This window comes from Pseudoliparis swirei, chromosome 19 (genome assembly GCF_029220125.1).
Source record: "Pseudoliparis swirei isolate HS2019 ecotype Mariana Trench chromosome 19, NWPU_hadal_v1, whole genome shotgun sequence".
Taxonomy (NCBI): Eukaryota; Metazoa; Chordata; class Actinopteri; order Perciformes; family Liparidae; genus Pseudoliparis; species Pseudoliparis swirei.
Genome location: NC_079406.1, coordinates 9,229,372 through 9,301,460, shown reverse-complemented (window position 1 = coordinate 9,301,460; position 72,089 = coordinate 9,229,372). Strand labels below are relative to the sequence as shown.

Sequence of the window (72,089 nt, the reverse complement as noted above, 5' to 3'; positions counted from 1 at the left end):
GTTTAGGCAGCATCGGTTATCAAACAACAAACTCGTTTGCATTAACACAAGTAGACCAATTAAATTAGGCAATACCCCAAAACTGACATTGTTCAACATGAACAGTGGTAGATACGTTATACTTCATACAACGACCCTGTTATATTGGCTGTCATTCCGACAAAGCAGTAGCCGATCACACGCTGCCATCTTTGTCTCTGTTTTTCAACAATTACTTTAGGATGAAAAGGGGCATTATGGAATAACAGCAGTCGTCTTAAACTTCACAAAAGCAAAGTTTCAGATGCTTTGATGGTGGTGGATGTGTGTACTGTGTCAGTGCGTGACCTCTGTATGAGAATGTGCCACTCAATACAGAACTTGTGCCTGAAGTTTGCCCTTCCTGTGCTGGGTGAAGGTGCTGAATTTGGATGGGAATGCATTGAGCAGAGTTAGGTGTGAATACTGAGGCTCCTGTTCTCCTCTCTGACAGAAACAGGCAACTACTGTCAAAAAGTTGCAAAAGCTCGCGGAATGTTTCATAGATAAACCTATGGTGTGTCAGTTGGTGTTCCTATCTCGGAGGCTGAGCCTATCATCTTGCTGCTGTCTCTTTTAAATATCTCTCTACCATCAGTATGTTCATGTTGCTGTTACTCACCCCTCCATCTCCACCCAGTATTCATCAGATCCATCATCTTCATCAACTCGTCATTCTATCAGCCTTATCAGCACCAACTCCACCAGGTCTGGACTCCACAAGGTTCATGTTGATGCTGCTCAAGGCAGACGGCCCTCCATTACAAAGTTCCATGCACAGTCCAAGAGACAAAGACTAAAGTTCACCAGGGTCACCCTCTTAATTCAGCTTGCTGCTTTATGCTGACATTTGCCAAATAGCACAACACTATGCGTTTTAAGCTGCAGGGAACGTCAGTAGTTCTCCAGGTACTTGGTCACAAACCAAAGTATTGGAAAAATACATTTCCAACCTCATGATGGCACTCTATGAAAATGTATTACAAATTGTCCTGAGGAAAACATGAAGGTCAGCATTACAAATTCATGGCAATCCTTAATTCATCAAATATTAGCATTCAACCCTTCTTGAGATATTTCACTTAAATATACAGATATCAACCTAGTCAGGTTGAACTAGTGGAACAATCATTCGGATACATCCTCTGAGGGCATGTCACAATTCATAGTAATCCATCCAGCACTGTTCACGGTATTTCAGTCTAGACCACAGCGACTGACCTGCCAATATGACTTATTTAGACCTTGGGATATGTTGTGTTAGTTTTAATGTCAGTCTGTATTAGGATAGAATTATTTCAATCAGGAGAGACTTCATTAGAATTTAACAACAATGCATTACATACAGCATGCATAATCTTTGAATCGTGCTGAGTCTTTGGAGATTGAACTGGTGATCTTGAGGTCCGATACGGCAGAATCCAAACACTGATGGTGGAGATGAAGGGAGTTGCTGCATTCCAATGATGAATGAGGAGCCCGATTGATGCTGATTGGAGGTGACTGGGGCAGAGGAGGGTCACATGTGAGTGTGCTGAAATAACAACAGACAGCAGCAGAGAGGAGAACCAATTTAAAGGTTTGACAGCAACGATGTGATTGGCTTGGGAACAGTGCAAAATCTGTTTGGTTCATTTATAGTGAACGCACACAATCCGCTGACGGTCACTATAAAGGAGTGCAAAGAGAGTCTTCCTGAATAAACTTCCGCTTCAGCTTCATTTAATGTAAAATAATTCTCGTCGCCCATGAGACACCTGGTTATCTGTACACCTGGCAGAGAAATCGGTTTTCACCAGGAGAAATCTACCTAGGAAAACGGCCCCTAACCTGGTTGTAGAAAACAGGTTTCTCGGTAACATGAAAATCAAGAAATCAACTCTGGGTGACTGTGATCTGGTTACATCAGTGCGTGTAAACATGATTGAGAATGCAGTTGACTGTCAAGTTTGGGGCTTCCAACCAACGCACCATGTGATACATTTAGCATCCCTTTCAATGAAAGAAAGCCAGCTGTTGATCCTGGTTTGGGTTAGCCTAATATGTCAAACAATAAGTATTGAAGCCTTGTTGTAAATGTCGATGATTATTAAAGGATTGTACAATTGTGCTGATTGTAGAAACTCTCCTTGTTGACAAGACTTCACGGAGGTGATTCATTTCTTGTCATTAAAATTGGCTCATCTGAGGTCTGTAAAATCCTGCACAGGGTTTTATGAAGGATTTTGAAAACTCTCATTTGTTGAGCGTCCCAGCAAACCAACTTCCTCACAATGGTAATCCGACACATTATTCAACCCACCCCTATTACATTCATAGACGTATCGCTCAGCGCCACCCACAGACTGTTAAAAACATAGAGCTAAATGAAAGTACTGCACAGCACCAGATGACGTCCTAATCTCTAGGCCTGAGGACTTGGCAATTGCTGAAGCTAGCAGAGAAAGAATGAAAATAGAAGAAGAAAGTTCAATAGCGAGATAAGTGAGTGTGGTCGCTCCGCTACCAATGAGATGCGTAGAAAATTTGATTTGCAGTTTGCCTCTGAACATTTTTGCCGTAGAGTTGGAGCCGTAGCTATGGGCTTAATAAATGACCTTGGTGTTAATGCATTTATGACTCTCTTTCACATTCTCACATCCTCATAGTAGAAACTTTTTCCTTCACTGTGTTCATTTGAACTCCTCATTATCTTGATGTTTTCAAAAAGACTTGTTTTGGTTTATTGAAATCTTTTGCTTCTGTGACTTACGGAGTCATTCTCAGAGGAAGATACATCTCCTGTCAGGAGAAGAAATATTGTTTGATGCCTCTGGGTTCAGCAGCTTCGACAGTGAATTATGTTCTTCTGCTTGAAAAAGCTTTGTCTGTAATTTTGCATTGTGATGTGAACCATTTCTTCATTGTGAGAGACGTCAATGTAAGATAGTAATACATTAAATGACAGATTTTAGAATTTTTTTCATTTATACAGGGTCAGTTTGTATCTTAAATAGAGTTTAGAAGAAAGGAAAAGGTGTTTTTCCCAACAAGTCCTCCAAACTTTAAGACCAAGTACACTGTTTGCCTCTGTCCTCTAGAACGACACATAGAAGTGGTCTCTGATCTGATGCTGATCTGGCACAAAAACAACTTGGTTAGTCCTCGTGAAAGATCCTAGTTTTGGTTAAAATAAGCACAAAGGAGGAAAAAAGCAGCGACTCTAATGTTCAATATGTTTACACAACCTGCATTTGTCAATGAGCAGAGCTCAAATGTAATGTAATGTACGATCAAGGCCTGCTTCGATCGCCTAGCCCGACCTGTTGGACCAAAAGCCTCAGGAGGAGATGGAAGAGAGCTGGGTTGGAAGCCAAGACAGTAGGTTTGGACGATATGGACATGTCTCTTCCAATATTCCTGAAGAATAAATTGTCCCTACCAATATTTGCGCAAACCGGTACCAGTCTCACACCAACACTGGACCCGGTGACATCCCTTTTGGGCGTAGTTACAGTTGCAGAAGAGTGCACTTCCATCACGTAATGCTGCATGTGGTCAGAGACAAAACAGACTTGACACTTTCAATGGAATATTATTATATTATTGTTTTGGCAAATGGGAAAATAAAATGTAACTTTTATTGCATCAATTCATTTCCACATTGGTTGACGTCCACTGTGAGAGAGACATGGCAGGGAGAAAAATATCAACATGGTTCTCTCGGCCAAAGTTAACTGACTAACAATCATTTTAATGAGAAAAGAAGTGGACATGTGTGGACAGGTAGTGTTCATTGTTTTATTCACCGATATGAGATCTTCCTTTCAGAGTTCATGCCCATTGACTGAACTGTGAGACTCTGTTGGCTGAACACTGTGTTGCTTCATTCTAAATCACAGCCATTGTCTTCCTCCCTACTTGGCCATGCAGCCAAAGAAGCCTGGCCTCTGTCTGAAGCCCACAGCAATAATCTATATTTCATAGGCCCTCTCCATGAAAAGGTGAAACGAGTGGTGGTGCGAGCTGGCCCCCACCTCAGAACTAACCACACTCTTGGCAGATATTGTTAGATTAATAACTTCTAACAAAAGGAGCCTGAAGATGTTTCAGGAGCCTGAAACTGCAAACTCAACAAAATTCTCACATGTATTTGTCTTTTCTCTTCCTTTCAATTTGCTGAAGCAGCAGGTTAATATGAAAATGAATAGATTACTGTTAACTAGAGATTTAATAACTGTTAGGTCAAGGCTAAAAACCGAACGATCTCTTTGAGTCGGAGCCCCCCAAGAGTCTGTTTCTTCTGTCAAATCTTTATTTAAACACACTTTGTCAGCATTGCTTTTCTCGATAGTAATTTATTACTATCTGTAAATGGATCTTGCTCTTATGTATGTGTAAAGCACTTGTTTTTTAAAAGTTGTTTTGTTGTTATTTTATTATTGTTAACATGTATTTATTAGCAATAGAAACACATTGAATATATATAGTTAAATAATATACAACACATGTATTATAATGAACACACATTTTGCTTCCATTTTTGGACTGTTTGAAACTCATTTCTATAATTCAAATTCTAAAAGAAAATTTAAAGAAGGTATATATCATATCAGTGATTTCTTATGAACACACTTTTGCAGGACAGACAGGTGAGGAGTCTCAGAGACAGACAGTGAACACAGATTATGAGAGAACAGTAGTACACAGATACAATAACTCCTGAGATTAAATGTGTAACACCCTGTTAATTTTGTGTCTGTCTCCCCAGTGATTGATCATTCCCTGCACCTGCCCTCAGCCTCTCCTGATTGTTTCATTCCCGTCACCTGCCCCAGCCACTCCCGTCTCCCTGATCCCCGATGTCCCACACCTGTGTTTCCCCCCTTATATATTCTCCCAGTCTTTGCCTTGTTCCCTGCCAGATTGTTGTGTGTTTTGTCCCTCGTGTCGATTCACTCATCGTGACCAGTCTGTTTTGAAGTAAAAACATTTGTTTCTCAAACCTGGAGTCGGACAGTTCTTCTGCACCGGAGCTTACCCATGTGAACCTGTGATAAAATGACTCAAATAAGAAACAGAAGTCCACAAGTAAAGCAATACGACACAACAAATGTCTTTCCAAGAAAGGGTGCTATTCACGGAAAATCACACAAAAAGGAAAACTACCCGGCAACTACAATTTACGACAGATTGGTGACTTTCATTCGATTCCTAAAAACATTAATGTACACAATTATATAGTCATGTACGATTGCACATTAAGGTTATACTTTTACTTATGTTCATTGCTAATGTACATAATACTGTAATATAATAATACTAAGGATAATTTAATAATAATGTATATTATACAATTTTACAAGAAAATCCAAGGTTTATCTTGTTTTAGTGTTAAAAAAGGGCACAACAATCCAATTTTTTTTTGTTAATTCGAGAAGCAGTTGACATTTTTTTTATTAATTTATATTAATTGGTATTAAATTGTTTTAATTCATTCAGGTATATTGATGATATATTCCCTTTTTATTGTATTTCATTTATAATTCAAACAATAGTGTGTTGGCCTGGGGATATTTTTGTATGCTTCAATCAGCGACCAAAATCCATATACGGCTCATTACTGCCTCTCATTCAGCCCTCGGACTGTTATTGATTCAGAAAACATCAGGAGGTAAAAGATGCGTTCCAGTATTTTTCTTATGTTGAAGCAACTCCTACAATTTTTTTAGATTAATTTGTTTTATGAGGGATGATTTATCTTTCTTATGACTTATTTTACGCCTATCAAAACACTGCTTATAGCATCAAAACCAGTTAGTTTATAAGCATTGCCTGCCAATCAAGTCTGCAAATGATTCTCCTCACCTACAAAGCCTTGATTGGTGATGCACCATCATATCTTAAGGAGTGTGTTGTACCATATTGCCCCACTAGAGAGCTTCACTCACTAAATGCGGGGCTACTTGTCATTCCTAGAGTCCTACAAAGGAGGATGAGAGCCAGAGCCTTCAGTTATCAAGCTCCTCTTTTATGGAACCAGCTTCTACCTTCAGTCCAGGAGGCAGACACAGTCACCTCATTTAAGATTAGACTTAAGACTTTCCTCTTTGACAGAGCTTATAGTTAGGGCTGAATCAGGTTTACCCTGGTCCAGCCCCTAGATATGCTGCTATAGGCTGCTGGGGGACCTCTTAGGGCACAATCACACCAGACGCGAGTCTCAACAACATGTCGCCAGCAAAACCCTCCTTTTACGATGGTGCCTTTAAAGCGCGCCTTTTAAATGCCGCGCGGCGCGTTTTTTTAGGCGCAAATAAAAGTTTAAATATTCTTATAAGCGCGAGGCGCGGTGTCGCACAGCTCATCAATGTCACACTCGGCCAAGGCAGCCAATCGGATCAAGCAAGAGGCGGGCTTTCCTTCCTGTTTTGCGGACGAGACAGCGGTATTTAATTACGAAGAGCTTTATAATCAGTGTTGCCAGGTCCGCGGTTTTCACGTACCCCCCCCCCCCCCCCCCGTGGGTCACTTTCCTATCTCAGGGGGGCATCATGAAGGAGTTATGCTTAGGACACCAACATGGTTAGCAGCGGTACTGGACATGGACTTTAAAAGCAGTGTATATGGTTTGGCACGGGCATATTTTGAGTTCTGATATTGGGCTGGTTTTATTGGCCATTGGGCTGGTTTTGATTGGCCATTGGGCTGGTTTTGTCACACAGACCTGGCAACCCTGTTTATAATTCTAAATCGAAACACTACTCTAACTGACTCCTGCTCAGTCGGAAGTGCACCTGAAAGCGCTCGTCATCGAGACACAGTTCGCAGAATAGATGGTGGTATTCGCCGTGCTCTGTCCTTTTCTTTTTTATATCTTCAACCCAAAACCGCCGCTTTTTGGGGGCTTTTTCCTCATCCCACAACACAGACGTCTGCTTGAATCCATTTTGAAATTCAAGTTTTATCGGCCGGTTGCGCACGCAGGCCCGCTCCACAGGCGCACCGGGCTATTTTGCCCGGCGTGTTTTTGCCAAGGTGTTTTTGAAGCGGCTGCGCTTTTAAAAGTCGGGTCTGGTGTCATCGCGCCCTTAGGATACACTGAGCCCCTCTCTCTTCTTCTCTCTCTCCTTATGAACGAATTTACATCTCTTAATTGCACATTGCTAAGTCTCTTTCTCCCCCGGGGTTTTTATGCTTTCTCGCCTCTCAGGTTTCCATGGATCGTGGCTGTCTGGAGCGGGTCCTGGCTCCTGGGCACTGCTTCTTTGGTTCCCCTTCTCCCTATCTCTTTCTGTTTACATGGATTATGGTTATCTGGATAGTAATCCTCGCAGACACCTCCTGTTATGATCATTACTATTATTATTAGTTGCATTGCTGTTTGTATGGACATACTGCTTTATTAATCAATTACTTCCACTGTTGCTGCAGTTTTTGGTAGTAAGGCAGTACCTTTTCATCATGCCTATACTCTCATCATATGCATAATCTCTGTCATATTAATTAAATGAGTTATAACACTGTAACACTGTTCATTCTGTACACATGATATCTATTGTTTCTGTCCATCTGAGGAGAGGGATCCTCCTTTGTTGCTCTCCTTTAGGTTTCTTCCCTTTTCCTCCCTATTTATTGTGTGTGTGTGTGTGTGTGTGTGTGTGTGTGCGGAGGGTCATTCTTGAACCAATGTGAGAGAGGATCTGTACATATTTGACTGCATCCAGAAGATAATGAACTCTACATTTGTTAAAACATTAAGAGGGTACCTTCTTCTCATGTTTCATCCTTGTTGGTGCAGTTCAGAAACATTCTCCGACAGAATGTTCAGCTGTAAAAATAAACAAGGCTTTCTTTGTCTCAAACGACAACAACATGTAATATAAATACAACCTTGAAGCCTTGCAGTCCGTGATACACAGCTGCTCACAGCAAGCAACAGTGAGGACATTTCTCAATGTCCTCACTGCTGGTGTTAGAGGAGGCCGTCCATCACAGCACATGGAGACCTTCACATTTATAGCTGGCTACATGTGTATACAAACAATTCCACGTGCAATATTGATGAATCTTTACCTCAGCTATGAATAGGGACAACAATGTTTTACCATATTCTTGAAAATCAGGTGTCAAATTACCAGCAATGGGGGGCAAAGTAGGCCTGATGTCACTCTATCTAATTTATTCCACTGGCTCTCTTTATAGAGTGATCATTACAAATAATGTATGGCTCTCAACATGTTAGTTCAAAATGATAGTTCTGTTAGATGGTATGAGCGTTTTTTTGTTCATAAATGTGAGCTCCTATATAAAGCAGAACACTGATTACCTTGAGAGTGTTTAATCGGCCTGAAGTACCTTTGTTGTAGAGATGAATCTACTTCGGCAAGCTAATAAGCTGTATTTATCTGTTTTATTGTTAAAACGAATTTCATGATTATTGATAGTATTATGGCTATGTTCACTACCGGTGTGAGAACTATATGCAGAAATCATTCAATTGCTGCAACAATCCCTCTTAATTTAAAAGCAATTATGCTGCTTCAAATGTCAACAAGAATAAATATATGTCCTTGTTTCTGTGAGTTTGTAGGAGAGACCAGGGACTTAGAGAAACCCATTGAGTTGAGCAATGTAAAGCTGTGTGTAAGGCCACTAGCCTTCTACTCTGGGATATATGCATATGCCGGGTGGTAGGTAGAGCGGTGATCCACTAATCAGAATGTTGGTGTTTTGATCCCTGACCCCAGCAGTCTACATGTCGCAGTGTGCTTGGGAACGACACTGAACACCAAATTGCTTCCTGTGTGTGTGCATGTGAATATTTATCTCCACTGATGAGCAAATAGAACATCATGCGGCAGCCTCTGCCACCAATGCATGGATGGGTAGGTGAATGCTGGCTTGCGGTGTAAAGGGCTTTGAGTGGTCACTAAGACTAAAGGAGCACTATGCCATCCATTTACAAACTACAGGAACACACACATCCAATTATATTCATTTGTCATCGGAGGTGATATACCTGCTAACTTGTCCAGGTTCTATTTTAACTGTGTGCCAAAAGAGATAGATAACCCTCTCCTGTGAGGTTAATGTGTTAGCTGTATTTGAATGGTTGATCTGTATTTGCAGAATTAAAATTCCACTAGAAAAAGGTTTTCTTCAATACTTAGGGTGAATTCCATCATACCACTGAGACATGTCCTTTAAAAGTTACGACATGCCAGAGTTTGGGCTGGAAAGCCCCTACTCTAGGAAAAAAGAAAAAAGAAAAACATTATCAAGGGTTGAAAGTCCTGGAACTCACAAGCACGACTCAGAGGCAGATGGACAAGCACAACTATGTTTCTTTGGTTTTGACACTGCCTAAGTCGAAACAGGCAAACAAAGATACACAAGAGAGCTTGGCACTAACACACAAGACAATCTGGCAGAGGACAAGTCCAAGTGAGAGGACCCATAGTGCGGGACTAATGAGGAAATGGGCAACAGGTGTGACGGTGTGAGGACCAGGTGAAGGGAATGAGGGATGATCAGGTGACACAGGGAAGACACATACACAGGAAGCACACAGAGAAGGTACAGGAGGAAACAATGAGGGAAAGGCCAGAAAAGCACAGGGACAGGAAGTGCAGGGAAACAGGACACAAAGACAAGGGCTTCAAAATAAAACAGTAAACAAAAGACAAAAAATACAGACTGTGACACTTCCTGTGATTGGATAATACCCCATTCAGTTATCTTTGTACATTCACGATGATACATCTCTGTTCGTGATGTTGCTTTCCTACACTGCGACAAGAATGTCTGGATGAAGCATAAGGTGTATCATTTTAATAATTTAGCTGCTGGCAAGTTAGCGAGCTATCTTGCTTATTCCACCATGCTTTTCTGCTAGTTACAGAATAAAACATACACACTGCGGTCTAACTTTCCGTTATCATTTTTCCAGACTTTACTCTTTTTAATTACCGTTAGGTTAACCGTTACCCCATCAATTAGTCTGTTATTCACATTATGTTGGTCTCTAGTGCTTATCGCTCATGTTAATTGCTAGAATGGTGATTATCGTTACATTTGTGAAATGGACTTTACATGCAAGGCTGCACAATATTTACGTAATCAATTAGCAATTCACAGGTTATTTAAACTCAACATTCCCCTTTTTTACTTAGTTTACTTAACTTAAATGACTAAGCTCCTCACCAAACTGCTATCCTATCACATCTTTAATCACGTGTTTGGACTGCCACATTAACGTATAGGTTAGAGGACTAGTTATTATATACCATTAGGTTGTTTTGTCAATAAGTTACTCAAATATTAAGTTAGTTCATTTTAGAGTTTTAATCCTGTTAAAATGTTAAAAAGAGTCAATGAACCACTCTGGCATGTTTGAAAAAGAATATATCATGCTTTTGGTTTTAATTGGTTTGAAATAAACTATCCAGTTTATTAAACTTTATTTAATAATCTGGATAGTTACATTACATTTTCAGTTCAATCCATTTGACACTGACTTCTTTTATGTAAAAAGTTGTCTTTCTGTGTTGAATGAAAGACTCCAGTCAATTAGCACCCACCTCAAAATGTAGATCTGTTTTTTTTGCAAAGACACAGAAAAGTGAGGAATCTAGAACAGTATCAGCCAGGACTTTAGGTCCAACCCTTGTAACCAAAGTAACATACCCAAAGGCTCCTCTGAACAAAAGCTCACCAGCCAACCATGTCGTCCAAAGATGCCCAATACAAAGAGGAATCCAAGCTACAAAAACAAAAGCCACACAAACCCAAAAAACAAAGAATGAGCTGTGTCACTTATTACCAAAGCTACTTTACCAAGCTGCCAAGTTGGAGACAGATTTGTTGTTCCTTACCCACTAAACCAACTTCTATTCCATGAACCTAAGCATGTGAGGCCTAGCACGGTCCAAGACGCTGAAGATACAATACCAGACAAAGAGCGTATAGAATCTTGATGACGAACTGAATGCTCAGCATCTTAATTTCTGCTGCACTTCTGCCGCATGTGATAATACCATCCGAGTGAAGAACTGGCCTCCAGACCATGCTGCAAGGAGGACTGTAGTATTCAGCAGTGGATAGGTTTCTTACTCCACAAACTTAGTTTGCTGTGTTTAATTACCTTGTAGTTTCCACAGATCTGTATTGCCTTGTCAGCCTTTGGCACTGTCACAATTGATGCAGACCATTCGCTTCGATTATTTTTCGAAATAACGCCCATTTGTTCTGGTCTTCCCATGCTTTTTCCATTGCCTCGTTCAGAGCATACAGGCTTGCTATCCGGCCTTAGCTTGATAAAAGCCTTGAATTCAAGGATGAAGCTCGGTCTTCCTCAAATACCCCACTGTACCTCTGTAGCCTACAATCTTCCCTTACATATGGATCAACGGCACCTTCTGCTGCATTGACTTGGAATATTCCCTTCAGCTTAATCTTATTTTCTTCTGCCAATTTCTCCCCAATAGTGCTGATCGCAACTGTTTGAAGAACACCAGGCTCATTTCTAAGTGTATTTTCTCCACAAAAAGTACAAACACACAAGTGTGAAAGGTGAAATATCTTGGGCTGTCAATGGCTGATCTATGTCTCCAGAGCAAAGGCAAACTTCCCAATGAAAGTCCAGTTCACAGTTACAGTGGTGACTACAGTCTACATACAAACTAAACCGTGTCAGGAAAAATGTGACATATATTGTTTTCGTAGTGACACCCCTGTTTCCCAGTTATTAACTATATATTTGAAAATTAACCACCACAAAGCTGAAAACAGTTATTCACATTTTGAGTGAGTGCCTGAAAACATCTGGTGGTCTGACCTCTGCTGTTAGCGATGTTTATTGCTAATATAGGCACCACAGTTACCTCCTGAACTTAAAATGTAATTACCAGCAAAGTGTCTCTGACAGCTCGGCTTCCCAGCAGCTGGTAATGTGATTGTTCCAGCCCAACCCCATTAATGCTAATCACATCACAGACATCCCATAATAACAACCACCATTGCTTATTAGACTGCTATCAGTGGACTGATATCAGCCTTTAGCTGAGGAAGACTCATTCACTAAGAGATCTCTGATCTTTTCTAACGCAGTTAGATCTAATCCTGTGTGCCATGAGTGATAGACGGGCCTTAAGAAAGGTGTTAAGAGCATTTATCTGTTCTTAGAAGGCTGTGATGTAATACAATAATTACACTTTGTTCTTCCTCCTACACAGACTGGAGGCAGAAGTTTACATCTCAAACTTAATTTGTCTAGAAGTTGTCTTGAGGAGGCTGGCCACAAGACAGTATACTGGTCATTTGAGACTGCATCAATTAGGTGTTTTCCAATAATGTTAAGAATATGAAAATTAATTTGTGGAGTTCAAGAGTTTAAAGAATGACATAAAACACCAAAAGTGGTTACTCATGATCAGAAACACCAGTGGATTTTATTTCACAGGAACAAACATACATTTTACTGATAGACATAACAGTTACACGCAGATTATAGACTGAAATAAATCATTAAAAAAAAAACACAAGGTGATTGACACAAACATCATATTCCTTCTAAGAAGAATTTTAGGTTAATCCCTAAAAAAAACCGCTGGGTCCGATTCATACCAAACTTTCTGGAGATCATGATTGAAGCTATATCACATACAATATATGATCTTTTTTATAATATCTCATTGTGTTAAACATCTATGGCCCAATTAACATTTTAGGGGCGTGTCTTGTTTTTCAATGCTCATTACCTCAACGCTATTGGGACTAAACAATCCAAATTTACAGCATATGTGCACAATGTGTCCTGGAACATACACAGTAAATTGAATTTGCCATGTTTTGCCTCTATATACAGTATATATATATATATAAGGTTTTCTGCCACAAAACGTGTCCGGATCCATTAGATCTTGGGCACGCTTGATCTAAAGGCTTTAACAATGAACACTGCAAAAAAAGGCTTGTTGTCCATCGGCACCTGACGTTTTGTCACTGCCAATAATTGGCCACTTTCTGTGATTTCTTTATGTTAAAAAGTATTGCTTGAATTCATCCAATCCTTTCAAACATAATCATTCATGATGCCAGTCAAGGACTAATTACATTAACATGAATAAACAAAAAAATGTTTTAGGAAAATCTAAAAAAAAAACTAAATGACAAGTTTCAGACCATATTGCATTCTATTTAGGCTTGTGAAAAAGTATTAAACACACATTTAATACTTCAGATTTTTGGTATTTTCGCTTTGTACATCCACTTCCCTCAGCAATATTTAACTATTGTGCAGAAAACAGTACTACATTGAATCAAAATGTTCACAATTTCTAATCAACACTATGAATTTTGACAGACAAGGGGGAAACAGTAACCCAAGTGGAGAAAATAAATAACTGCGTCACAGAACTTTATAAAATAAAAAAAAGATAATTCAAGAAACAAACATTTGTCATAGGAACACCTATTTAAAAGTAAAAGGACCATTTTGTATTCACTTTCACAATAATGTAACCCCCTTATGCCATTTCTAAATTCATCTGCCACTAGCTCAAGTAGGTGGGTGTTTCCCTCCTGTGCAGGAGAGAACAAGTTCAATTCCAGGATCTGGACACCTTTTTTCATCACTTTTTTTTAAAACATTTAATTTACATGCCGTGGTCTACACTTCACGTAGAGACACTTGATGCATGAATATGTTCACGTTGTCAAAGCGCCACCTAGCGGCTCAACTGGACTTGCTCGAATCTTCCCCAAACTTCTCGTGCTCATTACAAGTCATGGCCTGAATATACCGACATGCCTAAATTCACTCGTAGTCAAAGCGCCACCTTCTGGCGAATGAAAAAAAGGCAATACGTGACAAGTGGCGGAAAGTCTGACCGGCGTGCCTGCGTCGTTTTTTATTTTCTTCAAAAGTTGTAAAATGCTGTATTTGGATATCTTGAACATCATGACTAACATAGAAGTGAAACATGGTGTGTTACATGAAACCATTAAAATCTAAATTTGCCAAAATGCCCGTTTTGGAGACCTCGCCTAAATTCTCTGTACTAAAACCTCTCTAACTTTGTCCTGCTTCATTTTTTGAAAGTCAAACTTTGCAGAAAGAATGTTAACATATTTTGATTTGATTTGTGAGAGTATTAAACCTTTCAACTGGCTCATTACAAACATAAAATCATCCTGTAAGTACTTTTTTTCAATTCGGACCTGACATTTTTATTTTCTTTCTTTGTGCCATCTTCATTAACTCTTACCAAGTAACATATAGACTGATATGTACACATCTGAACAAAAGCAAAAATAAATCAAAAAGTTAAAAATGATTCAAATAGCCCTAGTGGTTGCAGAGAAGTGACTTTTTGTTTTGCTCCGTCCCGATGCGCGCACTCTGCGACGCGCGAGACGGAGAGCCGAGAAGTGTTAACGCGACACGTAGACAGAAATGACATGCTGTTGTGTAGATACGATCAACAACAGACGGCTGTTTAGTTTAATAAAAGAACAAAGACGTGCTAAAGAGAACATTTCAGGGGGGCGGGCCAATTTTTTTAAATGTCATGCGATCTACCAATACTACGCCGCGATCGACCGGTAGGTCGCCGCGATCGACTGGTAGGTCGCGATCGACGTATTGAGCACCCCTTGTTACACCCAGACCCTCTGGGTAGTTCTGTGTTCACTGTCTGTTTCTGTTGTGTTGTCTGTCACTCACCTTCATGGTTGCCAGGTCTGTGTGACAAAACAAGCCCAATGGCCAATCAAAACCAGCCCAAAACCAGCCCAATGGCCAATAATACCAGCCCAAAAACCAGCCCAATATCAGAACTCAAAATATGCCCATAACTCCTTCATGATGCCCCCCTGAGATAGGAAAGTGACCCACTGCGAGCGTTGTCGACGGGGGGGGGGGGGGGGGGGGTGCTAGTGAGAGTGTGCTCAACTGTGTGCGCGGGTGTGTCGGCGTGTACGTGCTGATCTGGAGTCAGTTTGGTAGGATTTGGGTATAAATAAATTATTTCATTTTAAATATGGATTTTTATTTAAAGATATTCATGTAATTTGCATGCAAAATAGGTCTACCCGAACCAGCGGACAAAAAATTCAACCCGCGGCAACACTTAAAAAGTAGCCCAATTCCGCGGGAAAACCGCAGACCTGGCAACACTGCTCACCTTGTCTCTCGTTTCAGACTCCTCCCTCCTTGTGTGCCGCCCTCCTGTGTGATTGCAGACCCCGCCCTCATTGTTTCCACCTGTGCCTCATTCCCCTGTGTATTTAGTTCTTTGTCGACCTCTTGTCTGTGTCGGTTCGTCTCTAAATGTTGCCCAGTAAAGAACGTTTGCTTTTTGAATCTGACTTCCTCATTTCTGCAGTCTGTAATTGAGTCCTATTTTTCGTGGCTCCCTGCCAAGTTGTGATACCCCCGGTCTAACAGATTGTCTTCACAAATAGGCGTGTTTCATATACAGCCTTAAACAACGTCACTATTTGAGAATTTCCATTCTGTACATTGTTGTCAGAAATGTGCACATATAGGTGTTGCACTAGTTTACTGCCTCTGTTGAGAGTAAGTTCACTCATGGTGTGCACAATCCTGACTGCTCTTTGTTAGTCATATGCTAATATTATATCTAGTGCTGTGAAAAATAACACGTTATCAGTTAATTAAATTACAGGTTTAACTAGTTATTTTCTTTCAACGCATGCGCAGAATGAGCTTCCAATCCGTCTGTTGTTGGTCGTCTCTACAGCAGCGTGTCATTCTGTCTCTACGTGTCGCGTTAACACGACTCCGATCTCCGTCTCGCGCGCCGCAGAGCTCGGATGCCGGCGTGTGCGCGCACATCGGGACGAAAAAAAGTCACTTGCACCCCCCCCCCCCCATAACTTTTCTCTCGGCTCGGGCAGAGATCCGATGCTGGCGCGCGCACTGGTGAGCAATGCAGGGCTCTCAAGTGTCACGCATTGAGCGTGAGACTCTCGGCTCTTTAATGTTTTAATGCAGGGGTGCTCAATATGTCGATCGCGGTCGCCGCAGAGCTTCGATGCCTTCGATGCCGGCGCGCGCATCGCTCTGTCGCGCGAGCCGAGAATTGTTGACGGGGGGGGGGGGTAGACGAAAATTACAGGGTGGCGGGTGGAGATTCCCCCTTGTTATAATAGGAGGGGAAACACTGGAGTTGATAAGCGTGTCTTCTTGTCTGATCAATACGCAACTGTGAGGTGCGCGAATGGACCGAGCGGCCAGCTGCTGATCACTCACTCAATGGATAGACGGTGTGTTTTTGGGGCCCTTAACTCAGAGCTATCGGTCCAAAACGTTAAGGTATTCATATTCAGAGGCCCCTCTTTGAATCTGAAAAGAATCCACTGTCCTGTGTGTCTGAGTGTGTGTCTGTCATTCTGTGTGTGTGTGTGTGAGTGTGTGTCTGTCTGTGTGCGTGTGTAAGAGTGTGTGCGTATGAGAGTGTGTGTTTGAGTGTGTACGTATATGAGTGTCTATGTGTTTCTGTCAGTGTGTGTGTGTGTGTGTGTGTGTGAAACGATGTATTAGTTTGCATGCATATCAGTGGAAGTTGAAGGGTAAATCATGTTTTATTAACAATTCCCAAATTATTTCCCAGATTTTTCCGGGTACCTGCTCTTTTTGTTTGATGAGAAGTAAACACGCCTGTAAATAACGCCATGAAGGGTTTATTGTTTTGAGTTGTTTGACTGTTTGGCATTTTCCTTATTGATTTTGATGTATGTATGCCTTTTATATTGTATTGTTTGAATAAATATAGACGTTTTATACTACTTCCGCTTAATAGATAAATCGGACTTTTATTTTGAAAGGTTAAAAGGAAGCACCTTTTTTTTAAGGTTAAAATGCAAACTTTATGGTATAGATTACGGACAGATGCGCATTTTATAACAAGTTTAATAGTTGATTTGACCCGTATGGGACTAACTCTGTTAAGGTGGTGATGAGGTGGTGATCGTGTACGAGTTTTAATTCATATATTGTCACCTAAAAAAAGAAAATAAAGGAGAGTCACCAGCAGTAAGTCTTCACGCCAATTCATATGATCCTTTACAACGCTTATTGCTGTCAGAATACGCAGGCGAAACAACATGTAACATAATAATAAATAAGGCTAGAGGACGCTTTTTACAATTCATAACAGCATTGTAGAAAAGAGAGAAAACAAACGGCAAAGATACGTTGATCAGAGACGTATTTGTAATGATAATACGTCAAATGCAAACGTAATCTGGAGAGAAATACGTTTCAGTCAAACGTAATCTGGAGAGAAATACATTTCAGTCAAACGTAATTTGGAGAGAAATACGTTTCAGTCAAACGTAACTGCAAATTGTATTTTAGGTCTGGGGGAACGTAATTTTTGTGATACAGGGTTGGTATTTACGTGTGTGTGTTCACCAAAAGGTTCTCTGTGTCATCACCTAACTCAGAGCTATCGGTCCAAAACTCTAGGGTATTCATATTCAGATGCCCTTCTTTGAATCTGAAAATAATCCAGATCTTTACAGTTTTTTTCGATTGCTAAACGACAGCGGGAACAACTGGAGTCACATGTGCAAAACTCTAACTACAGGCTGCACTACCAACAGTCACCTGAGCTAAACAGTTCACATCACCTGCAAAACTCATTCCAGCAACACAACTCTTAACACATGGCTCAAAACACGCTCAGTGCAGCCAAACACTCTGCACAACCCTTACTGAGGTAACACACACTGAGTTAACACACACTGAGGTAACACACACTGTCACTCAGAACACACGGAGAGTAAAAATACTGGCATCAAACACCAATACAGAAAATACTAACTTTTCATCTTTACAGTTTGAACAATTTCAGTGACTTCAAACAAAGTAATATTTTCTTCAAAGAAAAGAGTGACATTCTTTCACATGATTTATTAAATTTTTTAGAACATAACAATTCTTTAAGGTAAATGAAAATTAGCAGTTCGCTTCAATAGTCTGTAGTAATTTACGGAATTACAGTAATGAGAAAAAAAAGGTAGAAACTAAAAGTACATACTGTAATTCAAACAAATAAATAAGGGGCTAATCCTGCCTCTCTCTAGCATCAGGCCACATGTTGTCATCAACATCACATCTAATGTTCTCTCTTGCCACCTGGGGAAGAACCTTCTGGAGGGCCTTATCCATCCCTGGCAGTCCTCTGGACTCGTGTCCTCACAAAAGAGACATTTGGTCATGTGGGTGGTGACCAAACACTTGGTTCACGACATTACATTACATGGTCTATAAGTGGAGCCCTTATTTCATCTGGAATAACAGCTCTTTGTCTTCCTCCACGCATCCACCCTCTCCCTGCCACCCTTCTCCCTCCACGAACCCGTCTTCCTTGTTCCATTTCCAAAATGAGTCTTTCTGAGCTCTACCTATATATATTGTAAAATATATATATATATGTGTGTGTGTTCACTAACAAGTCTAAAACAAGACACCTGCTTAGCCTTTCAGCTGAAATTGCCATCAGCAGTGTTTGAAAGGCACAAGGCTGAAATGTATTCCGTTTTGAATGTGTGGTTCACAGTTTTGACAGCAGTGTGTTGGCATTTGGACAAAGTGCTGTAAATCCAGTGTTGTGCAGGTTGTGGTTAAAGTCATGGGATAATTCAATTCAATTCAGTTTATTTGTATAGCCCAATTTCACAAATTAAAAATTTGTCTCGGAGTGCTTTACAATCTGTACACATAGACATCCCTGCCCCAAAACCTCACATCGGACCAGGAAAAACTCCCAAATAACCCTTCAGGGGGAAAAAAAGGGAAGAAACCTTCAGGAGAGCAACAGAGGAGGATTCCTCTCCAAGATGGACAGATGCAATAGATGTAATGTGTACAGAAGGACAGATTTAGAGTTAAAATACATTCAATGAATATGACAGAGTGTATGAATAGTTCATAGTAGGCATCTTCCACGATGGAGACCTTCACGATCCATCAGGCAGATGGCGGTGGGGAGGAGGAGTGGGCGGAGTCTCAACAGTGGGCGGAGTCTCAACAGGACAGTGGCGTAGTCAGTAGCAGGAATTCCACGACCCAGACCTCGATGATCCATCAGGCAGATAGGATCTATGTCGTCTCATAGGGTCCGATGACGCCATGAGACGTGAAGTCAAAAGGACTCCGGGGAGAAAGCAGAGTTAGTAACGTGTGATGGAGAGATGAAAATTCATCCCTAAGGAGAGAAAAGAGGAGATAGGTACTCAGTGCATCCTAAAACGTCCCCCAGCAGCTATAAGCCTATAGCAGCATATCAAGGGGCTGGACCTGGTGAACCTGATTCAGCCCTAACTATAGAGCGTATTCACTCACGTGACCACAACAAACTCTGGCGGCCATGTTGGGGTCCCACCACGGCATTGTTTTGCTTGTTTGTAAGCCGCTCTTCTCTTAGAAATGACCATTATATCCTGAAGGAGACACGATTTCAGTTCAAAGCGGTGTGCCTTGTGATTATGGTACTGTGCCTCACTGTTGGATGTGGGACTAATGATTCAGAATATGGGTTTATCAGCTCAACAAGTCATGCATCTACTTCGGCTTCACTCGGCGTATGAGCGTTAGGACTATTCTGTTGATGCATCGGGTTGTGGGCACGTTTCCATTGACACACTCTCGTCAATAATCTCTTTTTGCTTTTTTCGCCGAGCGAAAATCAATGTCTTTCACTTGCGCAAAAGGAACTGTGGATGGAAACTTGGGAGGAAGCCATGAACATGGCAACTCCGTCGGGCGATGTCTGCCTTTACTCTGTGATTCATTTCAAGGTAAAATAAAACACTGGCTCCATGGGAACAGCACTCAGCACGGCCAGCCAAACAGTCACTGCTGGTCCTGAATGAGCTGGAAGCGGCTTCATCCAGACACTCGTCCTGGAGGCGGAGCTGTGCGACTACGGATCATATATGAACCCAGACACGGGGCGCTTGATGTTCCGACATTTGTGGTATTTCCACAACAAGTATAACAAAGAAATAGTTGTTAATGTCCCATGGTCGATAGCGGAAATGAAAACTGTTTTACAGGAATGTGACCGGGCTATGTGCTGGTAACTAGCGAATTAACCACAAAGTGTTGAGCGAGTAAAATCAGGTAAAAAGCGTTGCAAATATTCAATTCCAACCGCTGAAGTCTTTCTTTGGTAATGCAGAAGGACATGAGGTTGCTGGGCTCTCGCATAATCAAACAGCGGACACGATTGCCAGGTCAACTTCTTCTGACATTTAATAAGTGGACCCCAAGATGGCGCGATTGAGATTCTGACGTCACGTGAATACGCTCTATAAGCTCTGTCAAAGAGGATAAGTGTGTAGAGTTTTGAAAACTGTGTTCAAGCAATGAAAAACAAACTAGAGTTTGGTCCACATGAACTGCTGCTGTGCAGACTGTAGTTAGAGTTTTGCACATGTGACTCCAGTTGTGCCCGCTGTCGTTTAGCAAACGAAAAAAACTAAGTTGATTGAAAGTATGAAAAATTAACTAAAAGACTGGTTTTAAGGATCGTACAAGGGTTATTGGCACGGTGACAATTTTCTCTTGTGAAAGTTTTGGAGGGGATTCCCCTCATGACCTCAAAGTATTATATTTAGGTAAATATAATATATTAAATATGTGTGCTCACCTGTGTGCGTGGATGTGTCGGCGCGCATCACGGCAGAGCGATGCGACCCGAGAAGTGTTAACGGGGGGTGCTGAGCGATTAAATATATCTCTTGTTCTGTTTTGTGGTGCCCCCTCAGGACTTGGTGCCCTACGCGCAGCGCGTAGTGCGCCTTATGGGAGCGGCGGCGCTGCCGGTGGTTGGCTTATAAATAATAATACATTTGGATTGTGACGCGTGCACTACATCATCGCATGTTAATACTCTACCTGCACACACATGTGAGATGGAGCTATACAGTTCTAAAGCACCGCAATCTTTCAGTCAGGAAGTATGAAATGGGAGTGTCCAGCTTGATTGCAGCTTTTTGTGAATGAGTAGACAGGTGGAACAAATCAGAGCGACAATCACAAATGGGGGAAAACACATTGTTTTTTCACATTTCTTCTCAGTTCACTAAGAAGAACCCATGTCTTGCATCACATTGTTGTGTGCCTCTGTCAACCAGGTTGTGACTCTCAGATGTTCCAGCCTGTACCTTCACCACTTAATTCATTTGTTATTATAACCTTTCATCACTCCCCGTCCTGACACTGCTCCCCTGGTAGTCCACTCATTAGCCAGCACCATGAAGTGGTTTGGCCCTATGCAGCCTGGTGTGGTAATAATCTTATACTCCAAGGTGTGTGTGTGTGTGTGTGTGTGTGTGGCATGCAGGCTGCTGATGTGGCTGCTCTCCATCCCTCTTGGGTGAGATTTGCAGGTAATCTATCCTTGTAACCGCTGCCCTGTGGCACACTGCATTCCCTCTCAGCGCTGTAGATGGAGGGCTTTTACTGCTGATGAGAGGATGGCAGGATGGACACAAAATGCCCCCGAGCTTCCACTTTAGCGCTGAGCAGTGGAAAAGGTGGATTAAACTCCGCTAGCATTTGTCTTTGTGATAGCAAAGCTAGCTCTGGCCACACTGCAGGCATATGAACCTTTTACCACACCGCTGATGGTCCATAGGCTGTCACTACTCAGTCATACTTTACCCTGTTTTCAAGCAACTTTACATGAGCCTTAATTAAAATATAAATGGCAACCCCATTTCTTCCATATTATCTGCCTAGAATATTTTTTTATTGCTGCAGTTTACATTCCTCCTGATGCAAATGTATGCAATGCCCCAATTTTGTTTTTGTTTTGTCATGTTTGTCTTGTGAAGGAAATGGGTTACAACGCATTTTATTATGGCACCCTGTGTGGCATAATGTCAATACATGACCTTTGATTCCTTGAATATCAACTTTATATGGAAATAACATATCAATGCCACGGTCACAGCTGGTTTCCCTTCAACTACGTGGCCCGAAACATTAATTATTACTGCTTTAAGTGCAGTTTGAAATCAGGTTTATTGACTTTGGTGATGGTTTACATGTTTTCCATTGTACTTCCATTACATGTATTTGATAGCTATAGCAAATTTGCAAATTGAAAGTATGATTGAACACACACAATTGAATTGTTCATGGTCTGATGTGTAATGTCTTCTGTTTCTCTAAGTTAAAACCCTGATGATGTATCATGGGTTCTCTCGGATTGGCCTTGAAACTTGAGACATAAGTTTGCAAAAGTTTGCCAAGCCTGACATTAATAACCTGAACAAGCCAAAAAACACCTTTGTAATCTGTTTCCAAATGATTTCAGGTAGATACTCTTCATGTCTGATAATTGGTTGCAGATAGATGCTGTGGATGTCATCATAGCTGTCACCTCAGAGCTTTAATTACCCAGACCAGAGTTGTTGATGCACGCTGCTGGGCATTCAACCAGGGTACCTGTTAGCAGGAGACACACTTGGAAAGAATGTATCCCACTTGCATACAGTGCAGCATTTAGCAACATGTAACTCCACTGCAAAACTCTCCAATGTTATTATTATCCAATATTGCTGAGCATTCTGAATTTAGTATTCATCACTGTAATGTGTCCTGTAATCTCCATTGTGTTTTTATACACGGATGTATCGTATAACTTTGGCCTTAAATTCCTTCCAGTGTCTTTATGTTAAACTGGGTTTGGCAACATATATGGTTTGTTTTTGCCTGACCTCAGCAATTGCTTCAATACAATTTAATTAAATGTATTTTGTTTAGCCCAAATTCACAAATTAATAATTACAATCAGAGAGCTTCACAACATCCGGCACCTCACATTGGTTCAAGAAAAGCTCCCCCCCCAAAAACCTTTAATGGGGAGAAAAAGGGAAGAAACATTCAGCAAAGCAACAGAGGAGGATCACTCTACAGCAGGGGTCGGGAACCTATGGCTTGCGAGCCATATATGGCTCTTCCGGTAACGGCATATGGCTCCCAGACAATTTTGAGTTGAGAAAAAAAAAATCTCCGCCCGCCACCCTGAAATTTTCTCTATCGCGCCAGATTACAGCAGAAGTAATTTTAGGTCCCTTTTCTTAAAGAGCACGTCTTTGTTCTTTTATTAAACTAAACAGCTGTCTGTTATTGATCGTATCTAACCAGCAGCATGTCATCTCTGTCTCCACGTGTCGCGTTAACACTTCTCGGCTCTCCGTCTCGCACGCTGCAGAGCTCCGATGCCGGCGTGTGCGCGAGCAAAGAAAAAGTCACCTGCACCCCCACCTCCCCTTAGCATCATGCAGCACCAGAAGTCGCATTAAAATTATACGTTAAAAATACGATATGGCTCTCAATGTAATATATTTGGAAATATTTGGCTTTTATGGCTCTCCCAGTCAAAAAGGTTCCTGACCCCTGCTCTATCAGTGTACAGCATTAACATAATCGAGTTATAACCCATGCAATGAATATGACAGACGTGCTGTCTGGTGGGCGGAGAGCTGATCTTGTATGCACTTGTCCTTTAATAATTTGCAGAATGAACTGACTCTGAATGACATAATAAAAGGAATGTCATGTCTGTTGAGATTTCCAAAGTCCCTAGATACTTGAGACATAAGTATAGGTTTCCTTGTCCAATGAACACAAGGGAATAAACAAAAGAACCATAATCTCCTGGAAAATTATTTCCAGGTTTGTGCATGTCAGTTAAAAGGGCGGTGGCAGAACAAGCTATGATTTCTACTGTATAATTATGGCTGAAATAAAAGACGGTTATTTTCCCATAAACATGTCCATTGGGGACATGCTTCGGTACTCGGTACTTTGACATCTGACACGCCAGTTTGTTTTCATGTGTCAGCTTTTGTGCCAGAAAAATGTGTAGCAAATGTGAACAAATATTGTTATGCTTTCTTAAAAATGATCCGGTTTTAATGTTTTCTTTTGTTATCCAGTGATAACTATCGATACAGGCTCTCCAGATATCTTCTAATGTTCTCTTGTTGTATTGGTTATCGAATACTCAACCTAGTGAGTGAAACAGTGGCAAAAGCCAACATGTTGCTGGGGGGTGAAACGAAAAGCCCAACCCTATCAAAGAACTGACAATCTTTTAGGAAACCAGTCTAATCAGTGTTGTAAGAATAGGGCGGTAGTTGGACCAGTGTATCAGGTCTCTGTTTGGTTTGGAGATTAGTGTAATCAAGGCAGTAGTATGAAAGTATGGACCTGACATGTTTCTAAAATTCTACTGGGTATAAAATCCTGGGGACTAGGACTATTTCTGGTTGAAGGTCACGTGTTTATACTTTAGAGTAGTCATGTCTGAATGTTTCATTCATTGCTGTGGTCTTGAGAGTTGTTTCTGGAGATATCTTCTATTGATAATGTTGTTTAAATTTTTTTTGTTTTAAGTGATTAGCCAGAAGATTATTTCCAAATTAAAAATAGGGTTAGGGTTAGGGTTAAATTGAATCTGTGGTAAAAGGATTATTTTAGTGATGTCCACATGAAGTAAATCCAGTTTGTCTTCTTTTCGTGTGGCAACACCAACAAGTATGACTAGTTCAACACACACCGTTTGAATATTTAAATTACAACTTTCACACAACAGATACACTCGCTGTTAGCACAGTTCTCGACTGACTTCAGACCAGCGTTTACAACCGGCCCTATCTTTGCTTTCCAGGGCTAAGTTTTGCAGTTTCTGCTTTCTGCCATTCAGCTTGTTACTTGTGACAAATACTTGCATATGGGGCCCTGCTCCCATGGAGGGATAGGGTCTTCCTTCTCAGAGAAACCCCACCGGGGAACCTTCCTTACAAAAGATCAGTGCTAACAACAGATCCATCACTGAGGGTCTGAGGAGTCGGCTCGCTGGGTAGGACAGTGAGGTTCTGTGGGAACCACTTTGTTGATCAGAGCATCTAAATGTGCTCTAGCGGAAGGCCGTTCATCTTACTCTGAGGGTTTTTCTTTTGCCATTCACATGTCACAAGCCTGTACTAGGGAGAACCAACAGAACCGCAGCTTTTTACCGTCAGAGCCACCAGGGTGAGACGCGGTAACAATGCTGTCAGCATGTGGCAAACTGATACTGGCATGGCCTCAACTGAGCTCTCTAAAAGAAGTCCACATCCTGGGATTAGCAAACAGGGAGGCCACCATTCTGTCCAGAACATTGCTTCTCCGGGGAGAGGACCGGCTATACCAAGATGTTTGTGACTCATATGTTGGCTCGATATTGGGCAGCATGGGTTGTTCTCATCAATAAAAAGGAATTTTACTTATTAATTTCACTCATTCTGATGCTATGTCACTGGAATGGACAATAGGCGTAATATACTGTATGCCTTCCCTCTTCTTGCTCTCATTCCTCAAATCCTCTAGAGGCCTCAACAAACCTGGTGGTTGCTCCACGATGGCCAAGAAGACTTCATTCAGCTAAGAGTCACCTGTGGAATCTGCCATACTGCGCAGCCTCTGTCACAGGCTAGTTAGAGTCCTGATGGGTTGTGTGTGCTGTGGGAATGCAAGATTGGGGTAACTCAGATTGGTTGGTTGATATCATTTCCCATGCTCACACGTACAGAGGTGTTCAGTTCCTACAGGGCTACAAACCTTCTCAACCAGAAGTGAAGCTACTTCATGTGCTACACCGAAGGGAGTTGCTTTGGGAGACATTTGTGCCGCAGCATTGTGGTCTACACAATCTACAGTTGTACATTTTAAAAAGTTGATGCGATCTGTTCAACACTAGCAAACACTGCTGTTCAAACATCAGAACAATTAGAACAATTAGATGATTCTATCTGTGGTCAGTCGTGAGGCTAAAAGAGATTGTAAGTTATGATGAATGTAACTATGGATCTCTGAGACCAAAAGATGACGGTTACTATCCTCGTTGCTCGGATCACACTGAGGCGTAAAGAGAACAAGCCAAAAGCTCCACCTCATTGGCATGATTTTGTTCACATAACAATCTCAAGATAGAGGGGAGCTATCATTCTATTAAGTATAATCATTCTTAATTATACTATGATTAGTAATCTTCGCCATTACAGGTATATAGTTGAATTCTCTGAACTCTCTATAACTGGATCCTGTACACTTCACTTGTTTTTATGTTGATGTTCTGTTTTAATGGTGTTTTTATCTTTCATACTTTTATCCTGTATCCTGTTTGATTTTATTGTAAGGTGACCTTGGGTGACTTGAAAGGCGCCTCCAAATAGAATGTATTATTATTTAATTCAAAACGTTATTTAGCCAGCATTACACAGCATCCATGTAATGTATCCAGAAAACAGCAGTAAAAGTGAACTATAAAGGCCCGCTGTACTCATAATGCACAACTCCGCAGAGCCCCGCCCCCGCTCACACAGCGCTGATCACTTAAACATTAATAAACCCAGCTGGGGTAAAGTAGATCAGATGTTCTCGAGATATGAGAATAACATATCCACAGAGAGACAGACAAAGATGCACTGGGTTTAGAGTTAGATTAGAAAACTGTTTACAGAACAGAACATTCAAATACGAGGTGAACTTAAAAAAAATGTGTCACCTCACGTAGCCTCCCTAAAATAACAACAACCCTGTTTTAACAATGGATACCCCCCCCCCCCCCCCAACAACATCCGCTTTCCCCCATGTCGACACCATCAGAGGAGGCCTCAGGGTGTGGTTTACATCCCCCACTGAAACCTTTAGCAGACCCTTCCCGTCCACTCCCCCACAGGTGGAGAGACTTATGGGCAAGGCTGCTGGACCGGTCGGCATTAGCCCACGGGGGCTGTCGGTGTGCTGACCATTTATGTGGATTACTCCAGCACCTTTCCAACATGAGCCTGCGCCTCCCTGTGCTATGAAACATCAGCAGATTGTGTATGAGCAACATCGTCCCATGGCCCAAAGACTGACTGAGGGGCAGACTGCAGTTTGTGTGTCGGGGTCCCACGGGAACTGTATCATCCTGTTGTTCACCAACACGTGAGACTTTAAGTACAACTACAGAAATTCGCTGTTTATACTTTTAATGTATAGGGCAGTGGTTCTCAAAACAGGTGGGGCAGGCGCAAGGTGAAATGCAGATTTTAAACTTTTTTTTATTTCAAGACCTTTATTGAGAACATCACATATTACAAAGTATGCACATACAACTAAGTCATAAATAAATAAAGAGTGAATGCCTGTATTTTCGTGCAAATGATTAAGTTGTTTAAGATTCTTGGCGATTCGCCACATTCTACCTCTGTGAGATTAGCTTTCCTGCTGTTGCCCTTCAAAACAAGAGCTCAACATGAAGCATGAATTGAGAGTGACCGTGTCAAGCCTGCAACCCTGTTTGAAAAAGATGTGTAGTGTGAAGCTCATTGCAGTGTATAATAATGATAAAACGTTTGCACTTTATTGTTGTTTGGAAAATATGTGCAATGTTAAACTCTCTATTGTCAAATATTTGAACTTGTTTTGACTTATTTTTTCAGTTTGCACTTTATTGTTATCTTAAAACAATTTCAGTGGAAAACAGGTTATTAATTAATCTTTTTTTGCCAATTATTATATTATATTGCACAGATAGAACGATATTTGTATTCTAATAAAGTGCCTACTTGAATGAGTTGTTTGTCTTATGGAGCAATCTGGTTTAATTGAAAGTGATTGCAAAGTAATTCTGTTTTTTGAAGCACAAATGGAGACAATTTTCTCTACCACAGCCCAAAACAATGCAAAGTAATCTGTGAGAAATCGTGTTAAAGTGGCTGCTGTCTGATTTGCTGTCAAACTTGTTTCTCCTGGTTGCCGTGGAAGAAACTACCTGAGGACAGCTATTGAGACTACAACTTTTGTGATGCACCAAATTTGAGCTCAGACTAAAACTGGATGATATTGAATTGAAAAGAAACAACAGAGAAACTGGAGAGAAAACAGATACACAGAAGTGGATATGTTGACTTAGAAATCATTCATCATGAGTGAAACCCTGTTTGCGGTGTCATGATTGCCTTGCACCAAAGAAACACCCCAGTGAGCCACAGCTGGTTTTATTGTGAGGCGTGACAGATACATGAGGGGGACTGCAAAAACACAGTCAACGGGTGACACAGCAACACAGACCAGTTATTGGGAAAGAGGGACAAGAAGAAAAAAAATGTAAGTGGAAAGGGGAAGAGCCACCCTCTGATACGTTACACACACACACACACACACACACAAGAGAGAGAGAGAGAGAGAGAGAGAGAGTGTGTGTGTATTTTGTAACTTTGCCTGCACCAGTCACACAGGCTGAGTGGTTCCAGGCTAGTGGCTACACCAGAGGGACAGCTCCCAGGTGAAATACACTTTGACTCGATTTCAAGGGAGACGGACTTTGTGTGGTTTGGAGTGTTGGGAAGTGTTTCAAAAATGAACAAACGGCCGGCTCCTTCTCAAAAAGATGGAAAGGTCGCAGTAAGTGGACACAAAGTTTCCCAAAATGAGACCCAGTCACATTCTGGCGGGAAACTGCTGGACGAGGACGACACGAAGGTGGGACTAGGGAAGAAGGTGACCCTGCTCCGAGGGATCTCCATCATCATCGGCACCATCATCGGAGCTGGGATCTTCATCTCTCCAAAGGGCATCCTGAAGCACTCGGGTAGTGTAGGAATGTCCCTCGTCGTCTGGATCGCCTGCGGTGTGCTGTCCCTGTTTGGTGAGTTGGTTCAAAGGTCGATCAGTAGAAGAAAAATATGTCTTTCTTAAATTGAGAGTAGTAACATTGAATGGGAAACGTTCTGGTGGAGGTGAATGTTACTAAATTCAATTCAATTCAGTTTATTTTGTACAGCTCATTATCACAAATTACAAATTTGCCTCAGAGGGCTTTACAATCTGTATACATACGACATCCCTGTCCCAGGACCTCACATCGGATTAGGAAAAACTCCCAAAAAACCCTTAAAGTGTTTACTGTCAGGACACTGATTACATTATTCCTATGAACAAATAAGGAAAATAGCCTACACAACTTGATACAGAAGTCAGGCCGACCTCACACAGCTGTGCTTGCTTTGCTGGTTGTGCTTGTATATTCATCAATGATGACGCCCAAGATTGTATTCTTTTGCAACATAAATTGCTTTATTGTAAATCTGACATACAGGTGCAGCGTTACTGTGAGTTGACTGTGTCTGGTCCTTGGATACATGTAGTAGCTTTTGTCAATATTGTCTAAAAAAGGCAAATTAATTATTGTTTGCATGTTTTTTTTCTTTCTTAACCCTCCTGTTACCTTTAGGGTCAATTTGACCCCATTCAATGTTTAATGTCGGTGTTCTTTGGGGTCAATTTGACCCCAGGCTGTTTTTCACTGTGTCAAACATATAAGAAATATCAACTTTATTATATATTTAAAGGGCTATTTAGGTAGTCAACAAACAAACATAAAGTACCTCACACTTAAACTTGGGAAACAATATTAATTCTAATAATTTTCTGGAGGTTTTAATTGCTGGGGTCAAATTGACCCCGAGGGTAAAATATGTTAGTAAATGTAAAGGTACCAGGAGGTTTAAAAAACATATGAACATGTTCATCCAAGCAGAAGGTAATGTTTTAACTCACTACTTGTAACTACACCGACTCACTTATGTAAAAACTGATAATCTCATCTCACTAATATTTGCAAATACTGTAGTACATACAGTAGTGTGTACTATTTGTTAAATAAGCATGCACAAAAAAAACTAAAGAATAGGAATATTGTTGTACCTTTTTAAGAGGAATATATATATACCGGTATATATATAAATATATATATCTATAAATTCACAATAATAATAATCTTATCTGCTCTGAACAGATCTCTGGGGTCTTTCTACAGCCTCCATCCACCCACACCTCCTCATTTTGACTCCAATCGATTAAACAAAACACTAGCAGCGACTGTGTTTGCCTCCACAGCGTAACTGGGAAAATGTTATAGAACAATGTCAAGTTGATCGAAATACTGGTGCTGCAGTGCTGAAGTATTTCTGGGCACATCTGTGTTGCATATATTGTTGCAGTATCCTTAAATCCTTCAGTTTTTGCAGAGTAATGAAAAGTCCAAGCACATTATCCCTGAATCGCCTTCCTTAACCCTTTTCTAGCTTCCCTTAATTCATATTCCCTTAACTTGTAATTAAAATGTGTCCACCGGAATTGTTTTTTTGTTCTGAGATTCCAAAAGGCTCTCACAGTCATAATATATCTGGGTGATCATGGGGCCCTGAGAGGGACTGTACATTTCTATAGATGTGGCTGAGACACTTAAAGAGACCTGGGACTGTTGTTTTCCTGCCTTCTTGCTTCAGGGCCAGAGCTAATCCGTCACCTCTGTCACTGCAGGAGCCCTGTCCTACGCTGAACTGGGGACCTGCATCAAGAAGTCTGGTGGCCACTACACATATATACTGGAAGCCTTTGGACCTCAGATGGCCTTCATAAGATTATGGGTTGATCTCATTGCTATAAGGTAATGTCTGCCTCCTCACCTCAGGTGTACTGAGCCTGATTTAAAATACATTTATTCTAAGAATGGATCAAATCACCATGTTTCTTCCAAACTCTTCAGATACATATGCTTGGTCATTTCTAACACACTGAGTACCCTTTAGTGTACTTGTGCAGGGCCGTCCGATAGACCTCATTGAGACTTATATATGTGATTTCAAACAAGTCAACGTTGGATGCCGGTCTCCTGGGTGAAAGTCCTGTGTCTCAAAGCTTACTTTGTTGCTCTTTATATTACATAACCCGCCTACCTTCTTTACCTCTTTCATAATTTATATGGCCACTAAAGTCTATCATTCACATGTAAAACTAAAGGCCTTTCCAGTGGTCACAACACAAAGGATGTCCGAAAAAACACTACTTATCCCTAGGCAACTAAACAAAAGCTTCCTGCTAATGTTATTCATTCAGTAGACTCATTTGGGACTAGCAATTCAGTCTTTTTTTCGTATTGTGAATTCTGTGCAAAAAATAAAATTATAAATTGATCAGATCCAATGTCTTGGTTCATTCTTAGTGGTGTCATCTAGGAAGACCAAAACATAGCTCAAAGATGGTGAATATCGGACACAAAGCACCAATCTAAATGAATTCTAATGGTGTTTACAGCCGTTAACTAATGTCCTAACTATTATCTTCACTTTTGCATAAACAGTGGATGGATCATGGTGAAATTAATGCCTGTACTTTTCAACTTTGGTAAACTCACCAATCCCATCCATTTGCCAGACTGCAAAACTCGCAATAGTCTATCAACTGTGACACGCCATGCCATTTTACACAACCATGCTCCACTAAAGAGGCATCGTGTGCAGTCAGTCATGATCCAGCAGTACACATAGATTCCCTTGAATTGAGTGTGTTAACTAACTGTCCAGTGAAGACAAGCAAAAGCATTTCACTTTGCCACTTTCTGATCCGACTGGATACTTATGCTGCGTTCGCACCAAACACAAAAAGAAAATGTTCCCATTTCGTTACTCACGGGAGTTTGATCGTGTGTGTTTGTTCGCATGACTCATGCTCAATGGGCTGGAGAGGAGCAGGGCCTCCCTTTGTATCACCACTATTGCTGCTTTGTACATTCTATGGAAGTCCTTTGTATCTCGGGAAACGAAAAGCTGTCATGTCTGGGTTCATGACATCATCCAGAGGCCCTCCGTGAATTCCTTTGAGGGTGTTCACTGTATTTAGCAAGTCAGACAGTAGAATTAATATTGTTTCCCAAGTTTAAGTGTCACGTACTTAAGGTTTCTTTCTTGACTACCTAAATAGCCCTTTAAATAAAAAAAAAAATACCCCCCTGATATCTCCAAAATACCTGTTTGCGACTAATATGCAGATCACCATTAAAATCTCACTGATTGACCTACAATTGGAAAAATATATATTTGTTGGTGTTTTATTGGCTTTATATTATTTCTAAGTACATATTTTTTATATCTATAACATTTGGAAGGAAAATCAATTTCTGGTATCAAGAATAGTGACATGGATTATGTTCGGGGTCAATTTGACCCCAGGAAAAACAAACACAATTTCAGACATTTTGAAGGATTTTATTTGTAAGGCATGTGAAGGGATGTACAGTGTGTGGTTATTGAAAATAAGCCACGGCTAATGAGTCTGAGTTTGAAAAAATAATAATTCGTCCAACAGACCCGAACACCACACAAGGGTTATGTAGGGTTAGGGCCCTACAACTTGAAGATTATACAATTTTATGTGATAGTGACCTCAATATCGTTCAAAACAACCAACACCAATCTGTGTAAAATGTTGATATTTCTTAAATGTTTTACATAGTGAAAAAAAGCCTGACCCCAAAGAACACCGATGGGTACAAGATGTGTACAGGACATTGAAAACATATCATCATGTGAATTTTATGTTTACCCAGTTGTCCCCAATAAATTAGGAAAAGTCATGAAATAAAGCCAAAAAAATGCTGTCAATCATTTATTTAGAGACGTTAAACATTGAATGGGGTCCAACTGACACCAAAGGTAATAGGAGCGATAAACAAATAAAGGAACCTTAAATGACTTACAGAATGAGGCCGATTTGTCCAGCTGACAAGCAAAACACGTTTTAAAATGCTTGTTTTCTCAATGGAGTTTGGAATGGATCTGTGTCAGGCTTTGCTAACGTCAACACTCTCGTTTTCTCTGCCTTCAGAAGCACTCCTGGTTGTAGGACACTCCACAAGAATGCACTATTTACAATTACAACAATCTGTAGCTCTAGCTGTAGCTTTGTAAAGAAGTTTGATGTAACCGATTTGTGATGAAAAGTTAGGCAATAGTATTGATGATTGACTTTAGTCATTATGTTCAAAACAAAAAAAAAATCAATGATTCCTTTGATTTCGTTTGATTAAAACCCATTTTCTACACCAAAGCAGATAACTGAACTTTCACACATGGGGCTTTCTCATAGCTCCGAACAACTGCTGAAAATAGAAATAGAGTTATTGAGTGGTTAGAACATACAGTATAACATACAGTGTACGGTGTAATATACATTTCTTTTCTTTCCTTCTTGTGCAATATTTTCCAGTTATTGAAATTAATTGTTAATGCTGTGAACCCAGATTTGACAGCAGCTGTCGCTTCTGCAGCTGCCAACAAAGCTACAGCCGTTTCAGAGCTACCTTACAAGCCTTACAAGCTTCAGTCCAACCCAAGCTATTTACACACAATGCAATTAAAGATGGAAGAGTATGTGTTTCTCGAGCACATAATCTCTGTTTCATAATTTTTATTAGACTGTGTTGGGTGACGGAAGCCAGGACATCGAGCAAAAAAAAGCCATATCTTTCTGCGACCTTGTGAGGTGAGATACTGAGTTCAGTTTAGACTGGTGAGGTGAGAAAATGCTCTGTGTGCAGCCGTCTATGTACATAGCCATGGCGAATAGTATAGTCCAGTGGCTATCTTGAGCTGTCCAATGTTATGCTGGCCTCAGGCTAGTGGGACTCAATGGAAGCCATGGGAAATGAACGGAGACAGAGGCAGAGAATGAAAACAAGAATGAGGGAGACAAAGAGAGATTTCCATGGCTTTAGCAGCTCAGTGGCTGCTGTGGGAAATGAGGGAAACACTGACGAGCCATAAGACGGGCCTGTGGGACCAGCCAACCTTATTTGATTCTTATTGAAGCCAAGTCTATAGCTGCCCATCGGATATCACACACACACACACGCACACACACACACACACACACACACACACACACACACACACACACACACACACACACACACACACACACACACACACACACACACACACACACACACACACACACACACACAGAGGACACACACACACAAAACACAAGTGTGTGTGTGTGTGTGTGTCTGTGTGTGTTTTTTTAACAAATTTAGTCAGTGCATGATTAGTAAAACTCAGCCATGCAGATGTCCGTGTTTTTTAAACCACAGTGGGCCTTCATAGACTACTGGGCTATTTATTGCAGCTCGTAAAGTGTGAACTTGAACTTAATCACTGCATTTGCAGATCTATTCAAATGTTGTTCATTCTTCAAGCAGTGTGATTTTGTTCAGTCTCTTGCCTTTTTTCAGTATCTTGCCTTCTCTCCACATGCGGGATGTGATCATTCACATGGGTCATCTGGGACCTATTTTTCGTACGTGGTTCAACAAAGTCGATCAAATGTCCTATTATCCAGCTCAAATTAACCCGGTGATTGAAATCAGGAATTTCGATTCCTCAAAGGCGGATTCGAGCTCAAATAATGTCGTTAATTCGAACCAGACATCAGTACTGAGGATACTTGTGTGTACCCGTCCGATATCAAAAGGGGAAGCGTCGATCACTGAAACCATGATTTCCTAACAGCACAATGGAAAATAAACTCCAAGGAAGAGCCTCTTCTTAATCCAGGGGATCATGAACACATTTGAGGAATTCCAGACCATAATCATGACAACATATAAGACCCTCACCGCTTTGAGGGCTAGACAAGAAGCATGGTGACATATCATTCAAGTTAAATGCGTAATGCTGTGTTCACATGAATATTCACAACGCTTTACTTGCATGTGTATACTTACCCGACTATTTGTGGTTCATTCATTCAAACCTGCGCTGGAGAGGAGGCGTGGCTTATCTCTGAGTCTTATCTCCATGGAAACAGTTATAATTTCCGCCATCCACCATGGAATAAATAACCACTATTTCTGCTTCATACTCGTTGTAGAACTCCCACAAATGTCGGAGCATCAAACACCCCGTGTCTGGGTTCATATTAATGTCATATATATATATATATATATATATATTTATACAAAACATCAACCGTAGGCTCACACAGCTCGGTAACTTTCACCGACTACGCCTGAATAACTGGATGAAGATTTGCTTTATTCACATCCATTCTCGTCTGTGCATTGACTTTTGGTGTGAATGCAGCATAAGTCTTGGGAATCGACTAATTTTATGTGCCTCATCACCCCAATCAATCCGATTATATTTCTTTAAATGTGGCTGCTGGCAGTCGGCTTAATGACATGCATCATCCAAAGAGATCTAAAATAACTAGCTCAACTCTTTCAGACCAAATAGATAATATATATGTGTAGATACATGTATGTGGAGATGACCATACAGTATATAACTAGGAGTTTGAATATGTGTGTATACATATGTGTATGAGCGGATCAGTATGTACGTTTGTATTATTCATAATCAGAAATTCAATCAATTGAAGCAGTGAAAAGAAATTGTCTGTGATTCTCATGAGTCCAGCTCAATCATTTTATACAATATTCTGGAGTCGTGGATGGAGCCTCAACATTTGTTATGCAGGTGAAGTCACAGATCATCTAAAATGAATTACGGGTAGATCATGGGTATTCTATAGCAATGTAATTTAAGTAAAAAAATGTACCACGATTTACCACAAGGGTCTGCATACAGTCTGTGAGACGGTCAATACCCGGCTGTGGCGTGTGGAGTTCAATGTATGGCTCGCGGGTCGATCCTCACTAGCCCATGTCAATGTGTCCTTTGGCAAGACACTTAACCCCAAATGTCTACGGTGTATGGACATGTGTGAATATGAGCTACTCCTGCTGGCCAGGTGGAACTGTAGCTCCTCCCATCAGTGTATGAATGGCTGTGAATGATGAGAAGTGTGAAAGCTATTTGAGTGGTTGGAAGACTAGAAAAATGCTATACATGTCCATCAAAGTGCTAAAAAAGTACAGGTCCATTAAAGTGCTATACAATTACAGGTCCATTTACCATTCTTCCATCAATATGTCCTTATGTTTCTTCTAGGCCTGCAGCTACGGCAGTCATCTCTCTGGCCTTTGGTCAGTACATCCTGGAGCCTCTGTTCATGCCCTGTGTTATCCCCCCTATGGCTGTCAAACTGGCCACCGCCATCGGCATAAGTATGTATACCATTAATACATCAGTGTGACTTAATGTCAGACAGATATTAGCCTTTTGACCTGTTAAACCCTATCATTCAATGACAGGAAATGTGCATGTCTCTAAAGCGGGAGGAAGGTAGTGGTGGAGGAGATACTGAGGTGTTCACTTAACTTACCCACTATAACACTCATGGAGTCACTATTCTACGTGCTTTTAATATACTTTTTAAAATATTTTGTGTATGATAATTCCATCCTTTGAAATATGATAAGATAAAAGAGAGAGAGTGTTGCTGGCTGATCCTACTTTGATGCTGGAATCAGAATTTTGAACCAAGTATAACTTTGAATGCAGGACTTTTAATTGTGCTGGAGTTTTTTACTAAGATTACTTTTTCTAACATTTCTGCTTTGAATACTAGAGAAATGCTGGAGAAAGAGAAGGTTGACTTGCAGGAAAACTTGCCACCACAATACTATGGGGCATCTTGAGTATTTGTTACATCGTTACTTTAAGCTTTATTTATTCAGGAACTCTTGTTGAGATAAAGATGTCTTGCAAACGAAACTCAAGAACAAATGATGTGCACTTAAGATCACAACAAGTAAATGCATTCACTCAATGCAACAGCCACACTAATTCAAATGTATGTTATTTCATTTTTACATTACTGACATGTGTATGACCCTCTGTTGTATGTGGTTCAGATAGGACTTATTTAAACTATTAACTATATAGTTTGGTAGTTAATTCTGTAACAAGCTAAATGTACTCCATAATTGTAGTGTAGTTGAGTAAATTAATTATGTCTTAGTTAACGTGTGATTTAAATGAAAACATAGACAGTACCACAGCTGTTTAATACAACCTACATTGACGCTGTTGTTTAATATCTCACGCAAGAAAGTTCCTAACATTCCTGCCTCAAAATCAAATATTCCCTTGGCATAATAAATCCACATTCATGCATGTGTTTTAAATTTACTATTCACTGAATAATTATGTAGTATGTATGTGTCATATTGCATGAAAAGGTAGTTATGTGGGCACTCCTATAAATAGGCCAGATGCAGGATAAAAACCTCAATGAGTATATCAGTGAGACATTCTCACATTATCACACATTTAATTAGTTACAAAGATGTTACAGAAGTCCAAAGATACAGATATGTTTTAAAAGAGTGACGGATAAAATAACAACTCCAGTGGTTTTGGCAGCTTTAATCCAGTGCACAGATACATTTCTTTCCTTTAATGTCACATTTTCTCAGCTTCCTTCTCAGAATTCTGCAGGCTAGCCGAACAAATGTTTGCTCAGATCTGTGCCAGTAAAGGCAAATGTTACAGTCGGACCCAACACAATTCAATTCAATCCAATACATTTTGTGTAGCCCAAAATCACAAATTATCCTCTGTCTTTACAATCTGGACACACATGACATCCTCTGTCCCAGGACCCTCACATCAGTTCAGGAGAAACTCCCCCAAACAACTTTACCAATGAGAAACAGGACAGAAAGCTTCAGGAGAGCAACATCGGAGGATCCCTCCATAAGGATTCACAGAAGTACAATCTAGATCTATGATGCAAAGATCAGATTTACGGTTAAAAAGATACAAACATGAACTCTTGAAATATGTTGAGACACAAACTTGAGTCTACACATTTAAGTCAGACATGCCCCAGGCCCATTCATCATCTTGACCAACCTAACTCTTTGCTTATGAAGGACACACTCCTTGCTGCATTGGCACTGAATGTTGTCACTGGCAACAAACCGTGTGCTCTAAAATGTCTCTCTAGCAACCTAAGTCCGGCATGTCTTTCTCTGTCCCTGTAGCTTCTATTATGTACCTGAACAGTATGAGTGTGACATGGACAGCCAGGATACAAATCTTCCTCACCTTTAGCAAGCTGCTGGCCATCAGCATCATCATAGTTCCAGGAATGTACCAGCTATTTAAGGGTAAGACATCGACATCTTCACCACTGTCAGCACCATCATTACCATCATCACCATCATCATCACCTCTAATTGTCTCTATTGGTATTATTCTAGAGCCTATAAACTCCAAGATATATACCGGCTGTACTCAACTCGACTCGCTCTTTTTTGGTTTCCCATTAGCAGAAGTTGTGGATAGTACCTGGTACTTGTTGGTACCATGTTGGTGGTATCCTCGGTACTAGAAGTCAAATCACTGCCGACCACTGATTGTTCAGAGAGAATTGTCACGATTGAAACACAGGACATTCTGCACAAGCTAAGCTAACGTCAATAGAGACCTCAGTGGTTTTTATTTACTCAACCAAAATTTCAAGAAGAAAATGTCATTCTGCAAAAGTTTGCTATTTACTTCGCCGTACAACTGACAAAGATTTTCCTCTGTTTAGTTGCCGATGAAAGGATTCAACCAGTGTCTCATTGAAGATGATGTCACAGCAGTTGCATGCTGCCTTCAGCTGAGAATCCCGCCTACACTATCCGTACTATCCGCAGTGGAAAAGGAATTAGGGAATAGGACCTGGTACAAATGTGAGTTGAGTCGAGTTGAGTCGAGCACGACCAAACCATGCAGTGGAAATGAGGTGTTATGCTTGATGTATTTATTATAAATGGTAAATGGACTTGTATACCACCTTTCTAGTCTTCCAGCCACTCAAAACACTACTTGTCATCATTCACCCATTTACACCCATTCATACACTGATGGCAGCGGTTACCATACAAGGTGTGATGCTACCCTAACATTACCCATCAGGACTACCTCATACTCCACACATACAGCTTAGGCACAGCCTTTGAAGATGAGCTACAGTGCAGGCTGGTACTAGCATGTCTCGTGTATGCCAGGCATACATAGTACTGCAGTGGCTTGCACATACCATGTCCTTTCTCTTTGATTTGGACCTGCGGTTTTCAAATCCATTGTCAGGCTTAATTGCTGTATTTGATTGCTGTCCCTCGAAGTAATTAGGTTGTTGTTTTTGCAACAGATATAAGGAACCAATGAAATACCACCTACTGGCTTATGTTCAATCATAAGCAAGAGTCTGGAGTCACATTTTGCGAGCTGCAAACACCTTCTCGGCAACATTATCAGACTTCACAAATCATTTTCAGCTTTAAAAATGAACATAGGTTCTTTTGTCTCAAACCACAACAACATGTCCTTTGAATACACCCTTGAAGCTGTGCAGTCTGTGATACACAGCTGCTCACAGCAAGCAACAGTGAGGACATTTGCCAATGTCCAGCAGTGAGGACATTTCCCAATGTCCTCACTGCTGGTGTTAGAGGAGGCCCTCCATCACTGCGCATGGAGACCGTCTTCAGCTACGGACCTCACTTTTAAATCTGCTTATGCATATGCATTTTGGGAAACGTTCACCTATTCATCCTATGACCCTCCAATAAAGAAAGGATAATAGTTATCATAGTTCATCTTCTAATCTGTATGTAAAGGTAAACAAAGGCCTCAGCACAGATGACCAGGCTTCTGCCTCTGTTTTTGGAGGTTTATAGGTATTTTTTTAGTTTTAATGCCCATGTATAATTCTACGTGAATCCAGGCCCCTGTTGGGAACACGGGTCCTTGGCTTATCCTAATTGGCTCTCTCTAACATGCAGATGTTTAAACCAGATGAGTAAACTGTATATATTTACTATTTAAAATGGCATGAACTAGTCTTTATGAATTATTCATTTGAGAGTATGAGTTATCAAAAACTCTACTCCCGATGAAGTTTTACGATGGAGACCTAACTATTTATAACACAATCTAATAGAATTGCATTTTCAAAACTGATTGGGAATGATGTAAATTTATGTATTTTTCAGAATCTTAATCTTGTAGTTATTACCTAACCACAAATGGGAAGCCAGGGTATTCACTTCTGCACCTCTTCACAGAGTGATAATTACAACAAGTTTTGTGGCTATCAACATTAAAGTTCAAAATTATAGTCCTATTATAATCTGTTATGTGTTTTTATGAGCAGTTTTTGTTCATAAATGTGAGCTCCTATATAAAGTAGAACGCTGATTACATTGAGAGTTTTTTAATCTGCCTGAAGTACCTATGCCAAGCGAATAAGACAGTACTGCTGCATTCATCTGTTTTATTGTTGAATCTACTTTTATGGTTACTATTATTTTTATGACTATGATCACCACTGGTCTTCTGAAGTAACTGTTTGCACATATCAATCAATTCCTGCAATAATCACCCTTTATTGACGGGCGATTATGGTGCTTCAAAATGTCAGCAGGAATAACAATATGTCCTTGTGTTTGTGTGTGTGCGTGTGTGTGTGTGTTTGTAGGAGAGACCAGGAACTTTGAGAATGCCTTCGAGCTGAGCAATATGAATCTGGCTGGTATGCCACTAGCGTTCTACTCTGGGATGTATGCATACTCTGGCTGGTAGGTATGGTCCTCACACACACACACACCACACACTCTCAATCACCTGCCAAGCTTTCTTATAGCTTTCTTATACCTGGTCAACGACAGAGAGGCTGTGATTCAAACCAAATTGCATTATCTAATCCAAACCATCTAAATTTAAGACCATCCTGCATCCATGACAAAACAATCAGAATCAAGCTCTCCTTACGAGATCTTCTCATTATCAGCAACCTGACGACTCACAGTAGTTATCGATTCGGCCATATCCGTGTCCATAAATCCAGAGACTGGAACGTCGGTCGACGATTTCTGGAAGGGAAAGGTATTCCCTTCTTCATCATCGAAGATACGGTCAGATGATTCTATTCACCAGAACCAACCACAGTCAGTCTCCTCATGCATGAAGGGTATCCCCTTCCCTTAGTGGTCGGGGCCAGGCCTGCTCTCTCTCTCTCTCTCTACCTTTACTGCTGCATCTTAGCAGCTCGTTGTTCACGCCACTGCAAGGTATGCTCCTTTTGACATCGCCACAGCATGAAAAGTCAGTTGTCTACCACCTCGCTTACGTCCGTCTTCCTCATGCAACGCCCTTTATCACTCGCCACACTCCAGTTTGATCCCCTGTTCCTCTAGTCCACGTCCATGTGTCCATGGGCAAGACACTTACTGTCATAGCCCATGCCATCAGTCTACGAATGGATGTGAATGATGCCTAGTAGTGTTGAAGTGCTTTGAGTGATCAGAAGACTAGAAAAGTGCTTTAGAAATACAGAGCATTTACCATTTACTGGCATATTCAAAGTCTTTCCTATCAAACAGACGTTTGCTTGAAAGGATCCTAATGTTTTTTTACGTGCGCCCTACTTTGGGCTGCAGAAGCCAAAAAAGCCATTCTCAGAAAGTGGGTTTCCATCTCAAAAGAACATCAACCAAATTCTTCCTGCACTCAATGTCTTTCCAGACATCTCTGTCCTAAGCACATCACTCTCCTTCTGTCAATCTAACAACAATATGTTTCAGGAGGTTTCAATCTGCAAACTTACGCCTCAATGCCACCAAATTCCTCATACTATATCTTTAACTTGTCTCAGTTTGACATATATCATTTTGTATTTCTTCATTTATATACATTTATTTGTATACATTGTACATGATTAACCATTTATTGATCCTTGGAGATAATACAATAACTGTTTCCTTTTGTAGGTTCTATTTGAACTTTTTGACAGAGGAGGTGGATAACCCTGAGCGGTAAGTTTAATACATGTATTGGCTCAATCAGCATATTTCCCATCAAGTTTTAAAGTCAGCAGTAGTTGCACAAAAGGTCAAATTACACCATAGTACTGGGGAATAACCTTAAAGCAGTAATACTCCTAATTATGTATCTCAACAACTAGACTACTTGTTTGTGAAAGAAGTTGCTTGTGATGAACTCATAAGGAGTTATCTCCAGCTCGGCAGTTCTAATTTTCTCCAATTCAGTTTAATCTTTTGTTTTTTAAGTTTGCAACTTTATTGCATGACTTCATTCTCATGGTTCTCATCAACCAGCAGGCTTCTGTTTTCAGGGAAAACCCGCTGTACACTACTACCTGCCTAATAGCTAGCAGACACCGTTTTTGACTTGCTGGTGAACACAGGTGAGAATTTAGCAAATAAAGAGAGAGACCAAAAACCAAACTAAAATAGACAAACAATTATTTTGTTCTGTGAACAATTCCCACAGTGACTAAAGTAGGTATTGGGTGTGAATCAAAGCCTATCTATCTGGTTGTATCATAGAGCTCCATTATGGTCTATAACACATTATTTAGCCACACTGTTGCACTGGAAGCCATGATTCTTCATTACTTTGAACACACACACTGTAGCTTTTTGACTGAATCCCACACACACCATCCTGTTGCAACAAATAATAATTAATAATATATCCTTTATTGATCCCACAGTGGAGAAATTCTTCTCTGCGTTTGACCCATCCTTAGTCATTACTGCAGTGGGCTGTAGTAATGCTTCCGGGGAGCAACTGGAGCCCCGCCACCAGGCTCCCCATGAGCTACAGCCGCCCAAATACTCACGAGAGCATCAAATGTGGATTAGTCCCGCCACTTAAAACAGTCCCCAATAAATGCTTTTCAATTGTCTCCTTTTTGAGTATCCATCAGTGTCATCTGTTTAAGAAATTAAACTACATGGTGTTCATATCTCCAGTAGAAACAATAACTAAGCAACACATTGCAGAATAGCTTTTATTTGATAATTTATGGTATATCCTCCTGAAATATGTTAACAAGTGTTTTACGTAGATGAATAACATACAGATAAAGGGGAAGCCAGAGGTCATGACAGAGGTAAAATAAAGGTAAATGAGATGCATCAGTGAATTACAGTAATTACAGTACTGATACTGTTACTATACCTCATGCCATCAGGACTATACCATTAGCTATCTCTATCTCCATGGCGATTGTGACTTTCTGCTACGTGCTGACCAATGTGGCGTACCACACTGTGATGTCAGCAGAGGAGATCCTGGCCTCGGATGCAGTCGCTGTGGTAAGTAATACAAATGGAATGGCTAAAAAAGGAAAACACAAACACTTATATTTTAGCCATTGTAGTCAGCTGCTCACAATGCCTTATGATTTAATGGAGCCTTTGTTAAAGTGGCGTATACAGTTTATTTCATTGAGCTTTTGCTTTCTGTTTTTTTCTTCTCCAAAGTCTCTGTTTGTTGTTGGAGCAGCTGATAACGGCATAAGTGTGAACTGACCTACTAAGAGCTGTGATTTGTTACAGCCCAAGCCCTTTGAATGTTAATGTAGCGCTTCTAGTCCTAACCAATGACAGCAATAAGTTGCGTCTGCAGCTAGAAGTTCTCGGTAATTTTAGTCCCTGTACTACTTTTTAAGGGACTAAAAGGTTCCTCTGTCACATTGTTGTCTGCAATTCCTTTGTGTTCTAAAGACATGGATGAGTGAAACACAAAAACACACGAAGCTGGACTGTTGGTACGAGACAATGTAAACGTGGATAGCTTTGCTTGAGTGTATGGATAAGGTAACTCTGCGTATCAAACATAATCATGTCAGAAGTTAAAGGGATTAGGCAGCATATAGTTCGCGGTTTACGCTTCTTCCCTCTCGTGTCTCTATCTGGGAGCAGCATTGTCTATTCTGATCCATCGTTTAGGATTTTATTCAAATCAAACGTCTTGTTCTTTTTTTTACTAATTTAAATAGGACTTTGGGGGACTTTATAGGTTCATGCACAATACCCTAATACCCCTTATTTTTACACAATGCAATTGCCTTTGTGCAGACCATTGAATTTGGGGTAAAAATGAGCGGAGTGAAATCTGCTGTTTTTTTTGTTCTAGCACATTTCCAACATCAGACATGTTCCTTTAGTCATTTCACCACTTTATCTGTTCTTAGATTCTTTAAACTTTCACATTGTGTCTGGTATTTGGAGGTCACTGATTGACAGTACGCACCAGTGGCGACTGGTGGAATTTGTTTTATATTCTCAATCAATATGCCACACAACTGGCATTTTTAACTATACCCTCATTTCAGGGTGCACTGGAATACATTTGTACCACCATCAAAAAACAATTTTAAAAGCTGTTCTTCATGATGTCCTGTTATTTCAAGAGGGTCCAACTGCAGCCCGTCACATCTAGGTACCCTTGAGCTGCAGAACAATGAGAGGAGTGGGCTGCGTCAGTTTTATCCAAAAAGTGAGATGCATCACTTCCATAGACGGCCTTTACTTTTGTACAGGACAGCATCAGCAACATGTCTTTTGACAAGGACAAACCAAAATCTAGTTCAACTCTACTTCTGTTACCTTAACATTTACTAACATATTTTACCCTCGGGGTCAATTTGACCCCAGCAATTAAAACCTCCAGAAAATTATTACAATTAATATTGTTTCCCAGGTTTAAGTGTGAGGTACTTTATGTTTGTTTGTTGACAACCTATATAGCCCTTTAAATATATAAAAAAGTTGATATTTCTTATATGTTTGACACAGTGAAAAACAGCCTGGGGTCAAATTGACCCCAAAGAACACCGACGTTAAACATTGAATGGGATCAAATTGACCCTAAAGGTAACAGGAGGGTTAAGATAGGCCTGACAGCTCTGCCAAACCAGCAAGTAAATACAATGCTACATGTGTTGATGCTGGGTGTGACGTTAGCTAATAAGAATGTTAGCTTTGAGGCAATAAACAGGGATGGGAAGATGACTAGAATATTTAAGCAAAAGTGCAAAAGTTATTTGACTCAAATTAAAAGTGCCGTAATGTTAATCTGAATTAAGATGACAAAGTAGGTCAGATATAATGTACTAAAAAAGACAGAACTAAGTCAATTAAATGCAAATGATGAACAATAAATAGAAAGTCTATGGAAACAAGGCAGGGTGCAAGCAGCCTCATCAAGCCACATCTAGTGAACAGCTTGACACTCCTTATTAAATCAACAGCAGAATTGAACACCACAGAGGCAAACGTCACCGAGATGTGTAAACAATACAAACTCCACAGTGGCCACTTGGAACAAACACAGTGGTGATAAAAGAAAGCACTTAGAAGGTGGCGTCAGCGATTCTGGAGAGCACTGAAATACACCACTTCCACCAGTCCCTTTAGAACGTTAGCGTGTGAGCATGTGCCAAAAGTACGATCTCTCTCGACCCCGCTGCCTTGACACATCGATGGCCTACCCTCTGTCCGGTGCAACATCAATACTATTTACAGCCAGGCCGGTGTATGAACCCTGGATTTATTTTCCTTTTTACAATCCATTTGTTCTATGTTAGTGTATTTTCTTTATATATTTTGAAACTCAAACCTTCTTCAAAAAGTAGTTCATGCAATACATACATTCAGAGGATATCCCTATACTGTGACATCAAACAAGATTAGTATAATTATTTATGGTTATGGTCCCAACATCTAATGTTTGCCTCAGGTTGGATCCTACTCTCTTCCTTTCAATTCAATTAATTGTGTATAGCCCAGAATCACAGATTACAAATTCGTCTCAATCTGTACACATAAACTGTAAACTGTCCCAAAAAAACGAAGGGAAAAAAACAGCGGAGAAAAGGGAAGAAACCTTCAGGAGAGCAACAGAGGAGGATCCCTCTCCCCGGATGGACAGAAGCAATAGATGTCATGGGTACACAACATATTCAATGAATATGACAGCATTTGTCAATAATGAGTAGTAGGCATGAATAATGATCCAGATTTCCACAATGGCAAGGGGAAGGGCCACAGCGAGCTAATCTGTGTAAACTTTTTGAATTCACTTATATTTGCCCGTAGGACTTAATTAGAAAGTCACATATCCATGTTGTTTTCTTTCATATGGGATATTATGACATTTTTAATAAGAATTACGTGTACTGTTATTCTCTCAATTTAGGCAGAAAGTTGAGAATAACAGTACACGTAATTTGTTTGTATTCTTTCGGGGCTACAAAGTAAGTGAAGCACTTAACTTCTGAGGACCTTAAATGAGTGTATTATGTGCATCATGTGTATCTCTTGCCAGATGGCAGCAGTATGAACAGGTTGTGGCTGGGTGGGTTTTGTCTTTTAATATCCTATGAATCTTTTAAGCTCCTACTCTTCTCGCCAACATCACTGAAGCTCAGTAGATGGGTACCAATGATGTTCTGTGCCGTTTTAATTTCCCGTCCTGTGACGTCATTATACATTCTTGTAAAGCAGTCTTTGATAGGTTTTGCTATGCATGCTGGATGAAACCAGCCTGTGTTTCCAGTCAGAGGGCTTTCTATTGCTCTTCTGTAAAAGTTAACAATAACTTTTTTTCTAAAATTAACAATCAGATTCAATCAAATTCAATCACAAGAGAAAACTAAAAACAGCAAAAACAATATCCCTCTTCAGTCTCATGGAAGATAAATATGTCAGTTAAAACATCCCAAATCATAACAGCACACATTGAGATCTGTTTTATTTACATGGTAAAAAACATAATTTTCAGGAATAATCCTATTTCCAGACTGTAGGTGGAATGCATGAAACTTGGGTTTCTGACAAATTTCATGACCATTTTCTTTAATTCTTCCCTGTGCTGTTAGGTATATTTAAAATTTGTATTTAAATGGAAGTCAAGCGTAACAGTATTGCACCATCGTGGAGTGGTGGCTTAGAAATGATCCCAAGTGAAAACAACATTTCAGTGTCCATCTGTATAAAACTACAAATGCACATGTTTCACTTGCAGCCCGTACACGTGGACTGTGATTAATCAGCACTTCATGAATAATAAGCAGCTTTTTTCCCCCCACTTCTGGATGACCCAATTAAGACAATTACTGCCAGCAGCTCTGTCAACTGATCACATATCATCTTACCAACTACAGTTGATTGAATAAGACACGCTACAATTCACTGAACTCATAGCTGAACACTTTCATACATTCACAGTGGAACCCTGCTTCCTTTTCAAACTCTACCTCACATTAAACAGAAGAGGCTCTACCTGTTTGCTTTCTTTACAACATTGTCAGTGTGTTGTTCAGAGTTGGAGTCAGAACACAAGAGGCTGGAGGGAGACAAGTCACCTATTCCTTCCAAAAAGTTTAAATGTAAATTTGTGTTTTTTTTTTTGTTGGAACAAAAGAAACAGGAGACAGGCTAGTAGCAACAGTCTAAATCCGTGGTCCCCAAACTACGGCCCTATTCATTTATTAGTCTGGCCACGCAAATCCTAGACTAGCCCCTGTCTAATAGAACGGAATAATGGCGAAAAGGTTAGGTAAGATCCCGGAAAGGGTTATTAATATTTGGTTATATGTGGCTTTCTGGAAAACAATAAATGTTTACATGTATGTACCCCTGCGATCGTCACACTTTTTCCGTTACAAACTGACCCCGGCCCCCATCAGAGAAGGGACAAGTGATGTGGCCCTCACAGGAAAAAGTTTAGGGACTCCTGGTCTAAATGAACAGCAAGCTGCTAGAGACAATGCCACTAAGTATGAAATGCTTAAAGATTCAAAACCAGAGGCACCCTGTGTCTCCTCATTTGTACTGTTGCCATCTGGGTGGCGGATTTGCCCCCCCCCCCCCAGTCACAAATACAGCCATTACGTTGTTAGAGAGATCATCTAAAGAGCTTGTGCATTCCCTGTTTATCGATCTATCCATCATTTCCTCCATCGGTTTGCCCGTCTGTGTGTGTGTGTGTGTGTGTATCCATCAGTCAGTCCGTGCGTGTGTATGCAGAGTTTCTCACCTCATAAGTCAGCTACCGTGGTAACCAAAAGAAAGATCTTGCGATAATGTTACAAATCCCCATGATAAATTGTAACCATAAGGTAGCCGGTTCGATCCCCGCTCTCCCCATAGTTCCATGTTGAAGTGTCCTTGAGCAAGACGCTCCAGGTGCTCCACGGGTGCTTCACTGCAGCCCACTGCCCCTTAATAACCAAGCATGGGTCAGATGCAGAAACAAAATGTACCCACTGTGGGATCAATACAATTCTGCATTTCTTTTCATTTTTACCATTAGTTTGAGAGCAGATACATACTTCATATATATATATGTTGGTCACTTTTACATCCTTTAAGCAACATATATATTTCACTTTGCTCCCTCTCTGTCTCTTCTTGTCAGACTTTTGCAGAGAAGATGATGGGCAACTTTTCGATAGCGGTGCCGTTTTTTGTGGCCCTGTCCTGCTACGGATCCATGAATGGCGGTGTCTTTGCCATATCCAGGTAAAGATACTTCCTCATGGCCTTTATATGACAACACACTACGTGTGTATTTTAGATAAATATTTAGCGCCATATAGCACTGATGATTTGTTCAGTTGTAGAAAGCTCTAGAAAGAATAATGATGTCATAGTAGTTAGTACACTGAACAATTTCAAAATAGATAGATAGATGATAGATATATACTTTATTAATCCCCAAGGGGAAATTTGTCGACACAGTAGCAGCACCAATAAACTAAACACACGAGAATAAATATAATAAAATATAAAATATAAAAAACAGGGATGAAAGATATAGATGTATACAAGTAAAATATAAAATACAAAATAAAGTATATATGTATATAAAATTAAACATATATGTATATATATATACACACACACAAACAAATAGAATACAATGACTGTGCAAAATAAAGTTTTGTCTTCAAATAATGGCTGAGTCTGAGGCTCAAAGGAACACATAAAGTAAGTGACTAGTAAACACATCCTATTAGTTCACATTGTCAATTGAGTAAAAATAAATAGATACATGAAATACACTCATGGAATACATATCTACAGACCAGGGAGGCCACTGTTCGTTCTCCGTGTGAAATGAGGAGTGATATGTCAACGTTGCCTTTTTTATTTGAACCCAAATGAGAATCTTTCCATTAACCTATTTAAGTAGTTTTGTTGTCTTAACTTAATTGGTTGTTTCCTGTACAGACGGAAGTTTATTTTGAAAAGACTAGATGGATGTAACGAGTGGAAAATGACCTGTGTGGCTGACTGTCGTAGAAGCACTGACGTAGGATACTTTATGAACCGTTGTATGACGATAAGTTGGCCAATGCGATTACAAACATGATACAATTTGTCTGATTACAATTATCCTTGTGAGAAAGTATTAATGCACATGAGGCCGATGGGCCAGAGCAGACTTATACACAGGAAGGTGGCACACCGATCGATGTCACAATCAGAGCGGGCGAGTTCAACTTGTCAGCCATTTGATGATCAGTGTATGTGTAATATATTATATAAATATATAATGTGTCTGCGTGTTTACCAGGATGTTCTTCGTTGCATCCCGAGAAGGACAGCTCCCTGAGGTTTTGTCTATGATCCACGTCCACAGGCACACTCCATTGGCTGCTGTCCTCATACTGGTCAGTTTACTGCAATAGGAACAATAATGAAAAACATCAACAGCTGATCATTGAAAAAAAAATTACATTACAATATTACTCATACCCCCATTTTAAATGAACTCATTGACAACAATTGCAAAAAGTATTTAATAAAAATATATTACATTCCATATTATATACTAATTATTATCAGCGGTAACATATTGTGAAGCATCATGTTGTTGCTATGGTGTTTGACGTGTCTTGGTAGTAGAGTGTAATGTTTACCACCAGCCAATCATAAATGTGAACATTGTCTTTGTCCGTGATAGACATAGGACCTTCTGCTCAATTGCTTCTCCCACATTGGATACAAATCATTTAAACTTCTTAAATGTGTGCGTGTGTGTGTATGTGTGTGTGTATATGTGCATAGTACCCCATGACCATTCTCCAGGTGTTTGTGGGAGACATCTACAGCCTGTTGAACTTCATGAGCTTCCTCCGGTGGCTGTTCATCGGTGTGGTGGTGTTGGGCCTAATCTACCTACGATATACTAAACCTGACCTCCCCCGCCCCTTCAGGGTCAGTATTTCCACACCTGTCCACATCTGTCGCTGCGCTCCAACCGATCTGAATCTGTGCCACAATGTTGGAAAAATAAAGGCCACTCACTTTTGCTGTATACTCATATTACTCATCTTATTCTTAAAGTCTTAAAGTCTAAAGTAATGTTTAAAAGTAGAATGAGTGACTTCCACTAATAGTCCACGAGAACAAATATGTGTGTATTTGCTTGCAGACAGTATACAGTATAGATAGTCATAACTAACGTCACTTCTTACTTCTGACACAGGTGCCGCTCTTCATCCCGGTCGTCTTCTGCCTCACGTGTTTCTTCATGGTCTTTCTGTCTCTGTTCTCGGACCCGGTCAACACCGGGATTGGATTTGCCATTTCCCTCACTGGCGTCCCTGCCTACTATATCTTCATTTACTTTGACCACAAACCAAAGTGGATTCAAAGGGCTTTAGGTAAGTTGTTGTTTATACAATGGACCATGACATTCAGCAGCACATGACTGGATTAGATGGATCTGTTTTGCGCTACATGGTCATATTGAACCTTTATTACATGTAGCATAGAGGTAAAGGAGCAATCCACTTATTTATTTCTGTGTGACATTTTAAAGTGGGGGCTTAGAGCGAGGGCGAGGGTATTTATCGGGCATGGAAAGTCTAATGCATGATGCTTTTGAATAGCATTATAGGAATAATAATTGTGTGTTTAAAGTTGTATTCATAAAAAGGACTAGAAGTAAGATTATCCATACACTTTACCAATTTTCTTACCATTATTTTCTTTCATTAAGTCCCCCGATTTGAGCATGACAAATTTACCTAATATATACAAAATTAATATGAATAATATATACTGTATGAATATTTCATTTTTTATTAATTCTTTTATTGTGCACTAAACATAAAAAAGCATACTGTTTTCAAAAGTCCCTTAGTAACCCCAATGGATTCGCTAAGGTTATTGGACTATTGAACATTTGCTTAATTACACAATTTTTTTCTGAGACTCATCCTGAGTTGGTTTAATTAACTTCAAATCCTTTTGTGTATCTGTTTGATGTATGCTGGAGCTCGGCAACTACCGCATATGATTGTTTTGTCAAATATATGTAATCCGTCTCATCTCCTGTGTGGAGAAGGGAGGAATAAACACCTCATCCAGAGGTTAAGAGTTGATCCAAAAAGTCCATCCATGGTGTTGGGGAGGCTCCCAGGAGATCATCCAGATCCTCCTGCTCCTTGGGAGCTTGGTGAGACATCACACTTCTCGTGGCCTTTGTAAAAAATCCCACAGGAAGAGCTCTGGGCTTTGAAGCAAATGTGAGTGACAGCCTGGAGTTACAACTTCCAGGTCCTTACATAATGCCATTTGGTCCAAAACATACCAAATAGACACATCAAATAGATTCAAATAAGAAAAATACATTTTGAAATCAGGGCAGCTCGGTGGTGTTGTGGAGGTCGCCTCACATTAAGAGGGCTCCGGGTTATGTTTGGAGTTTGCTTGGTCTGCCTCTGTCAGAGTGGGCTTTCTCCTGGTTTTCCAGTTTCTAAAGTCATGCAGGTTAGGTTAAATGTTTAGTCTAAATTGCACATATGTGTAAATGTGAGAGTGAATGGTTGCCTGTGTCTATGTGTCAGACCTGTAATAGCCTGGCGACTTGTTCAGTGTGTACCCGGCCTTCGTGTCAGTTGTGATCGTGCGGACCCTCCCCCGCAAGCTGTTTAAGATAATGGATGGATGGACGTACACTACCGTTCAAAAGTTTGGGGTCACTTAGAAATGTCTTTATTTTTCAAAGAAAAGCACTGTTTTTTCAATAAAGATAACATTAATCAAAAATACACACTATACATTGTTAATGTGGTAAATGACTATTCTAGGTGGAAACGTCTGGTTTCTAATGAAATATCTCCATAGGTGTATAGAGGCCCATTTCCATCAACGATCACTCCAGTGTTCTAATGGTACATTGTGTTTGCTAATCGCCTTAGAAGACTAATATCTGATTAGAAAACCCTTGTGCAATTATGTTAGCACAGCTGAAAACAGTTATGCTGGTGATATAAGCTATAAACTGGCCTTCCTTTGAGCTTGAAGTTTGAAGAACAAAATTAATACTTCAAATATTAATCATTATTTCTAACCTTGTCAATGTCTTGACTATATTTTCTATTCAATTTTCAATTCATTTGATAAATAAAAGTGAGTTTTCATGGAAGACACAAAATTGTCTGGATGACCCCAAACTTTTGAACGGTAGTGTATATTAATTTGTTGATCACTTTTTGGGAGTAAATTAACTTCCCAGTCCTGACACTTTAAAAACAGGGGCTACAAGTTGTAAAATGCCCTTATAGCAGAATCCATTGTTACTTTCCCTGCTCTGTTCCATTGAGGATGAGACCGAGGCTGGACCAAGGGCAGGGAGGTTGGATTAAGGAAATGCTTGTGCGATTGATCAATGGGTCCATGCATGTTGCAGATGGCTGGAGAATCTTTACTTGTTAGTCACACTTTTTTGCTTCATGCATCAATTTACATAGAAATGAATGGGGCCCAACCTCCAATGGTGTATTGAGTTATCTTTATACATCCATAGTTGCACTTCCCTGAATGAGATTTTTATTTTTGTCAATGTGACAATTCAAAATGTCCGTCTGATGCCATGGGTCGGGGGCCTAAGGCTGGAGCATGTTACCATGGTAAGATGTCTCCATTTCTCAAAATGCAGACCGTGAGAAAATCCACCAGACCTTCATCCACACACTTTTTTTAGACCACCATATATATATATATATATATAAAATGAGAGATGACGTAATTGTGTTTCTTTGTGTCCCCAGATTCCTTCAACAGAACCTTGCAGATCATCCTGTTTGTGGTCCCTGCTGAGCAGTAACGGTTCAGATCATCACTTTGATGTAATCACACATACATGGCCTGTATATACTGAGCCGATCTCTAGCTCTATAAAACTCATTTACTTATGAATGTATCTGCTGAATGTGAGTGAGGTAACTTAATGCGTTTTCATGACTAATAAAGACCTGGGAGTATTGTGATTGTTCATGTTCCCGTAAATGCCATCTGATTACCTTTTTTTTCTCAACAACCAATGTGTGTCTGAACAGAACAAGACCCGGCACTGTATTCAACCAATGGCTGGACTAATGTGATTTTATCAGAATAGAATTCTGTATACAAAAGTCAAAGTAAAGGTTAAGCATCCACGTGTGTTATTTCCTTAGCTTATTCATTGCTTGGTGGTAGTATTACATCTTCATGTCGTTAGTTCGGACTTGGATCCAGTTGCAACACCAAACTTTGGCACAAATCTAACCATGAGCCTAGCCTTGCTTTCTGAACTGTGTTATGTGTGTTGTGGAAATCAATCTTTTTAATTTCCTTCAGAGAAACAAACTATTACACATGATTGTACTTCTGTACATCCTGAAACAGGATCATCCTCTGCAGCTCTTCAGAAGGTCCTGAACTGATGTGAGGTCCCGGGACAGAGGATGTCGTATTGTAAAGCCCATTATTGTAAAACCCAATATTGTAAAGCCTACATTTGTGATTTATGTTTTTGGGCCATACTAAATGTAATAAATTGTATTAAATGTCCTTTAGTATTCATTGAACAGACACTTGGAATAATTCAGCTGAATTGGTCGAGGTCTTTCCCCATTGGAGGTTCAGAGGTCAAACCATGAGAAAATGTTTAACATAACCGTTATTTACATAAAGTTGTTCACCAAAGCACCACGGCCAGGATCCCAGCCTTGTAGATGCATGACAGGTGTTGTTGTCTCCAAGGAAGTGGGTGAAAGGGACAAGAACAGGATGACACAACAGCAGTCAGGCGTGACACATTTGATAGGATACACTTGTTATCTGAGCCTGGTGAGTTTGGACGGCACCAAGTTTGTGAAGTCAGCATGAGCCGTCTCTCGTGCACACAATGTTCAGAGTCAAGCAATGTAAGTTACATCTCAAAAGAACAATAGGAAAAATCTCCACAACAGTGTGCGCCGTCAGTTTAGGCAGCAAACCCAATTTTGACGCACTGTTTCATTTGTTAATTTGTTACATTGTTTGCTTGAGATCCTGAAAGCCTGTTCTTCATCAGGCACCACTCATTTGTCATCACACAATAGGGCAAAAAAGTGACTTCTATGACAAGCTGTAGCAGTTGTTTTCTGGAGAACCACTCCAAGTTATATGTGATTATTTTAAAAGGGGTTTGTTTTCCAACAATATCCTGATGCAAACCAAGGTGCTCCACCTGAAGTTTGAAAAAAATGCAAACTTTCACATTTATGCTGCAGAAGATAATCTACATAGGTTGTATCTTTAAGAGGAATACTAGCATCTGCCAAATATGAGGAAACTAACAGTATTTCAAAATAAATTGCTGTGGGGCAACAGGCAACCATTTGGGCGATCTGCTTTAATGTACAAAAGCTTTGGGCATGAGTCGTATTGTTTTCCTACAATCGGAGCTCTTGACCTCAGCGGGGAGCTATCCCAATATAGCAGCCTCTCACACCAAGTGCAATTATAACTCCATTTTAAAACCACTCTGCCTCTGAACTAAATTGTAAAATAATGGTAATAACTTGTTTGGACCCAAAAGCAGAGATGGGTGAGGAGGCAGCAGGCATTAATACCAGTCATTAAATTGATTACAATTTAATAAAGAAAATAGTTGACTTGCTGAAATTACACAGGTAGACAGAAAACATCCAGTCATATAAGTAAGTGACAGACTACTCACCAAGAGCATCTCCAAACATCAGGCTCCTCACTTTTAAGCCACATGTGCAGTACCTGGTGAAAATGTTGAGGTTAAAACTGGGTTTTTATTTTCAAAATTTCATTGCAGACATGATTTCGATCCTGGATAAATTTTTTTTTTATAGTCAACACTTTTTTAGGCAAATAAGCTGTGCTTTTCAAATAATGTAAAAAAGTGATTAGTTGCTTCTACTTTTTCACCTGTTTTGGACTACGGTGATCTTCTTTACATGCCTCTGCTAACTGTCTTCATATGATGGACACAGTTTACCGGGTTCATTACCAACTGTAAAGCTCTGACTCACCACTGTGAGTTATACTCTCGGGTAGGATGACCTGATCTGGACACCCGGAGGCGCCCTCATTGGTACACCTTCATTTATAAGGCAATTATTGGTCTACTCCCGACTACCTCAAAGTCAAAGTCAGTTTTATTTGTCAATTTTCCATATGTGCAAACATACAGAAGATCGAAATTGCGTTTCTCTTCTGTCCTGTGTGTCTTCGTCATGCAGAAATGTGTCGGGAGATTATCTTTGAGTTCTCAGGACTTCCTGATGCTCAATGTCCCAAAGGACATGGGAAACAGGGCTTTTGTGTACTCTGCACCCTCATCCTAGAACTTGTTACAGAATATTTTAAAACTGAAAGAACTGATACCACTTACTGCTTTTATATGTAAAATGAACGAAATGGAGGCAGGTTCCCAAAAATGTCAATGTTTCTTCAAAGAACTTGGTTATGTCACTGTCTCTTAATGTTTAGTATCTTTTAACTTGTCTTGTATGTGTTTTTTGTGTATAACTATATGTTTCTTATGTTGCTGCCAATTTTGGTCAGGTCATCTCAATGGGATTCACCTGGTAAAATCAAGGTTTAAATAAATAAATAAAATACACTGTATCACTGGATTGCAACTTGTTGTAATGATAAAACACAATCAGGAACAAATGCGGGTGGGACAAGGAAGTAAAGCCAGACAAATGTAAACAGAAAACCCCAAACCTAGAAAATAAAATCCTCTCAACAAATGACAGGACATCTGATGCTGGATAGTGTTTCAGTCTTAACAAAGTATGAGGATCACTGTGCCTTATTCCAGAAGTTACTGTTTTTCTGCTGTCAGCACGTGACGTGTACCTCAGTGGCGTAAACCTATTTAGAATTTTTTTTTCTCAGTTCACTGAGAAGAGCCCATATTTTGCACATTGTTGTGTACCTCCGTCAACCAGGTTGTGACTCTCAGATGTTCCAGCCTGTACCTTCACCACTTAATTCATTTGTTATTATATCCTTTCATCACTCCCCGTCCTGACACTGCTCCCCTGGTAGTCCACTCATTAGCCAGCACCATGAAGTGGTTTGGCCCTATGCAGCCTGGTGTGGTTATAATCTTATACTCCAAGGTGTGTGTGTGTGTGTGTGTGTGTGTGTGTGTGTGGCATGCATGCTGCTGATGTGGCTGCTCTCCATCCCTCCTCGGTGGGATTTGCAGGTAATCTATCCTTGTAACCGCTGCCCTGTGGCACACTGCATTCCCTCTCAGCGCTGTAGATGGAGGGCTTTTACTGCTGATGAGAGGATGGCAGGATGGACACAAAATGCCCCCGAGCTTCCACTTTAGCGCTGAGCAGTGGAAAAGGTGGATTAAACTCCGCTAGCATTTGTCTTTGTGATAGCAAAGCTAGCTCTGGCCACACTGCAGGCATATGAACCTTTTACCACACCGCTGATGGTCCATAGGCTGTCACTACTCAGTCGTACTTTAACCTGTGTTCAAGCAACTTTACATGAGCCTCAACTGACTCTTTGCTAAGCCTAGCCCCATGGTAGTAGGCTACTCCGTGATGCTGTGAGATGGAGCCCACACTTTCACAAGCTGCACACTGAATAAATATCTAATTAAGGAAAAAAGAACCTTTAGAGAGAAGCAGGTGGAAAGGGTCAACAATATGTGTTTTGAAGGCTATAATAGGTTGACCAGATTTGAGTTTGTGAAAAAGAGGACACTTCGTCTCGGGGGGTAGTAGTAGTCAGTGTGCCCTAAGCATAACTCCTTCATGATGCCCCCCCTGAGATAGGAAAGGGAGGGTGGGAGGGGGGGGGGGGTGCTGAGGATTAAACATCTCACTTGTTCTGCCTGTTTTGTGATATACACTACCATTCAAAAGTTTGGGGTCACTTAGAAATGTCTTTATTTTTCAAAGAAAAGCACAGTTTTTCCAATAAAGATAACATTAATCAAAAATACACACTATACATTGTTAATGTGGTAAATGACTATTCTAGGTGGAAACGTCTGGTTTCTAATGAAATATCTCCATAGGTGTATAGAGGCCCATTTCCATCAACTATCACTCCAGTGTTCTAATGGTACATTGTGTTTGCTAATCGCCTTAGAAGACTAATGGATGATTAGAAAACCCTTGTGCAATTATGTTAGCACAGCTGAAAACAGTTATGCTGGTGATATAAGCTATATAACTGGCCTTCCTTTGAGCTTGAAGTTTGAAGAACAAAATTAATACTTCAAATATTAATCATTATTTCTAACCTTGTCAATGTCTTGACTATATGTACTATTCAATTTTCAATTCATTTGATAAATAAAAGTGAGTTTTCATGGAAGACACGAAATTGTCTGGATGACCCCAAACTTTTGAACGGTAGTGTACATGCCTAAAAAGGTGCCTAATATTTCTAGACTGAAATAATATCGGCATTATAATTATTATAACTATGAGGAATTTTTTAGTTACCTATTTTGTGGAGCCCCCTCAGGACTTGGTGCCCTACGCACAGCGCGTAGTGCACGTTATGGGAGCGGCGGCGCTGGTAGAAGTGTATAGCATGCCGCACAAACAACAATGCAACTAGTGGAGGTGGCAAGGTGCTCAGTGTTGCCAGATTGGAAATGGTGAAGTATCGTACCAAAGGCTCAAAATGGTCGTATTTGGAGGATAATTATCGGCAACACTGAGATCGGGTGACCAATGACTGTTCTCTATACTGTCAGAGCTCACGCAAGAAGGTGGAACGTAAGGGAGATACCATTTCCAAAACTTGTAAGGGGTAAATACTAGTTTGTGAAAACCCAGAGAAACACAAATATCCGACGAAGCAAAATCCCGGACGTTTTTGGAATCCCTGCCGGAGGCATTTTTTAGGTCTCAAAAACCGGACGTCTGGTCACCCTAACTATAACCAGGATGTCAAACTGAGTCACAGCCAAAGCAGGTTCAAAAGATACAAATAGAAGTTAATGACGTCAGTGTGAAAGTGAAACACTCCATCACCTGGCGATCAATGAACTATGAAATAAAGGAACAACAGTAAACCAGGGAGCTGCATGTTGACTTGAGGAATAAGGAGAATAAATTAATAAAGCTAAAGTGGAGCATGTATATAGTTGAAGGTTCTTGGGAATCAGCATCACAAACAACCGGACATGGTCCTCACACATCTCCATCCTGGTGAAGAAAGCTCATGAAGGGCTGTATTTCACAAAGAAACATTGATAGCATAACTCCCGAGTCAGGTTTTTGTTAAACTGTTCCAGAAGAGCAATAGAAAGCAACCGGACTGCACACATTACAAACTGGCATGGGATGTACATGTCCCAGCACTGTGTGTGATTAATACAATAACCCTGAACCAACCCAAGCCATGCTTACTTTCACATGCCCACACACACACTCACACATGCACATGCCTACACACACTCGATATAATAAGATTATTTTGCTTTTTTATATTTTATATCTTATGCATTTTTTCCTTTTATGTTTGTAAAATTTGTAAAATGTTAAATATTATATAAGTCGAGGCTTCAAATAAGCCTTTTTGGCTTTTGTCTCTTCCTGCACTGTGATATTCATTCATCTCCATTTTGATTTAGATTTTGTTTTATTGTTTGAATTATGCAAAATATATAAATAAATAACAATAGATAAAACACTTAAATGCACTTTATCAGTACCCATCTACTGAGCATCATGGATTGCTCTGTATGTCTTGGCAGCCGGCTGAACATGGTGAACACGATGTAGCTGGGTGGGTTTAGTTTTTTAATATCCATTAAACTCTTCGCGGGCTCCTCCTCTCACCAAAACCACTGATGCTCAGTAGATGGTACCACCGATGTTCTGGGCGGTTTGAATCCCCCACTTTAGAGCCCTTTTGTGCACATCCCATGTCAGTTTGTTATGCTTCCAGTCAGGATGCTTTCTATTGCTACCTCCTTAAGAGTCGACAAGAACTTGGCCGGGGCAATGTACCTTCTGAAGATTCCTTGAGGAATACATCCGTCTACGAGCTTTGAGCGAGATGTGTGAGGACTCACCAGTTAGATACGTTGGAAGTATCAGTGATGACATCAGTTTGCTGGTTGGTACATGTTCCTAGAACACGACTAGGGATGTTATCCGGCCCAGCAGCTCACTCTCATCAGGGTTTTCCTCACATCTCTGAGGATACTGAGAGTGGGCGGTCCTCTGGAGGCGGGGCAGCCTTTACAGCTGACTCTTTGTTGAGGAGATCGAAGCGAGCTTTAAAGGTGTTCAGCTCATCAGGCAATGCGGCCTCCCACATGATGGAGGCATTCTGGATCTCCTGCCACATATCTTTAGTGTTGTTGTTGTTGTTGTTGTTGTCACCAGTCTCTCTTTACTTCTCATCTTTGCCTCTTTGAAGCTGGCTTTCAGTCTTTCTTCGGCGATGCCGTCATCCGTAAACCAAAGACACACTCTTTTATTGTGTATTTGTGTATTTGTTGTGTATTTTATTCAGTCAATCATTGCAATACAATATTATTATATATAATATATAAAACATAAAGACTGAAAAGGTATAGGTAGAAGCATAAAATGCTTATATATTCCTAACCTAAATTATTATAATCATATAAATCAGAAAATGAATATAACAAAGAAAAATAATAAAGAAAATAAAAATAATTTAAATACATGTGTACTGTAAATATATATATTATATATATATATATATATAGAGAGAGATATTGGCTTTCATTCACCTCTCCATTCAGCCAGGCTTTCTGGTGTGGGCATGATTTTATTATTTTTAAAATCATCACATCATCAACATATTAACTAATATACAATGTCACTGTTAATGTGTATTGCTCCAGATGGATGTTTTCCTGGGTGGCGGCATCCCTCAACATGTGCCAGTCTATAGATTTAAAACAGTCCTGTAGCATCAATTCACGTCCGTCCACACTTAAACTGTTATTTCTTTTGATGGTTTGGCTCTTTTAGCTAACTTGAAGTACGTAAACAGAATAATATATGAAATATGATCTGACTGTCCACAGGGGGAGAGCTAGGAATAGTTGTGTAAACATGCTCCAGTGTATCCTCTGGACTACTTTTTTAATAAAACAAAAATGATGAACAGGGAAATCTGTAAATAATGTTGATTGTGTCTGATTCGGTGTCCAGAGGTGTGACCTTTTCATTTGACCTCCGATCAACGTGAAGAAGATAATTAACACACCAACGAATTGAGGTTCCAGGTGCAAGATGAAAAACAAAAAAATGGAAGGACTTATATAAGGTGTTTACCCCGTGTCATCACCTGTATGTGTGTGTGTGTGTGTTTATGTATGTGTGTATGTGTGTGGGTGTGTGTGAGTGTGTGTGTGTATGGTTGCGTATATATATGTGTGTGTGTATATATTTGGCAGTGTGTGTGTGTGCGTGTGCAGATGTGTGTGTGTCTGTATATATATATAAGTGTGTGTGTATATATTTGGCAGTGTGTGTGTGTTTGTGTATCACCACACTGTCTCAGCTCCGAACATTCACTCTGCGAGCTCAGAGATAACACACGTGTACACATGTGCCAGGAGGTGGCGCCGTACCAACGGCTAGTGATCTTTCTCTCTCCACTCGCAAGCCTCTCTTAGTAGGGACGAAGAAAGAGAGATAGAGAGAGAAAGACTTCTGCATTCAGAGGAGGCATTGACATTCAGAGTGTGTAGTGACACCACACACCCAGCTGTTACTGTGTTAGCATCAGAGAGCAGAAGAACGCTGCTTCTGATCACCCACTCACTAACCAGCATAATGGATCATCCTGCTTTCATACAACTCTCAGCCTATTTGTAGAAGTGTGGCTGGCATTCCTGTCGGTCATGTAACATTGGATGCAAATGGGAGAGACGTGTGAACACGATAACAATATCAACTAGAACGGGCACTCGGTAGAGTGCATACCTTCGCATAACACACGATTGGGCATTGAATTATGAACATTTTGGCATCAGTTGCATGCCAATTGGATAAAAATTGACCGCTCTATGGTAAAAAGAAGATGTTGACCTTTTCATGACCTTGACCTTTGACCCGATCGATCCCAAAATCTAATCAAATGGTCCCCGGATAATAACCAATCATCCCACCAAATTTCATGCGATTCGGTTTAATACTTTTTTAGTTATGCGAGTAACACACATACAAATAAATCAATAAATAAATAAATCAATAAATACACGCCGATCAAAACATAACCTTCCGCATTTTCAATGCGAAGGTAACAATACGCCTGGAAACACAAGCAGTCAGTCAATAAAACAGCTGGGGAACCTTTATTATCATGATCATACATAATTAATTGAATAAGAACCAGTGTGGTGAAATTATATGAAATAAGACGCTAGTCATACACTTGTTTACAACACTTCAGGTGCCGGATGGCCAACCAGGACTGCCAACTCATACACAACGTCCGTGCAGCATGTTACACTCTTAACACGCTCCGACACAACAACACGCCCATGTTTTAATGCAGCGGTAAAAAAAGAATGTATAACTGATGACGAACAGATGACAGTGACAGCAGCTCACAGTCAGAAAAGACAGAGAAACACAACACTATAAACTTGACAACCAGATCAAACATTCCAGGTCCTGATGAACTCTAAGATTCATTGTGGAAAGCAAGGCAGCAAATAGAGATATGATTTCAAAGTCTGACCTAGATCTGGGTTTTTAATGTGGCTGATGATGGCGATCGTAAAGAAAAAGGATCTATATGTGATCTTACATCCATCACTAAAACGGTTGTGAAATATGCTATATTTGTATATTTGTGTTTTTTACTGAATTAATTTTCATTCAACAATCTGCCTCCTCTCTTCTCTCACTTCTCCCACAGTGTTGAGATGCAGTTCTGTGGGCAGACACATGGGGGTGCTGCAGTGCTTCATAACTGATGAAATTTCCCATTTAAATTACTTTTAAAAGCACAGGACAGCGCCACACAATGGGTTAGCAGCCCACAAACAATTACCTATGAACACTCCCAAAAGATTTATCATTGAATTTGTGTCAATTATTTAGACACTTTCATTTGAACGTAACAACGTGGAAGCAGCAATAAGGAAAATCTGTATTGATCAGCAATGTAATTAAATACAAATGTTTTCCTGACCTGCATTTATTTAGGAGACTGTTTCAAAGCAGGACGTGTCAACCCTAGATGAGAGAAGCGTGTTCTGTACATTCAACACGGTAGATTCAACGACTCCCATTCTTTTGGCAAACCAAGACTAGTAAATGTTTGAGAGACTTTTCAATTCAAGGTCGGAAACACTGTGTGAGAGATAGAGATAGAGAGAGAGAGAGAGAGCGAGGAGAGGCTGGAGGGGAGATGTATTATTTGCGTCTAATAGTGTATCCTCATTCTCTTCCTATCTCTCTCGAACACGACACATTGTATCCCAGTCAGCTGTCTCAGTGGTGATAAAGATACAGTAGACATTACAGACACAATTTACCAGCTCAATTACATTCACCATCCTCCCTGTATCATACACTATTCCATTTTGAAGTAGTTTTAATGTTTACTAATGTCTGACAGAATCGTCAATACATTCATCATCATCATGTTGTTTTAGCCTGGGCCGTTTTAAGAGTTTCCACCACAAGGATCAACACAATGCAAGGAATTTTGACGGAAACTTTATTTACAGGGGGAAATAGTTTTCGTTCTCATTCCTTCCTCAAAGAACATTTGGAATACAAGCATTCGTCAATGCCGCAAGTTCTCTCAAATCACTAGCAGGTGCTGTAGAAGAAAACATCTCTTCATAAAAGTGCTCTTGCATTCTTTCATGGTCCCGAGGACTATTCTACGAAGCAACGTTAACAAAAACCCTACCTCCTTCTGTCTCATGGATCGCGGTCCATGCCGACTACGAACTATTCATACAGTCTGTCGTGTGTATTGAATGTGTTGTAACTCTGTAATGATTCTCTCACATGACATCCATTTCTTCTGTCCATCCGGGGAGATGGATCCTCCTCTGTTGCTCACCTGAAGGTTTCTTCACTTTTTTTTCCCCATTAAAGTTTCCGTTTTTTTGGGAGTTTTTCCTGATCCGTTGTGAGGTGCTTTGGACAGGGAAAGCCCTTTGTGTCAGGTCTTTGTGACGGGGTGAGGCTCAGGCACAGAGACAGGCTGGACGCAATATAAATAAAATAAAAAAGCACTCTTTAATGAGGCAAAACAGTTTACAAAAAAATAAGGTCCAAAAGGGGCAGGCAGAGGATCGTCGGTCAGGGCAGGCAGGCAGGCAGGGTCGAAGCAGGCAGGATCAGATACGACAGACAGGACGACGGGAAAAAGACCCGGAACTAGAGACGACAATCCAACAGCAGACAAGGGAAAGACTGACACAATATATAGGGGGGGAAACAGGTGTACGACATCAGACAGTAACGAGACAAGAGTGGCTGAGGGCAGGTGCAGGGAATTAAACAATTAAGACAGAGAAGACACAGAGGAGACATAGGAGACACGGAACACAGGAGAAACAGAACCGGGTGTTACACTTTGAGGCAAATTCGTAATTTGTGATAGTGGGCTATATAAAATAAACTTAATTAAGAAAAAGCCCTTGTTATCTTTGGGTTATCTATCCACTGATCCTAACAACCGCCATCCCACTAAGCGGTCCCACAACATTGGGCATCAACTCGGTAAGTCCACCTGGGTTTCTCAATCCCGTTCACACAAACAGAAAACTGTGTACTTAGAGGTATACGTAGAAGTTAAACACTTAATTCAGTAAGCTGAAAGTAAACCACTTTAAACTGACAAATGCAGAAAGGACAGCTGGTAGGATTTGCCGTCTGTGAATGTGTGAATTAACACAAAAATATCACAGCTCACTGGGTGAGAACGAGCAGGGATGACTATAATTTAATTTGTCGCTCGGATGTATTCTAATGATCATATGTTAGCCTTATTCTTTCAGCTGTAACTCTGGCTGTGTTAAACTGTTTGGATTCGGAGCAAATAAAAAAAAAATGTAAAAACATAATTGACGTGGATTTATAGTAAGATCTATCGTGATTTAGACGAAACAATTATAGATTTGAAAATGTATACATTCACAAAGTCAACGGTTCATTATCTTTGTTTGCATGTCTGTTAGAACTGTGCCACTTTCAATCTGGATTCTGACTTTAACTTCTTCGTAATTGTGTGAAATTAATTCACGATTTTACATACCAAGCTTTGATTGGTCAGTAAATGGCGCTCTCCTACGAGCTGATCTCTGATCTCCAACATCACCTGCAGGTTAGGTGATCAGTATAAGTAACCATGGCGATCTTTCCCATGCTTCATAGTGCAGGCCTCTGTTCATGTCTATTGCGGAAACATTTGAAATCCACAGATTGTTGTTAAATGCAACTGAGAGGTTGCATAAAGTAGAACAACAAGCAATGCTGCATTCTTTTCACTGTGATACTCTGCAGGAGCAGCTCTATGAGGGTATCTACTGTATATCCCACTCATGGACGGATTAAGAAACCACGGGCCCCTGGGCCTGGACGTGTCAAGGCCACCCCCCCCCCCCCCCCCCCGCAATTTAAAAAAAAAACATCGCTAACAAAACAGTCCGTATGGAACAACGATACCGGAGCTGAGCAGACAACATAACGCGAATTATATGACCATGACATGAATGACAAGCCTAGCATATACCGGCTATGGCGCATCATGTCATATCATCATATCAATACAAAGTTAACTAGAATGGGCACTCGGTAGAGCGCATACCTTCGCATATCACTAGATTGGGCATTGAATTATGAACATGTTGGCATTAGTTGCATGCCAATTGGATAAAAATTGACCGTGCTATGGTAAAAAGAAGATTTTGACCTTTTCATGACCTTGACCTTTGACCCGATTGATCCCAAAATCTAATCAAATGGTCCCCGGATAATAACCAATCATCCCACCGAATTTCATGCGATTCGGTTTAATACTTTTTGTGTTATGCGAATAACACGCATACAAATAAATAAATAAATAAATCCACGGCGATCAAAACATAACCTTCTGCATTTTCAATGCGAAGGTAATAACAGCGACTTCACGCAGAGGCTCTGGCTTAGGGGCCCCCTGAGCTCATGGGCCCCTGGTGCCGGTAGGCTCGTTCGGTAATCCATCCCTCAGTAGGACTATTGGGGCCCTGTTACTGACATGAATGACTTAAGACCAGCATATACCGGCTACGGCGCATCGTGTCATATCATCATATTCATATCAATACAATGTTAATAACAGCGACGTCACGCGCGGAGGCTCTGGCTTAGGGGCCCCCTGAGCTCATGGGCCCCTGAGCTAATGGGCCCCCTGAGCTCATGGGCCCCTGGTGTCGGTAGGCTCGTTCGGTAATCCATCCCTCAGTAGGACTATTGTAACAGGGGCCCATGAGCTCAGGGGCCCATCAGTAACAGGGCCCCAATATATATATATCTTTATGGACCCATGAGTCTGGAATAAAGATATATATATATTGGGGCCCTGTTACTGACATGAATGACTTAAGATCAGCATATACCGGCTACGGCGCATTGTATCATATCATCATATTCATATCAATACAATGTTAATCACAGCGACGTCACGAGCGGAGGCTCAGGCCCAGGGGCCCCCTGAGCTCATGGGCCCCTGGGCCTGGGCCCGGTAGGCCCGTTGGTTAATCCATCCCTGATCCCACTATTGAGAACTGATTTGATTCTTCAGTTGAACTTGTAAGGAAACGGGCCTTGACGTACTCTGCGACAGAGTTACCTGCAGCCGCTCTTAGAACCAACAGAAATTATTTTCCAGAGGACTTTATGTGTAGAATTGAACAGTGTGTGCTCTAAAGCAGAACAGACCATAACCTCTCGGTTCTACCGATTGACTAAAGTCCTCTTTTTACCTGTACACACATTGGTCCAATGGCATGGAGCGACACTCACACTCCCAACACACGAGTTGTCTTTGTGTTGTCAGGTGACAAAGTTTGAGGGAAAAGAATGACTTACCGTAGTCTTTAATATTTCTTCTCTTTTGTAAATGTGTTACCTGCAGTCTCTGCAGAGGAAATGCAAAATTTGCCAGAGAGCCTTTGGTGTTCTTTCATCATTGGCGAGTAAAAATAAAAAGACGTGCGCAGAGATTGTGTCGTGGGAAAAAGACTTTAAATGAACTTTCATGTCCATTTTTCTTCCGCGTGCTGCATTCTGTGTCACATGAAGATTGTTTTGTATTGACAGACAAGATGGAACATATCTGACATCTAACGATGCAGCATTGCAACAATGAATATGGGAGTTTGAATGGAGTGAAAGGCATATTATAGATGTTGCATTCATTCTCAATTAATTGTAATAAAAGGGCTTTTGAATTATTGTGTGGCAGCTGACTCCATAATTAGAATGTCAGTGGCTATTTCATTTAAAAAGGTGTTGCAGAACCATTTCTGACAACAATTATAGGAGCTGTGATTCATATCAAAATAGAATAGTTGTTATCTACAAGCCTCACAGTCTGTGTGAGGTATTTATTTGCAATGAGCCTCAGGGCAGGATCAAAGGTCACCTTAAAGCAAATTGATTAAAGGTCAGTGCGTAGGTCCGAACTCTAAAGAATGATGGTTTTCATGAGCGTGTGTATGTGTGACTTTACTATACAAGGGCTGGGCCTCAACTCTGTGAGAGGAGGGGGTTGATTTCCCTGGCAAACTGTGACTAATGGGGCATGAGTGTGTGTGTGTGTGTGTGGTGGACCTTAAGGTTCTGTGGTCATCCCCATTAACTGGAAGCAGCAGACCCCCCCAGGTAAGAAAGGTCTACCCTCTGGGTTACTCATGGCCCAAATGGATGTGACAAGACTATGAGTGTGTGTGTATGAGTGTGTGTGTGTGTTATTACCTTCTTCTGAGCAAAGATGGATGAATGGATTCACGTTTTGAGGAACTTTGGAAGCAGTTTGTTTCTCCATGTAAGTCTGTACGAGAGAAGTCTGATTGGCCTGAGGCTGCTGCTGTCAGATAGGTTGACTGACACACACACACACACACACACACACCCCTATACACAGCGATGAGTGTGACTCATGTTGAGTGAGCAATATAGGAGTGAGGGAGTGAGGAGGGCTGACGAGACAAAGCATCTAATTCAAAGTGACCGCAGGTCAATCCAGAGTCGCCATCATTACTGCTCCATGGACACATGCACACAGAAACACACAAAATTACTAAAACATCCACTGAGTAAGAACATACATATAGTCAGAATGTGTTTTACTTTTAATAGAAGAATATTCAAAACAATTATTATCTATATTATTCTACAAAAATGGGTGAACAAAACAATTTGTTTAAAAATGTCACAACGCTGATTTGACACTTTTCTAAATCACAGTAATAATCAGCCTGTCATTAGTTGTATGATGCATTCTGTGTCTCAGGGCGAGCTCTGAAAGAATAATCCAGGTGATCAGGGGTCAACAGGGTTATCTCACAATAGGTTTGAGACCACATTTAGTTTGTTTCACAAATAGGGGGCCGTGCAGTTTGAAAGATATAGCCATTTACCAATCAGAAAGGGTCTGGTGACAGAACCTACAGAGTTATATTATGGGAACTGTAGGAAATTGAAGCATACTATACTAGGGATTCAGAGTTCCTCATCTCCTTCGTCACCATCCAGTAGGCTGCAGCCTCTGCCGAGGACAAGGGCAGACTAGAGCGTATTATTCGTTCTGCTACATATATATATATATATACACATACATATATACACATATATATATATATTGGACCCGGCGGGCCCACTCCTCCTCTCTACCTCCATCTGCCTGATGGATCATGGAGGTCTCCATCGTGGAATATGCCTATTACCAACTATTCATACACTGTCATTTTCATTGATTGTGTTGTTGCTGTGTTTTAATTTGTGTATGATTACTTCTGTACACATGGCAGATATTACACCTGTCCATCCTGGAGAGGGATTCTCCTCTGTTGCTCTCCTGAAGGTTTCTTCCCTTTTTTCCCTGTGAAAGGGTTGTTTGGGAGTTTTTCCTGATCCGATGTGAGGTTTTGGGACAGGGATGTCTATATGTACAGATTGTAAAGCACTCTGAGGGAAATCTTTAATTTGTGAGAATGGGCTATAGTAATAAACTGAATTGAAATATTTTACATATACATATTTATGTATATACTGTATATGTATGTAAGAGCTGGCTACTTACACTGTTCACCCAGAGCTCTACAATACCTAAATCTTGTACAGAGACTCACTAGACAATACTTTGTGCATACATTTGTGTATAAAACACATGGTATAAAACAATAACCCTGTTGCCGTATTTACCCCTATATTAGGTCATTTGATTGTTGAGTGTTTATACAGCTGCTACAATGTCAGCATAGCCCAGCACCAAACCGTACAAGGTCCATTCACGAAACAAGAATTCAAAAAGTTATTTGCTTGTTGTCTTGCGATAGACCAAACACACTTGTACTAACCGGCATCATCATTTTTTTATTTAGACATCCTTTAATCCGTTTAATTTAATACTGTAGTAAACCAACCGACATGTGGCTCAGTGACATTGACAGAGCACCTGCGGATGATGTTGTTGCGCTACATGTACAAATCTGCAATAGTGCTAATTTCAGCCATGATTGATGAAGCGTCGTCAATACGACAATTTGTGTGAAAACATAAAACTTGCGAACGAAAAGCTGAATGCACCGCATAATGAAATTAGCTCAACATAATTGTCTTTACTTGAGAATGTTATGTGAATGAGGAGAAGAAACAGGGTTTCCTTTGTATAACTTGGGGTTATAATTAAAGTAACTTTGTTCTCATATAAAACCCCATAATCTTATGGACACTTCAGTCTGCTTTTATGCCATAACTTGCCACACAACCTCGATGAGGGCCCAGTGTACTGGTGTTGATCCTGAAATTCGACACCTTATGTGCTGAATCCAGAATAAATTTTTTGAACCAGGAATCGGTTGGACTCGAATCCTCACCCAAAGAATCAAAATGTAATTGTGGCAGCTGTCTCCAATTTGGCCTCGGCTGCTGGTGATTGGCAATCAGTCAGCAGCCGAGGTCACCCTCATAAAAGGGCTCAGTGGAGAGGAGAGCGAGCAGAGGCGCAGTCTTGCGGTCTGCCGAGTGGTGTGTGATCCGAATAAAACATGTCAACCGGAACCGCTTTGTTTTTAACCCGTACTCTATGGTAAATTTGACCAGAAACATGACATATTCTGAACTAATTTACCAGATAGCAGGGAACCCTTAAATGGTACAGCTACTACACATGAAGCTCATTAGCTCACTGACCAACAAATCAATGACAAACACCCTCAACTAACAATGGGGTCCTGGTTGTGTGCTTTAAATTATTTTTACCTTTTAGACAGTACATCTTTATCCCAGTTTACATCTTAAACTTTGGCATAGAGTTCATCAATTTGCTCATTAAAGTGGCTCTGAAGTTCAGTCCTCTTGGCCTTCAGGGTGGGTGTCAGCAAGCCGTTCTGGATAGAGAACATCTCGGGATGTAATGCACCTGCTCAAAAGAGTTGAGTCCTGCATCTTTGCCCAACCTCAGCATGTCCTCCAGAATGGCATTCGTCACATCCTTGTTTTGGCACAGTTCAGAGTAGGAGCCATCAATCCCTTTTTTCTTGGTCCAAATAGGCAAAAAGTCTGGATCCGGCGCGACTATCCCCACCAGACACGCCTTTAAGCTTTCTCCTTGAACAAACACCTGGACCACTGAGACTATTCACAGTTTCTATTTTTTTAGGGGCAATGTATTCTCCTTGTGCCAGCTTGAAAATGTGCTTCTTTCTGTCAATGAGCTTCAGAGTGCCACTAGGAAGCCATTTGCCAATGTCTCCTGCGTGCAGCCACCCATCCTTGTCTATTGCCTCTGCAGTTCTCTCGGGATCTTTCAGGTATCCCTGGAATACATTTGGTCCTTTGACACACACCTCTCCTTCTCCATTGGCTGCCAATTAGTTCATTTCTGCCACATCCAACAGTTTTATAGCATTGCAGGCCAGAGGAGGCCCAACGTGACCTGCTGACCAGTCCCCGGGCATTGACATGGAGCACCCAGCTGTACATTCAGTCTGGCCGTAGCCTTCATAAAACTGGCAGCCGTGCAGCTCGTAGAAACGTCAGGATAGTTGGAGACTCCGGCGCTGCCCCTGTGATGATGAGCCTGACACGACCGCCCAGACTCGCCTGCACTTTTTTGAAGATGATTGTGTCCCATATGCCGTCTGACCACACCACTTTTAAGCTCTGCCTCCTTCCTACTGAAAGCAAAATCGAGCAGCCATCTCTTCAGCGGCGTGTTGGCTTGACTAAATACCTTATCAAACATGCGGTTGAGGAGACGTGGGACCACAGGGAAAACTGTCGGCTGCAGCGTTTTCAAATCACCCATCAAAAGCCAAATGTCGCCTTGGAAATAGCCGAGTCGAGCACCATGGATGAGGATGACACCCTGTACAACTCTCAAACATGTGAGCTAGAGGGAGGTAGGATACATGAATGTCATTGATGCTCAGCATGCAGTATACATGTCATTTTCATGAAAGCTGCAGAGATTACATTTCCATGAGTAAGCATTGCACCTTTTGGGTTTCCTGTGGTACCGGATGTAAAGCAGATAAGTGCGAGGTCCTCTGGTTGAGGGGGCACTGGTTTCTGGATGTTGGCTTGACCCAAGGCCTCAAAGTCTTTCAAACTCAGAATATCAATGCCCCACTCTTGTCCCTGCGTCACCAGCTCGCTGTCAAATGGCTCCATGAGCACAATGGTCTTCACTGTTCGCCCTTTCCCTTCGACAGTCCAAAATCATCTTAGCCTTTTCGGGTACATCGCAGATCACTGTTGAGATGGCAGCTCTGTAGATAATGGAGCCGATGGCTTCGGTGCCAATTGTGTGATACAATGGAACAGCCACCATGGAGTATGTGTAACAGGCCAGCTCTGAAATGGTCCACTCTGGCCTGTTCTGGGAAAAGATGCCAATAAACTTGTCTCCTGTACGAGAGTGTCTTTTGTGAAGGAGAGCAGAGCCGACGTTCTCCGCTCTGTCTACGACCTCACTATAAGACTGCCACTCGTATGGCTGGTTTGGTTTCCTTGATCCGAGTCATGGTCCGTCATTTGATTCTCTGAGCCCTCGTTGGAAGGCCTCGTATAGTGTGCGTGCGTCGTTGTAGTGAGTCATGTGATCATCACTGTCGTTCAGCACTGACCTTCTTGAACGTTCTCCATCTGGCATTTCCACTGACTGAAGGCCGAGGTTACAGGGTGGTTTGAGGTCTTTCTGCCTCTGGGGAACGGGGGTCAGCCACGCCGACGGGTCACGGGGAACGGGAGTTGGCCGCAGCGCCGGCGGGTTTTGGAGGGCCTTGAGGAACAGGCGGTTCTCCTCCACCTGTGCCCGCCGCATCTCCTCCATTCGGGCCAGCATCTGCCCCAAGCTGCTCAACAGCTCCTCTGCCGGATCTGGCTGCATCCCTTCCAGGCGCTTTATTCCAGGGGGCCCCACATTGGGCTCCAGTGTAGCAGGTCTCACGCCGCTACCCGTGGGTTTCCCCCAAAAGCTCCAAGGATCAGCCAGGCACAAAGAGCTTCCGGTTCACAACATGTCTTATTCGGATCACACACCACACTCAGCAGACCGCAAGACTGCGCCTCTGCTCACTCTCCACTGAGCCCTTTTATGAGGGCGGCCTCGGCTGCTGACTGATTGCCAATCACCAGCAGCCGAGGCCAAATTGGAGACAGCTGCCACAGTAATCAAATGTTGAGAAAGCAACAGATTACCAGCCTTGGTATTATCAGGCGCTCTGTATGTTTGCCCACTTCCCCTACTTCTTCCTCATTGTGTGTTTGCCTTTTCTGTGTGTAATATTCTGTCTTTTGTGTAAACATGAAAAGGAAAGAAAAAAATACATAAACACGATTAAATGAATAAAAGCCGAGAGGAACAACTCATCAAATCATCTGATATTTCTCTTCTCCTAAAAGTACATTTGTATCACCATGGCAACTGCGGGCGGAAATGAGA

At 40.9% G+C, this 72,089-nt stretch overlaps 1 protein-coding gene and 1 pseudogene across 1 annotated transcript; one reads left to right on the top strand and one right to left on the bottom strand.

The window, feature by feature from the left end:
- Positions 1–28,324: 28,324 nt before the first annotated feature.
- slc7a11 (solute carrier family 7 member 11) lies at positions 28,325–53,483 on the top strand. The gene is made up of 12 exons (XM_056439910.1): positions 28,325–28,727; positions 30,404–30,530; positions 35,875–35,990; positions 37,815–37,940; positions 40,301–40,400; positions 41,592–41,636; positions 42,821–42,944; positions 48,055–48,158; positions 49,216–49,312; positions 49,710–49,859; positions 50,131–50,308; positions 52,703–53,483. Exons 1-12 carry the CDS (start codon positions 28,439–28,441, stop codon positions 52,756–52,758), a joined length of 1,512 nt encoding a protein of 503 aa, XP_056295885.1. The 5' UTR covers positions 28,325–28,438; the 3' UTR covers positions 52,759–53,483.
- Positions 53,484–69,420: 15,937 nt separating this feature from the next.
- LOC130210113 (long-chain-fatty-acid--CoA ligase 1-like) lies at positions 69,421–71,534 on the bottom strand (annotated as a pseudogene).
- Between the last annotated feature and the right edge of the window lie 555 nt (positions 71,535–72,089).

What these genes read in the sequence shown, in the direction of transcription:
- slc7a11 (XM_056439910.1), top strand. Translation starts at nt 28,439, where the DNA reads ATGAACAAACGGCCGGCTCCTTCTCAAAAAGATGGAAAGGTCGCAGTA. An exon ending in GGCCACCGCCATCGGCATAA is followed by an intron (nt 35,991 to 37,814) that starts GTATGTATACCA and finishes CTGTCCCTGTAG; the next exon opens with CTTCTATTATGTACCTGAAC. An exon ending in GAGGTGGATAACCCTGAGCG is followed by an intron (nt 41,637 to 42,820) that starts GTAAGTTTAATA and finishes TCATGCCATCAG; the next exon opens with GACTATACCATTAGCTATCT.